At 36.9% G+C, this 72089-nt stretch overlaps 1 pseudogene; it reads left to right on the plus strand.

Moving 5' to 3' along the window:
- The first annotated feature begins 42132 nt into the window (after positions 1 to 42132).
- On the plus strand, positions 42133 to 44833 carry LOC101598713 (annotated as a pseudogene).
- Positions 44834 to 72089: the final 27256 nt, after the last annotated feature.

The following is a 72089-nucleotide window of genomic DNA, read 5'->3' on the forward strand; positions in this document are numbered from 1 at the left end:
GTTAAGCACTTGTCTGTGAAGCCTAAGGACCCTGGTTCGAGGCCCAATTCCCCAGGATCCACGCTAGCCAGATGTACAAAGGGGCGCACGCGTCTGGAGTTCATTTGCAGCAGCTGGAGGCCCTGGTGTGTCCATTCTTTCTCTCTCTATCTGCCTCTCTCTCTCTCTCTGTCACTCTCAAATAAATAGATTAAAATAAAGAAAAAAAGTCTCAAATCAACAAGTTATAAAGTTTAAAATTTGATTCACTGATGTTGTTTTGCTCATGGTGATAGCTATAAAAACTGCCTTCAAATGTTTAAGTTGGTCATACTTCTATATTAAAGTTTTAACTACAAAACTGAGTTTTAATACGACTAATATTTATTTATTAGTTACTGATTTTTCTTTTATAAAACTAGTTTTATAAACTCAGGTTTTATAAAAGATGTAATCTAACTTTGTTCATTGTAGCTTTGCTCATTGGGAGACAAGAAAGTCTCCACATATTCCGATAACTGTATTAACTCTGGGGTTTCTCATTTTTTGAGGAGCTCCATTCCAAATTCCTGGGCCAGAGGAGTTGGAATGATAAAATCTGCAAACAATGTAAGTTCAAACAATGTAATTTAAACATAAACTATCAGATATCTGGCCAAGCTTCATTATTAGTCATTGGTAACAAAATAAGATATAAGATAAAAATGAGACATGAGATTGGTGTATGTTTCTCAAGGTAACCCTAAACCAGGTGCATCAGATTGATTGTGATATATTTCTTTATCAGGATTAAGTTTGTGTCTAGTCCAGTTTAGACAAAAAGACTAAAGCCACTAAAATGTACATAGGTACATAGATATGTTTAAAGGTGATGCTAAGTTAGTAAAGACAGGCTTCTATTTTTGCAACTTTAACACCAGAAGCACATGTTTATATCTGCTACAACAGTAGCCAGAGGTTGTTAACTACAAAAAATTCCAAAATTCAACTCTGACTCTGAATTGCCTCACAGATTCAGCTAAAAGGTCAAAATGTAGATGGTTTAATGATTATTACAATAACTTCATTTCTGAAAGATTGCTTGATTTGAGTTTGTTGACTGAACAATCCAAAATTATATAATTACACTGATAAAAGCTTATTGTTTATGACAAAAGCCATTGTTATTTGTCTCATATTCAAGTTCAGATCCTCCAATATAGGAACAAAACTGATGGCCCTCACCAGGGCACTAAAAGTAATTGAAAGTCAGAATTATAGTTTGTCTGTACTTATGAATGTTAAATAATAAATGTTTTCTATCTTTCAGACATGGCTTACAATGTCATCATACAGCATAAGCTAAATGTTACAACAAAATGGTTGAACCTTTACCAGGCCCTTAGAGGGTACACCTGAGTCACAAGGCACTGGAGAGGGTACGATGAAGACTGACTTTAATCTTCTACAGCCTCTCTCTGTCTCTGTCTCTCTACCTCTTTTATATTAGTTATCTTTTTCTTCCTTCTCTTAGTTGGCACTGACCTGTAACTCCCAGTATCAGCAGGTGGCTATCGTCCACAGTGAGCTTTTGATCAGAGAAACCTACAAGGTTTCCTAAAAGAAAGACAGATTTCTGTCAGAGTACTTGATGACCCACCAAAGGTCCGTACTGCTGAACACACCTTATGCAGTTGACACGTAAAATGGAATGACATTGCTGGAAGCTGGAAGAGAGTCCGTCTTCAGACAGTCAGCACGTCTGGTGCCAGAGGGTGCTACATGGGTGACTGGGGGAAAATGACCAATATCTGTCCAAGCAACTCATGGTCTAACCTACTTAGCAGCAAATAACCTTTTGTGATACCCACACAAGTGCAATAGTGGCACACAGCCATGGTGGGGAACCAACTGCTCTTGATTTGGCTAACTGATCCCTTCAGTGGTATGGGACCCATAGCTGGAGCTGGAAAACAAGTCAGAACCATGTCCAAACATAAGCCCACTCTCCATTATCAAGCTACTACTAATTGTGGGCTACAAGGTGGCCTACACCTATTAAATTCTCTATAAAAAAGTAAGGGCTATCTCATATGTTGGGTGCAAACTTTATTCTCTGTTGGATAATCTGCTTCTCTTTTTCAGATAGATGTAGATCCTAAGGAGAGAGCCACCCCATCATACCTCAAAAGGGCCCTGGCTGAAACTAAGAAAAATTGGCGAAACAAGCAATGGTACTGTTTCCTTGGTGAACCTGGTACCAGCACAAGAGTGAAGGAGATTGACACAGAGGACAATCAACTCCTACCAAATCAGATATCCAGAGACACCAACACTTCCTCATTGAAGCAGACCGAAAATGAATCCAACATGGCTCAGGGAAATTTTGTGGAAGAGGGGGTGGAACGAATGTCAGAGCTACATGTTAGGTCATGATATACAGAGACATTTCCTCCTACCTATAAAAGAGAGCTCACTCCAAAATGCATGTCTCATATATCTCAACAAGGAGGGGCCAAGGAGAGTGGGGAGGACATGGGGGGGGTAACAATGGTGCCAATTTGACTGTATTCACTGAGTACAAGACTAATTAATAGTAATAAAAATATGAAAAAAAGTTTTTTAATACCATGTTTTAACTAGATCTGTTTGGATAAAGACAAAAGATATAAACATATTCTACATCCCCATTTTTCTCCTGGGTTCTTAACAACAAGGTATGATGGCAAGAATCAATGAGGACTTTGGGATTAAAAAGGACATATATATATATATATATATATATATATATATATATATATATATATGTGTGTGTGTGTGTGTGTGTGTGTGTGTGTGTGTGTGTGTGTGTGTGATTTATTTATTTATTTTTCTCCAGGCCTTCCAGGTCAAAAGGACTCAAGAGATGATGGGACCCTTCTTTCTCTAGAGGATCCCAAAACTCTTGGCAAGTTACCTATCTTCTTGATTAGAGAAGACATGGATACCCCCAAATTGGATTCCAATTAATATCTAGTCTATAGAAGAAGAGTCAACATAAAGGGAAAACCCTTAATGCTCCCAAGGGAAGGGAAACCACATGGTCAATATGACCCTCAATCATCCCAGTAGATAGTACAAAAGCTGAGTTAGCCATAGAGTTCTTCCCAGGGCCCTGAAAGCCTCCCCTAAAAAGCCACAGCTGATCTCCAAAATTACATTATAAAGTTAAACTTTGGCCACCTACTTGGTCTTAAACTTTCAATAGAAAAATATAGCCAAAAAGTAAGGTATACCATAAAAATTTTAATCATCACAGACAAGACTATAATGTTATTTATTTATTTATTTCCTACTTGGATGGAAGTCTACAACTGTAGATAGATGTGCCCACGGTGACAAGAACAGGTATAGACCATATCATTTGGTAAATTTCGTGATCTTTATGATGATCATGCCTCTCATTTCTGGTAATAATTCTGCTAATTTTGGGATTGTGTATTTAACTACAATCTTAACCTTGTATCCTCTCATCTATAGTTGGCCCACACTCACAGGGTTCAGTGATTATCCACCTCCATCTACCTAGGTCCTCTGGGACCACCCTCCAAGGCCTGAAATGCTAATAACAACCATTGGTTTGAGTGGAGGCTACATAAACCCTAACCCATCAAAACTTTAAGTTTTTCATGTTACCTTTCTAGACAACCCAAACATTACTTCAGACTCCTGGCCCCTGCTTAACCCAGCTACCCTTCTACCTCTACCTAAACAACTTACACACTCATGTTAGAGACTTAGGAAAATTTACTTAACACAACCCCCAAATTTCATTGTCTCCCCTCCCTAACCCTGTCCATACATGATATATAGCTCTTCTACCACCCTGCAGATGCTCATAATAAGAAGGCCTGCTATTGTTTCAGTTAATAGAGAGTGGTCTTTTACCGAAGGGAAGTACATCCCAAAAGGCTGAACTTGGTACAGTTCATTTACCTACATTAATAAAAATAAGTCTTGCCTAATCCATAACAGCCACAGGACTGGCTGCAGGAGGGCTGGGACACAGCCTAATCTTTTATCAACAGCTTTCCACAGAACTGAGTACAGCCATTAAGGATCTTCATCTACTACAGCAGAAGCTCATTTCATTAACATCAGTAGTCCTTCAGAAGACCTCGACCTCATCACAGATGAGAAGGGAGGATCCTGGCTCTCCCTAAATGAGAAATATTATTATTATACAAAGCTGCTGGGAAATGTATAGTTAGAGATCAAAAAACTCCAAACTCTGTCCAAAAGACTCTATCCTGATGCCCCACTGTCTTTGAAATTACCTTGGCTACTACCATTATTTGGACCATTAATGGGGATATATCTTTTATTATTGATAACCCCTGTCTATGGAAATGCATACAAACCAGGAACATAATATCACACATCATTCAACCAACTTTTATTAACCTATCCCTCTTCCACTCTATACCATTTTTTAGCCTCCTCAGATTTGACTCCCTGCCACCTTCTCAGAGGGGACTTGCCATCTGCCATCACCAGCATAGCCTGAAACATCTGAACACTCACAGCAGGAAGTAGTAATGAGAGACAACACTGGTCCTTTATTTTTAACAAAATGCTGGGATGTTAGGTAGGACAAGAGTCCCAGGACGGGGTCGTGATGAAGGAGTGGACAAACAGCAGCCTGACTGATGCAACTTTAGAGGTTTACATTGCCTAACCATTATGTCCCTGGCCTAAAAATGTTCTGGTCCCCAGTTTTCTTACCAGGCAACCTGGCTCCTCTTCTGATGGCAATGTATTCTGTGATTGATTACCCTCTCAGCTTTGTTCCTTCTCTTCCCTGAATTCCTCAGCCCTTTGTTCTCTGTGCTCAGTACCAAAAAGAAAAACTGTAAAAACCCAAAATACCTAGAATTATGCTGGCTATTCTTCTCTCCTCCCATGAGACAACCCAGCAGCTAGGGACTCAATAAATAGCTTTTTGTTTTCCCTACCTCAGAGTGGTTATGCATGATCTTTGGGTGTTCACTAATATTACAAGTTCTCAAGGACTATTTTTTTTTTTTAAATTAAGAACATACTTGTATGGATACAGTATGTGTTTGTACTAGCTTCTTTCTCCTCTCTGCCTTCATTCTGCATGGGGTCATCATCAGTGAGGTTGCTGGTATTTCCCATGAGGTTGTGCAATATGTACTGTGGGATCAGCAGTCAGTTATGTGGGGGAGGCACAGCCTCTGGGAATGTTATGCCAATCTGTGGCTCTTATAATCTTTCTACCCCCTCTTGTGCAAAATGCCCTGAGCCTTGATGGGTGTGTGGTAATTTGCATAAATACCCCTGATAGATTCAGGAGATTTTTAAATCTTCTTGGATTGCCAACCACCTTGCTGGAGGAGGTGTCACTTGGTGGATCTCAGGGCCCTTCCCTAAGGTGTGGTAGTGGATTTGAAATTCCAATCTGAAGATATGCAAAGTACCTGAGTTCTACCTGGAATTCCTAAATGTGCCTGTGTGTTGGATTTCTTTTTCTTTTCTTTTCTTTTTTTTTTTTTTTTGGCTTGGGGCTTCTCTTTCTTTCTTTAGTGCTTTATTACAAATTTTTGCCACTAGGAACTTCATTTGGATCTGTCAGCTTCAATAAATCCCTTTTTCCATAACTGTGCTTTGTTTGGAAGTTCATTTCAGTGACCTGGGAGGTTTCTCCTACAGAAATTGGTACCAGAATATGGGGTGAGGTGAATCTGACCCTGTTGATATTGGTATTTTGGAACTTTTGTTGTGGAGTAATGGGCATGAACTTGGTGTTTGCAACTGAAGATGCCTTCTGGAGTGGTAATCCGTGTATTATGGACTATTCTTGTGAGAGTTTGAAAATACAAATTGAAGAGAAAATTGAACTTGGAGGCTTGGCTTCTGAACTTTCTAAGGGGAAGGAAAAACAGCAGAAGACTTTGTTGGAACTTGGCTACTGGAGTAAAGTCTGCCTGTGTTCTGCTGCCCATGCCCAGAGAGTTTGATAAAGGTTAAATTTGTAATGGACTATTGTGCTTGGCTAAAGTTATAGTATGATTTAAAGTTGGAAAACTTCAAGTAAATTAAAATTACAGGCACTGAGACTGGTTTTAGGTTACTGAAGCTGCCTTTGTCAAACACATTAGCAATCTTAAGGATGATGGCCCACCTGCTTTACATTATAACAGTGGAGAGACTGCCTGAGGAAAGACAATGATAGAGATCCAAACTCTTGGAAAGGAGTTGACTGGAGAATGAACCAACTCTTCAGGTTATGGTTTATTTCATCCCTCCATTAAGAATATGGCTGCATTCTGTACACCTGGCATTCGTTTTGGAAACATGGAAAATGCATGGTCAGCAGTTCCAGGATTTGCTGCTGTGATGCAGCATGAGGCAGGGTATGATAAGCTTGATAGACTGGCAAAGCCACTGTAAGATGGACCTTGGTTTACATGGAGACCTGAAGATGTTTTGGATATACCAGGACCTCTTTTTTCATTCAATCAAATCGGTCAAGAATTTTTTTAAGCACTCTCCCCATACTCCTCTTGAGAGTTATACCTTTTCATTTACCTTCAATGACAAGGGTTTCTAAGGTAGAAGTTTATTTTGGGTTTCGTTTTGTATTTATTTCCCCCTGCACTTCACTTCCCCTTCCCCCAAACCCTTCCATACCTATTGTCTGGGCCTCAAGTTGCCATCTGGTATGTTAGCATCTCAAGCTGAATTAGGTTAGGAACTGTAGATGACTGAGAATATGTAGTGTTTGTCTTTTTTTTTTTTTTTTTTTTGATTGTGTGAGTTTGCTGAGTATAATCTGTTCTAAATTCATCCATTTTCCTAAGAATTTAATTGCATCCTTTTTTCTTACTGCTGAGTGGAATTACATTGCATGTATGTACCACAACTTCATTATCCATTTGCCTAATTATGGGTATCTGGGTTGATTCCAGTTCTTAGGTATTATGAATTGAGCATCTATAAACATGGTTGAGCAAATATCTCTGTGGTGATTCAAGGAGTATTTAGGGTAAATGCCAAGTAAGGGAATAACTGTGTCTATTGGTAGTTCTACATTCATCTTTTTCAGGAATCTCCCTACTGATTTCCATAGTGGTTATACAAGTTTGCATTGCCACTAACAGTGAATGAGGGTTCCTCTTTCCCTATATCCTCACCAACATTTATTGTCATTTGATTTCTTAAGATTGCTGCCCTTACTGGAGTAAGGCAGAATCTCACAGTTGCTTTAATCTGCATTTTCCTGATGGTAATGGATGTTGAACACTTACTTAAGTGTGTTTTAGCCATTTGTATTTCTTCTAAGAAATCACTATTCAGTTATTTTACCCATTTCTCCTGTATACTTATCATTTACATGTAGGAAGGCTACTAATGTTTGTGTGTTGATTTTGTATTCTGCCACTTTGCTGAAGGAATTAATTACATTTAGAAGTTTTAAGCTGGAGATTTTCTGATCACTTATATATAGCATCATGTCATCTACAAATACGGCTAAAATGACTTCTTTCTTTACAATTTATTTTCCTTTTATTTCTTTCTCCTGTCTTATTGGTTGGGCTATTACTTCTAGTAATATGCTGAAGAGCAGTGGTGAGAGTGGGTACCCCTGTACTGTTCCCACTTTCCATGGGAACTCCTTGAGTCTTTCCCCATTAGTATTATTTGGGCTTTATAAGTAACTTTTATTATATTGACATATAAACTTTCCATGACAATTCTCTCCAGCACTTTGATCATGAAGTGATGTTGTAAAGGCCTTCTCTGCATCAAATGAAATGATCATGCAGTTTTTCTGATTGTTTATTAATGTGGTATATTATGTTGACCTACTTCTGTATGTTGAATCATCCCTGCATCTCTGTAATAAAACCTACTTGGTCAAGGTGGATAATGTTTATTTTTTTTTAATGTTTTAATTAATTAATTAATTTTTTAAGAGCAACAGAGAGACAAAGAGGCAGGGAGAGAGAGAGAGAGAGGGAGAGGGAGAAGGATAGAATAGGCACACCAGGGCTTCCAGCCACCGCAAATGAACTCCAGATGCGTGAGCCCCCTTGTGCATCTGGCTTATGTGGGTCTTGGGGAATTGAGCCTTGAGCCAGGGTCCTTAGGCTTCACGAGCAAGCACTTAACTGCTAAGTCATCTCTCCAGCCCAGATAATGCTTTTTTTTTTTTTTGGTTTTTCGAGGTAGGGTCTTACTCTGGTCCAGGCTGACCTGGAATTAACTCTGTCATCTCAGGGTGGCCTTGAACTCATGGCAATCCTCCTACCTCTGCCTCCCGAGTGCTGGGATTAAAGGCGTGCGCCACCACGCCCGGCAACCAGATAATGCTTTTGATGTGTAATTATATTTGGTTTGTGAGGATTTTGTTCAGGATCTTTGCAATCTAAATTAATCAGGAATGTAGGCCTACAGTTTTTTTTTTTTTTTTCTTGATGTATCTCTGTCTGATTTTGGTATTAGGGTGATGCTAGCTTCATAAAAGGATTTGGGAAGGATTTCCTGTTCTCTGTTTATGTGAAACAGTTTGAGAAAAATTGGTTTCACTTCTACAATTAAGGTTTGATAGATTTCATTCAAGAAACCATTCAGTCCTAGACTTCGCTTTGGGGAAGTTTTTTTTTATTACTTTCTAAAAAAAATTATCTGCTCTGAGTTTTATTTTTGTAGAAGGTATGTTTCTAGGAAATAATCCTTTTCTTACAGATTGCCCAGTTTTATAGATTGAAGATTTTGGAAGTATGTCCTGATGCTTAGTCCAGCTTCATTGGTATTTGTTTTGATCTCTCCCTTTTAATTTCTGATTTTATTAGTATAAGACCTCTTTTTTCATTTAATCAAATTGGCCCAGAATTTATCAATTTATTTATTTTTTCAAAGAATTAGCTCTTTATTTGGATTTTTGAATTATGTTTTTGGTTTCTAATTTGCTAATTTCTGCTCTCATCCTGCTTTTTTCTTTTCATCTGGAGCTCTTAGGGTTGGATTCTTTTTGTTTTTCCAGTGCCTTCAGGTGGATGGTTAGGTTATTAATTTGGAACCTCTCCATCTTTATTATGAAGGCATTTAGTACTATAAAGTTTCCCCATAGGACCACCTTATTATGTCCCATAAGTTTTGGTAAGTTGTGTTTTCACTATCATTCAATTCTAGAAACTTTACAATTTTTGTTTTGATGTTTTCCACAAATAATTCATTGTTTAAGTATGTTGTTCAGCCTGCAGGAGCTCGTGGAATCCTTGATGCATCTCTTGTTTGCTAATTTATAGCTTTAAAGCATTTTGATCTAATATGATACAGGAATTTATGCCAATTTTCTTAAATTTATAGAGGCATGCATTATGGCCTAACATGTATCTGTTTTGGACAAGGTTCCATGGAGTGCTGAGAAGAATGTGCATTCTGTAGAATTGGGGTGGAAAGTTTGGTAAATGTCTGTTCAGGCTAGTTAATCTATGGTGTTGTTGAGCTTTTTTTTTATTTCCCTGTTGATTTTCTGTGTGAATGATCTGTCTATTGATGACAGTGGAGTATTGAAGTCCCCAACTATGACGGTGTTGGTGTTTATTTCTGTTTTATTGTCAAGTAGGTTTTGTTTTATAAAGTGTCTTCCACACGAGTTGAGTCATTCTGTTAGTGAGAGATTCTTAAGAGGTTTTTAAAAGCTCTATTTCATTTTTGTTTTCTGTTGTGTTTTTTGTGTCATGTCCATCTCTATTTTGTAGTACGATTTCAGTTCAAGTCCTGATTTTCTTGATGCTTCCTAGAATTAATTCTTAGATTTTATCATGTCCTTTTTAAGCTTAATCAGTTGTTTATTGAGACCCTCTATTTGATGACTCACCTTCAATTCATTTATGTCTCTCTTGTGGTTTCTCTGGTTTTCTTCAATTAAGTTAAGACTATTGACAAAACCTAAGTGCTCTAAGAGATGATTCTATTCAATTAAATTTATGCAATTGTTGGTTTTTGATCTTTTGCTTCTAGTTCAGCAATTCTCTTGATCAGAGTCACATAGTTCATTGTGTTTTCATTTTTGGATTCAGTTTCTGTTGCTTTCTCCATGATTTCATTGGAGGCTTCCATTATGGGGAGTAGACATCCCTGGTGTAAATCTGTCAGTTTTCTGACTTAAGATTTTATCATATATTTATTTTTCTTTGTTGTCTACCCATCTTGGAGTAAAACTCAACTTGATTGGAGTAGGAGGGTTTATAACTGCAGATTGCAGATTGCAGACATTGCAAGCACACCAAAGGTACCTGGATAACTGGGCAGTGGGGAATGGGGATTCAGGCTTACTCACTCCACTTGCACACATGCTTCATCACAGGGAACCATAGGCTGGGGAACCAGGACCTGGGAAGTTGTGGAGCCAGGAGCAAGAAGATAGTTCCCATAGTGGCCAGGGCAGGTGAATCAGGAAGCTGAGTCAAACGCCTGCTTATTCATCACAAATGCAAGAATCATGCCATGCCACACCATCAGCAGGGAATACCAGGACCATGGATCTGGGATCTGGGGAAGGAAGCAGGAGCTCTGACCTACTCACTCTGTGTGAGTACCATCTGGAGCTGGGGATCCAGGAGTTGCGCACTTTGGGGGAGTTCAACCAGGAAGGTAGAGTGCAAGGCCTGTGTCAGCAGCAAGTACACAAGGTCCAGGCTGCCCCATGCCAGGACCAGGGATCTAGGAGCCCTGGCCTATTCATGCTGCATGTGCACAATCTCGAACAGGGGATCCTGGAGTGGGTGCCCTAGGGGCCATTAAATTAGGAAAGCAGAGCAAGGGCCTTGCTTATGCAGCAAGCAGGCAGGGTCCAGGCAGCCAGAAGCAGGGGTACCAGGACCAGGGAACTGGAAGTTAGGGAGGAATCTTTGCACTCTGCATGCATCTATTTGTTTATTTTTAAGTAATAAGCTTGTACTTGCTTATCCATTTGCTCAAAAATAATATAAAATTGGGCTTCAGGGATGGCTTCATGGTTAAGACACTTGCCTGTGAAGTCTAATGGACCATGTGCAATTCTCCATATCCCATGTACATCCCATGTGCATCCCAAATGCACAAAGGTGAGGCAAGTGCAAGGTCACATATGTCCACTAGGTGGTGTAAACATCTGAAGTTCAATTGCAGTGTGAAAGGCTCTGGCATGCCAATTCTTTCTTTCTCTTTCTCTCTCTCATGTTCTCTGTTAAAAAAAACAAATCATGTATAATGCTAATTAGTAATATAATATTCGGAAGTGAAAAATAATAGCTCTATACTAGTCCTTTTTTTCTTCATCCACTGTCACCCTATTAATTTTATGTTTTGTATGTGTGTCTGCTTTTATATGTATGTATATTGTATGTGTGAGAGAGTTTTCAAATGTGTGTGAGTGTAGGCACACATGTGCCACAGCATGTGTGTGGAGGTCAGAGGAAAACTTTTAAGTATTGGCCTTCTCCTACTTCGAAACAGAGTCTCTCAGTTCCGTTTGCCAGTCTAGCTGCTTCACAAGCTCCTGGGGAATTCCTCTCTCTCCTTCCAATGTCACAGTAAGTGTGCTGGGATCACATATGTCTCCCACAGCTTCCAGTGTTTTTTTTTTTTTTTTTGTTGTTGTTAAAGAGAAAGAGAATTGGAGCACCAAGGCCTCAGCCACTGAAATTGAATTCCAGGTGCTTGTGCCACCCAGTGAGCATGAGCAATGTTGTGCTTATGTCACTTTCATGCATGTGCCTTATGTGGGATCAGGAGAAACATCAAATATGTGTCCTTGGGCTTCACGGGAAGCACCTTAACTACTAAGCCATCTCTCCAGCCTAGCTTCCAGTTTTTAAGTGGGCTTGGAGCATCCAAACTCAGGTACTCATGCTTGCACATCAAGCAATTTATCTGTGGAAAAATCTCCCCATCCCTCCTCGTCTTGTTGTTGTGTTGAAAGCCCATATGGATATGAATAGTAATTATCAAACTATGTAGGCTTTCATGTAATGTGTTGTTTGTCATTGTGGAAAGGGTTTGTGTATACATATGTGTATACACATATGTATGTATGTATATATATATATATGTATATATATATATATATATATATATATATATATATGGCATAGTATTTTATATAAGATGGGATGGAAAATAGACAGCTATTCCTTCTTTTCTTTCTAAGTTTTAAGAGGGATAACAAAGCACAATATTGAAAGAGAGAACTAACATGTTTAACACCTAGCTAATAATTATTGTTAGCTAAAGAAGATAGTACCTTTACTTTTTACAATATCATGCTGCACAATTTTTCTACTCTTAGAATTTGCTTCCTACAAACACTTGGGAATATTCCATTATCATGAACCAAAAAAGTCCAAGGATATTTCCAGCTGAGACATTTTGAGCAAATTGCATGTGAGGTTTGGTGTGCAGTACAAAAGTATTGAGAGCTTTTGTGGAGCTCTGAAGTTTTTAGTTCATTTGAAATGGCCCAAATCATGACAATCAACTGTGTGTGTGTGTGTGTGTGTGTGTGTGTGTGTGTGTGTGGTCATTGTGTTGGGTCTTATGTCCTCATATATGGCTATATAAAGAAAGTATTTTTTAAAATTTTCCTATACAGCAAGACAAAAATAAACTAAAATAAAGAATCAAATCTTTTTGATGAATGCTTTGAATCAAGAGCACAGTGTTCAGTCTGAAGTTCTTTACATTAAACTTGTAGAATATCTATTCATTTTCTTTTCGATAAAATACAATTCAATACAGTTTAAGTATAAGCATCATTTGTATTAGAAGTGGGGATACTGGGATTCTTATATAATTAATCATTTTCTCTCCCTCCTGCCTTCCTATCCTTCCTTTCTCCCTTTGTTTTTCTTTCTTTTGAGGTCTCTCTCTACATTTGGAGTATAAAATTTATAAAAGCCTATGCCAGAAGGTACAATGCAAGTCCCTTACTTGCTCCTGTGGTTATGACATGATTGGTATCTACATACAGGTGAGGAATTTGACAATCTCACTTCAGTCTGACTGTGAATGTAGTATCTTCTGAGTACAGCACAAACTTTGAGAGTTATCTGGTTGCTCTGATCCTAGAGCACCCTATTGCTCCTGCAGTGACACCAGGAGTCAGATTGCTCTAGTTCTGGGTACAATAACTCTAGTGCTTTATCAATTGTCAAGATGTGCTCTCTACAACTTAATACATCCCGACTATCACTGTATGAAGGAGTCTTTGCCTTAATCTCAGGAAATTTCCATCCTTGACACATTCTTTAAAAAAAATTGCAGGTACACATGCAGTAACAAAGAAAGATTAAGACAAAGCTTTTAATTTAGTTGTGAATTCAGTCAAGGTAGAAAAGTCAGAATGCTAGATTTGTTACTGTGGCAATTGGTGTTTTCTTATACTTGAGCCCTGTACCTTTCAAGACTAGCATGTATAAATAAGAAGAAATGGAAATTGGATTTGTGTCTTGACAATGGAACCTTACATACTTACAAAAAACTTTACTTAAAAGTGGGCAGGAATCTGTTCAATTGTTACAACTAGGCAAAAGTCTATTAGTTATATGTAGAAGACAGAGATAAGAACATCTGGGAAATGCTTAACTGGCACTTTTCCCCTCCTCATTTACGTCATATTTGTAGTTCTGATTTTCCTCTAAGGAACCATTTCAGAAAGCATATGAAAGAATATACCTGGGATTTCAAAATATGCTGAAAGAAATAGAGAGAGAAGTTATTTGAAAGTGAAGGAAAAAAATATTTGTCAGTTGTTCTTTCAAAAGTGATTACTCTCTTTAATTGATATTCTATAGATAGACCTGCTAAAATTTTTGGAAGGGATTTGCAATATCTGAACATTTGTTTTGGCAAAGTCATGGCATCTTCAGGACTTGAAATTTCTTTGTTAGTTCCACAGGACCAGACAGTTTTATGTGCAAAATGACTTTCTGGAGAAATAAGCATTTCATTAGGCAGCTGCCTGGAAACATTAAAAGATGTTAATTACTTGGCAGACAGAGGAGCAGGGACTACAGGGGATGCTCTTGGTACCCTAATTCCTGGAAAAACAGAAAGGAACACCAAGTGGAATCTAAGAAATACATATTCTGTTTATGATGCTACCTTCTTGTTTCTTTAAACAACCTTTATATTTTCTTAAAGCAAAATATCAGATGAAATTTAAGACAGAGTAGAAAAATTTAACTCCTCAAATTATGGAGAGTTTCACATGCGTAACTACACCTGCACCAGTATATGCCAATGTACTGGTAATTTGGTGGTGTACTGGATTCTCGTCTTATGAATCAGAGAATTGATATTCACAGACAAGAGAATTTATAAGTTTTGTTAGATTACAGATAGCAATTAAGAAGAGAAAGGAATACAGAGTTTATGTCTACAAGGCATTACCAAGGTTGTTAGAAATGGTGAAGACCAGAGCTTGAGAGAGGAGAGAAAACATAGAACACAGAGAATATAGAGAAGGTAGGAGAGGGTAAAGCCTACCTAGATACTCAAGTTGGGGTCATCTATAGTTTCTGAATGGGGACTGGGCTAACGAGCCCTGGTCCAAAGGTTGGGGGTAGAAGTAAACAAACACAATGACAGCTTTAGGTTTAATCTCTTCAGGAATCATTTTTTCTAATATTTTATTTCTATTTAATATTTTGTTTTGATTTATTTTATTTATTTATTTTATTTATTTGGGGGAAAGAGAGAAGAAGAGGCAGGGAGGGAAAGAGAGAGAGAGAGAGAGAGAGAGAGAGAGAGAGAGAGAGAGAATGGGTGCATAAATGAACTTCAGATGTGTGTGCCACCATGTGCATCTGGCTTACATGAGTCCTGGAGAATTGAACCTGGGTCCTTTGGCTTTGTAGGCAAGCACCTTAACTGCTAAGCCATCTCTCCAGCCCAAGAATCTTAATTCTAGGAAAAGGAAACTCCTGCCTAGGGAGGGACATAAGTTAAGTTTTTGGAAAACCAGATCTAGGAAAGAACTCAATGCTGCATGGGATAAGGGTATCCTTTGTTATTTTTTATACTTTATTTTTATTTATTTATTAGAAATAGAGAATGGACATGCTAGAACCTCTATCCACTGCAAACCAAGTCCACATGCATATGTCACTTTGTGCATCTAGCTGACATGGATTCTAGGGAGTAGAACCTGTGTCCTTTGGCATCACAAGCAAGCACCTGAGCTGCTAAACCATCTCCCCAGCCCAAGGACATGCTACTTTGACCTTTAGTGAAGTGGAGACTGCAAGGGCAGTCTCAAGGATAGTCTTTAACTTTTGGGGCCCAACATCCTAAACTGTTTAAAAAGACCAGATGTCACACCCCCAAAATGATTATTCTTAGAATTGAAATAATCTTCAAATATTATTCATCATAAACCATAACCCCAAAGTGAATACCAGTAACCCCACTGAGGACAGCCTACACTGGAATGGGGAGAGAGAGGAGGGGAATGGGACCAACAATGATTTGTCCATACAAGAAAGTTTCTAATTAATAAAAATTAAAATTACAAAAGGATAAATAACTTTTAAAATACCATGTTTTCTTTTGAAAACAGCAGTCAGTCATTGTGTATATATGTGTGTGTGTGAGTCTGGATATTCCTTTCCACGCTGTGGCTCTTATATTCTTTCTGCCCCCTCTTTTACAATGTTCCATGAGTCTTGGCAGGTATGTTACATGTCTCCTTTAGTGTTAAGTCCTCAGCAATTTCTGTATGTCTGCTTTGATACACTTTGAATGTCCTCCATGCCTAGCACCATCTCCTGGGAGCAAGTTGTCAGGATCCCCATAAAATCAACACCCATGCTTAACCACATTTAGGCATAATTATATATGTCAGGCACCATTCTAGTGCCTAACTACCTTAATCTTTTCAACAATATTGTTATGTGGGTTCTATAATTATAATCACCTTCACTTTATGAATAAGAAAATAGACACCAAATAAGTTACTGTACAGAGCATATAATCAGGAGATAATACAGAGTGATTTAAACCCAAATGGTCTGGACTGAGTGTATAAATTTTAAATACTCTATATAAGATCTCAACTGTGGTTTGCATTTGAATCACTCAAGCCTTGTTGAAATGCAGGATGTTACTTATCACCAACAATTTTGACCTGGTATGTTCAGGCTTCAACTAGAATGATATTAAACTCATACCAATAAGAGTATGTTTTAATGCTCCCTTGAGCATCTCTATTTCTCTTAACCCTGATGCTTAAAGCCTTTCTCTAAAATATATTTTAATGAATAGTAACTCTCACTTCAAGGAGCTCAGAGTACTTTTCTTTATCTTAACCCTTAGACTTAAAATCTATATTATAATTTCTTGAGGCTGTTAACATGGCTCAGTGGGTAACAGCTCTTGCTGCTTAAGCATGAAAGTTTGAGAGATCCTGAGACCACCCAAGTTTGATTTGCAATACTCACATAAAAAGCTGGGCATGGTCCTGCATATCTGTAACCCCAGTCCTGTGGGTTGAGGGAGAGACTCTGTCTCAAGGAAATACATGGATAATTGACAGAGCAAGGACACCTAATGTTCTCCTCCAGTATCTACATGTGGATGCACCAGGTGTACACCTTTGTACACATACTTGTATATGCCACATTCATATCAACCTACACCACACACAAACACACACATGTACACACAAACACACACACTCACACATTTATAACTATCTTTTAATAAATCAAACTTAGTTTCATACTGGCTCATCCTGAATTCTTTTCTGTGTCAAAGCTAAGAATCTGGTTTTATCTGAGTCAGACTGCTGGAAAAGATGTCAGGGAACTGTGCCTCCATCCCTAATGCCTCTGAGGGACAGGACATTTATCCAGTAAAAACCACTTGTTCAATGGACTTTAGAAATAGTTTATAAAACCTGCCTAAGTTGTAGATCAGATTGATAGTCTCTTTAACATTTGTCTATTCTACCTATAAGAAAGGTGTTTAATCTTCAATTTCTCTTTAGTGGTAGAGTTTTGAGCTTACTATATTGCTATGAAGGTGAAATAACTTTTTAAAAAATCTGTGATTGGCACTTACAAAATGTGAGCTTTGTCTTTTCTGTCACACTCCTGATTCATGCTACCCATGAACACTAGCCTTGCTATGTTAGAGGTCACAAAGTGACACTTCCAAGTTTGATTCTTTAGTATGCTGAGCTGCAGAAAGTCTCAGCCTCAAGGCCTTTCTGATCATCACTGTCTTCTATCTTCTTTTTCTCCTGCTGCACAGGTTGAACATTCTCTGAAATCCCCTTGTACATAAATAGATTTATCCAACCAGAAAGGAACAGAATGCCATCTATGTTCTCACTGGAATCTCATTGACCAAGGAAGGTTAAACTCAGATGACACAGGAAGAGACTGAAAGTCAAGCACCTTGAGATCCCAGAGGAAATTTGTCCCAGATTCACCTCCTGTGAATCATCATCTATTTCTTTAAGTTACTTAGTCCCTCCAATCTGTGAAGATGCACATAATCCTCAATCATCTGACTATACTTTGAATATCATATCTTGTCTGGTCCTTGATATGTATACACATAAGTGAACTTGTTTGCTTCTTACCCTGTTGTAGCAGACAGCTTCAGGTTCACTGAGATGAACTTTCAGACCAGACACAGTTATGGAGGACGAGATATTTATTGAAGCTTACAGATCCAGGGGAAGTTCCATAATTGCAGAAGAAGCTGGCCTGCCTTAACAGGTCCAAGCAGAGAGAGAGAAGTACAAGCTTAAAAGTCAAAAGCCACAGCACACTTCAGGAACTCCAGCTAGGTACACTTTGCATACTTTTAGATTGAAATCTGAAACCCACCACCACACCTTAAGATCACCCAGTGACATTGCCTCCAGCCAGGTAGCCAGCAGATACAAACTACAAACAACTGAATATATTGGGGGCCACCTATTCTATTCAAACCACCACATTCCACCCCTGACCCCCAATACATTTATAACCATTACACATTGTAAATTGTACTCAGTTCAATTTCAAAGGTGTCCACAGACTTGACCAATTTAAGATATTAAGGCCTATAAAATCAAACAAGTTTAACACTTCTAACATATACAGGCACAGAGTAAACATTTTCAACTGGTATAAGGCACAGCAAGGAGAGACTAAAACAATGCAAATTCAACCACCATCAAACAAACATCAAACTTCTGCATTTCAAGTTCAACATAACCAGAGACTGACAGTCTCCAGATTTTCCAATTCTGCCCCTCCAGCTGGGCAGAGTAGCAGGGGAACACTTCCATTCCAGGCCAACAGTGCACACCAGGGTAGCCCTTGCACAGTCCTGGTATATCCGAAACATCTTGAGGTCTTTATGCAAACCATAGTCCATCTTCCAAAGGCTCTTTCAGCCTATCAGGGCATCATGCCCTGCCTCATGCTGCATCTCAGCAGCAGCTACTGGAACCATGTGCAATTCATGATCACTACTCACATTTTCCAAAGGCTCTTTTAGCCTATCAGGGCGTCAGGTCCTACCTCATGCCACATCTCAGTGGCAGCTCCTGGAAGCATCTGCAATTAACGACTACTCCTCGCATTTTTCATTCTTTTAAAACCAATACCAGGTGTGTAGGACACAGCCAAATTCTTAATTCAGGGACAAAATAAATCATAACCTTGAAAATCAGGTTCCTTCTCCAGTCAACTCTTTCCAAAAGTGTTTGCACTTCTATGATACTCTTTCCTCAGGCATCCTTTCCATGATCCTTTAAGATTGCTAATGTGTTTGACAATAGCAGCCTTAGTAATCTAAAGCCAGTCTCTGTGCCCGTAAATTTAACTTGCTTAAAGTTTTCATCTTAAAATCTTAAGTCTCTGGGCTGGAGAGATGGCTTAGTGGTTAAGCGCTTGCCTGTGAAGCCTAAGGACCTCGGTTCGAGGCTCGGTTCCCCAGGTCCCACGTTAGCCAGATGCACAAGGGGGCGCATGCGTCTGGAGTTCGTTTGCAGAGGCTGAAAGCCCTGGTGCACCCATTCTCTCTCTCTCCCTTTATCTGTCTTTCTCTCTGTGTCTGTCACTCTCAAATAAATAAATAAAAAAATTAAAAAAAAAAATCTTAAGTCTCTCAGTCCAATATCTTTAGCAAAGCACATCAGTGCATTACAAATTTAACCTTGATCAAACCCTCTGGGCCTGGGAAGCAGGGAGTAGCCAGCCCTTATGCCAGTATCCTAGTTCCAACAAAGTCCTCTGTAGTCTTTCCTTTCCCTTAGAAAGCTCATAAGCCAAGCCTCAAAGTTTAATGCTGTCTACACTTAGCATTCTCAGACTCTCATCAGAATAGTCTATAAAACTTGGCTTACCACTCCAGAAGACATCTTCAGTTGCAAGCATCAAGTCCATGCCTATTCCTCCAAAACAAAGGTTCCAAAATCTCATCATCCACATGGTCAGGTTCATCTCACCCCACTCCTGGTACCAAGTTCTATAGCAGACAGCTTCAGGTTCACCGAGATGAACTTTCAGACCAGACACAGTTATGGAGGAAGGGATATTTATTGAAGCTTACAGATCCAGGGGAAGTTTCATAATGGCAGAAGAAGCTGGCCTGTCTTCACAGGTCCAAGCAGAGAGAGACAAGTGCAAGCCTAAAGGTCAAAAGCCACAGCACACTTCAGGAACTCCAGTTAGGCACACTTTGCATATCTTTAGATTGATCTGAAACCCATCACCACACCTTAAGATCACCCAGTGACATTGCCTCCAGCCAGGTAGCCAGCAGATGCAAACTACAAACAACTGAATATATTGGGGGCCACCCATTATATTCAAACCACCATACCTGTTAATTTGTCTAATGCCGGTTTATTTCAATGAAATTTATTATTCAACACTCTGAAGGGAGAACAAACATCCCTGCAGTGATAAATGGATCATAAAGAATGAATATGTGTATGTCTCACTGTATACACACACACACACACACACACACACACACACACACACACACACACACACATATATGATATTTGACTATTTTATAAGCTTGCAAACCTTATGTTGCATATATTTACTTAATTATTATACTTTTCATTGTTTTTTATTTTATTTTATTTTTTTCTACACCAGATGTCACAATCTTTTTTGGTCAAACATGCTAGGTTACCAAAGTCAATAGTACTTCATATATAAGAGCTGAAACTTTTTCTTTGCATATTCTCATATTACTCTAGTAAAAGTCATCATGTCTCTGCTTTTATAAGGAGTTGGTAAAGCATGAAAATGTGAGGTAGTCGGAAGGAAAAGCTATACGTTATTTGAGGAGGCTGTTCCAACGTCTACTTCAATGCTTTCTTCTTTTAGATGTTGTGGCTTCATTGAATCATGAATAATAGAACTGACATATTCCTGTTTGTTCAACACACTAAAAGTTTTGTTATTATCATACTACAGAGAAGTATGCTCACAATTCATAAATTATCTATTCATGGGGTATTTAAGACCATCTGATACCATCCCTAATATAAAATCATGTTCCTTTCTGTATTCATCATATCTCACATTTGGTTTTGGCAGGAGGGAAGTGAGAAAGAGATGAGGGAGGACTGCTATACACTCACACATTTCAGCCATCACACTGTCTACTCATGTCCCTTTGTGCTCTCATGTTTTTAAGAACAGTTCCCCCAAAACATTTTTAGGATTTATAGTTAGCTTTGAACAACAACATCTTTTGTTTTAATTCTCTAGTTCACATGTTTCTTTGTAGAAGAAAAGCTAAAAGAACAAAACTACCAATAACAATCAAAATAAACTAGATAAACATTTGCTGCATTCTCCTCCATTGTGCGGATAATAATCTTTATGTTGAATTTTCCTTGAAAACATCCCCTTCCCTCTGGCTGCTGTGGTCCCTGTTTTGTTGTTGTACACTGTGGACCTTTTCTGAGAATAAGGCTGGGAGGTGATCTCAGAATGCTGCAAAGCATTTCAATCATTGCAGTGACAGCTGAGGCTGGCACATCCTTGTAGTCATACATTCATTAGGAATTCGAATGTGCACCTTTCCCATTGTAAATGATTAAAATCCCTCCATGTGCCTTTATATTTTTAATGGTACTTGCTACAAAATCCTGCAGCTTTATGAAATGTCATTTATCATAAAATCTTCCCATCTTTTTTTGCTGTCAACACATAAAGATGTAAATATGCTTAGGAACTTAATAATAGGCAGTGAATATTTTCACCTTTAAGCCATTAATAAGTAGTACAAATTAAAAGCAACAGTTTACATATTGTATATCGAGATAGTTGAATTTCACCAAAGCAACAGAATTCCTTGTCTGCTAAGAAGAATCTCAATAGATATCATTTCTTTTAATAATGACAAACATGTAGCCCTTTTTCTGAATGTCCCTTAATCCCAATGGAACTGTGGCTTATGATAAGATCCTATAAGTAGCCTTATATAGTGAGTTGTACTTTATTAAGAAAACAAATAAAGCAGGGTAATATAAACATGGTGACAGAAATTGATTTGACATATGGTCATATTCAGATAGAAAAATGTATACCTACATTAGAATCTTAATATACAGTATTTGGAAGAATAGTAGATACAAAATATATTTATTGAATGAATGAGTGAAACTCTCCTATAACCTCCAAAAGTTAGTGTGTTGAAAATCTTGGTATTGGTCTTGATTAAGAGGCAAGAGTTTAATTTCAAAAGAAGAGAGTAGCCATGAGGAGGTGGCTATTCTATAAAGCAAACTGTTAGGCCCTCACAAGCACAGGGTGCCACTGACTGTCACACATGGGAATTAAGTTTCAATGCTCTTGGACAGTAAGTTGCAATCATTGTATTATAAGCCTTTATTTTCTTGTCATCTGAAACTTAGTGGTCCTAAGAGAAACAGAGGTATGGAACATTCTCCAAATATATGAATCATGGCATCTTCCATTTTTTTGGGCAGCAATAAATAAGGTTATGAATGAGTAGGCCTCGAACAGTTAGTCCTTTATTGCGGAACTCAATTTGACTCTCATTTATAAATTGCATTATATGTCAAGCCAGCCCAGTGACTACTGTAATTCCCCATCACATGTCCTGTAGCAAGCACAGTATGCTACTCAAGGGTATGAGATGGACTGAAAATCTGTATCTTCCAACTGTTATCCCATCATCATATGAAATGTTCTCAAATGTCTTGTATGGCATAAGTGCATCTGACAAGCCTTCACAGGTGAGATTTTTTTATATGAGATTAAAGAAAGAAGTAGGAAACACTTTAGTGGGCTATCAGGGCATCAGCATATAAGGAAGAGGTGCTTAATATTTTAGTAGCTAGTAATTTTATTTCAGAGTACTACCAAGTATTTTAATTTCAGGAATGGGCAGACACATTCATATTCTTGTTAACTTTATTTGAGGTCAAATTGTCTTTTCTTTTTGTTTTAGTGAGCGGTGGTGGGGGGGACCATAATCTCAGCCATTGCAGATGAACTCTAGACATGTGCGTCGCCTTGTGCTCATGCATCACTTGGTGAATCTGGCTTATTTGGTTTCTGGGAAGTTGAACCTGAGTCTTTAGGCTTCACAGGCAAGTGCTTTAACCACTAAGCAATCTCTCCAGCCCAAATTTTCTTTTGTAATTTACCTATATTCATCTGTTACAAACTCACTATTCACAGATAAAATATTTTCCCTCATTCATTGAATTAATCAAACATATAATATGCACGTGAACATATGCATGTGCATGTGCACACACACACACACAAAGTGAGAATAAGAAACAACACAAAAATATCAGAAACAAATCCCCCAATTCAAAATTCATTTATTCTCATACATGTAATATATATTAAATTTTCAGTGCTTCCCCAGTCTTTTATTTTTGGTAATATTCCTCTCTAGCAGTAACTGACAATGCTACAGGTTACTCAAGTACACAAACAAACAATTTTTTTCTATTGAATGAATCAGAAGATAAAACCAAGGTACCTTTTAAATATATCTTTATCATTTTCTCAGCTTGTTGCTGTAGACCTTGAGTTAAATCTAGTTCAGAATCAATCAACTGAACTCAGAAATAGAATGAAAGACTTTTCTGAAGAAGGTAAAATACAGAAAAATATATATTTTTAAATTACCTACTGTCCCTTGTATCTCAGACAGAATTTATCACTGTCACACATGGAATCAGGGCATGTAGCAAAGCACTTGAAAGGCAGATGCTTATATCAAACAGCCGTTGTTTTCACATAAATTGCAAGGTGGGATGAGAGTCATCAGAAGAGATAGTAAAACAAGAAGAAAAAAAATAAATGGATATTTTATAAAAATAAAATAACATCTAACTTCTATGCATTCTTATTCTGACTATAATGCATTCTTGTGCCAAAAAAGATTCTGAACTTCCTGAGCAAGGAAGTCAATTCATAATTTTACAACTCAGAGGAGCATGATAAGATAAGATTGAAAACTCCACTAGATAAATGACTTTTTTTGAACACCCAGGGAATTACATTCACAAAGTTGCATGGTGAATTCTTTAGAAATAAGTTATTTGATTAATTTTTGTAACATTCATTTTATCAAGGATGATAAGACTAGATTTTTATACCTGGTGTTTTGATGCAGCTCAGAAAATGATATCCCAAATTATAATGTGTTGATAACCTCTATACAGGGAGCAGAAAGACAGTGGACAGGCCTCCCCAGCCACCTCTCCTGATGTTATTTTCCCCAGGTCAATCATCAAAACCAGAATTCTTCCTTCCCCAGGTGCCTCATATAAATTGAATCCTATTCCCACAAACACAGCTATAAAACCTATAGGCATTATTCTTAACCTCCTCTTGACTTTCTGTATAAGAGTTGGCTATAAAGAAATTCCCTAACCTACCTTGACTGATAGTAGATCAGAAGACTCTCATCCCAGAAAGAATCCTGACCTATTCACATGAGGAAGGGATGCCTCCTACAGAGGTCACAAAGAATCCTAACAGACAGGCTTTGCTGGGCTTTCTCTTTATCCGTCATCATTACCAGAAGACCTTTCCCAGGCCCATTTTAACATGGCTGTCTCCTCTTCAGAGAATCTGGTCTTTTGAATCTTTCTTCCTAGGACTTCCATGCCATACAAACTCTGATCAAGTAAATTGGTTACTTTTTCTCCCTTATTAAACTGTCTTTGGCTGTAAAAAGTGTGGACTATGAAAGGTACCATGAGTTTTTCACTCATACAGTTCCTGAATTTTAGTATTATTTCTGATGGAGACTTAGTGTCAATCTAAAAACATACTGAGTGCTATCAACAGCAGTACCTACTTCCTCTAATAGGGAATGTAAATATGAAGATAGAAGGGATTTAGAACTTCCTCCAATGTGGAATATGAATAAGAAAATAGAAGAGATTTAGAACTTCACCCAATATGGAATATGTGAATATAACAAGAATTTAAAAAGTAATTCCAAATCTGTTTCTTCAGTGCACTTGTAAAGACTGTGGGTATAAAGGCCTGACAATGGTTTTGTGTGCATAGTGCCATGATGATCAGTTACTTAGAGACCATGTAGTAACTTCAGTGACATGTGAAAAGGGGATGGTTTAGAGAAAAAGGAGGTCAATAAAAATGTAAGTTACCATTCACTCAAGTGGAACACCACACATTTTCTTCCAGTTTCTCTTTTCTGACTGGCCATCCTTAATCTTTTTCTTTTGTTAATCTGTTTTATGTAGGCTTTCTGACAATATTGATTATTGATTTTAATGTTGTCATAATATTGATAAATGTTTATAGTTTCAGCCCCAAGACAACCTTTTAAAAATAAAATTACAGAGAGATGAAAAGGTGTTAAGAAGAAAGTAGAAATGCCCTTGAGTGTTTATTTCTGTTGTATATATATTTATAACATATGGGCATGTCTTACTTGCCACAGAGGCACCTTATCCATTAATTTTTCTGTGTCCATTGTGTACTAGGCATTATAGCTTCAGGCTGGAGATCTATGCATCTCATTCTATTCTCAAGCATTTTTATTTTCCAGGAAACCTAGTAAAGACACAGATTTGCTAAAGTGTTCATAATTGTATATATAGGCTTACATGAAATATTATATGGAACTAAGGAAAGTTGAGGTATTTCAAGGAAAAGGCAGAAGAAGGTATTTGAGGTCCATTAAACTGCACATCCAAAGCATGGGCCAAGTGAGTCACTATCTTCAAATCCACCTGAATGATTTATATTGACCTTCCATAGGTCATCTGCTAAATAGACCTCCAGTAAGTCATAGTTGAAGGAAAACCAAATATCTATGTGTACAGAATGGAACAGTTACGAAGATTTTTAGCAGTATCTGCATCCACAGGATTCTTTTCATAAAGCTAAATTAGTAGGATCTCAAGGGATATCATATTTTCATCATTGTTAGAGATTTTTCCTTTTAAAATCTCTTCAGTGGGAGAACTCTGTGGTTCTCTTGCATAAAGAAATGAGAACACTATGAGCTAAATAATAGCAGGGCATTCAACAGAAGGCAATGTAACATCCTTAGTACTTTAAAAGTTACTAATAATATTTTAGAATTTGAGTAGAGTAGAAACTCTTCTATAATTAATTTTTGAAAACTCAATGGAACACCATATAAGCAATGTTTATTATGTGATACTAAAGGAATATATGAAATGATATGAATTGAAATTAAATTGTTTTGACACAGAAGTATATTACCACAACACAAGGAATGCCAGCATTGAGTTCTTTGTCTATGGGAATAGTTTAGACTTCTGTTGGGGTATATGAGTGAATAAGTACTCATCCAGAAGTCGTGCTATCTGGTAAACTTTACAAAGCATAGGCAACTATCAAGTGAGCATTGCAAATAAAATTACTTAAAGGAAAAGCAAGCATCAGTATGAATATGGGAAATACTTCAGAGGATTTGCAAAAAATATGTTCCTTGTTTTAGAAAGAAGTAAAATGCATTCTCTTTACTTTTACTCAGAATTTTGCAGGTATTTTTTCTGAATTAAACAGACATTTTCATCATCGTGTTATTTAATGATTACTCTCATCTAATTGGCTCTTTGATAATAAATAATATGCTAATCAGATAGGAGAAATAATTTAGCTTCATAGGGATGTTAGTGGTTTGCTCTCTCCTAAATGGATAGTCATTTTTTCTCTCTTTATGTAACATATAAATTGGTGGTGTGCTTTACATGTAAAATATCCCTCATAGGCACATGTGTTTGAACTTTTGGTTCACAGTTTATGGTGGTGTTTGAGAACATTGTAAAACTTTTAGGAGTTTTAGAATGTAAAATGGTGGAGGAAGTAGGTCACTGGGGATGTGCCTTAAAGTTTTATAGCAAGGTCCCTTTTCCTTTTCATATTTTGCTTCCTGACTTTGGCTGTGTATGTGACAAGCAGGCCTCCTGCTCCTGCTGCCAAGCCTTCCCCATAACAATGGAACATATCCCCTTGAAACAGTAAGCCAGAATAGATGCTTTCTTTCCTTTAGATGCTTTTGAGCAGGTGTTTTGTCCCAGCAATAAATGAAGTGGCTGATATAGTTGATGTTGGGGGATCAGTTTAGTTGGGTTACTAGTGGTCTGGGGATAATCTTTCATATACTCATTTTTTCCTGCACTAGTTAGAGACTTTCAGAAATCAGTGCATAAGCCTCTGACTAGAACTTTATTAAGATTTCTCCCTAATCCCTACACTGATTCTCTGAAGTAGGTATATTTAGTACTTCCTGCTGATAAATGTGGAAATTACAATTGGGTATCTTAGTAAAAGCATAAAGTTAACACATGTTGGAAAGTGATTTAGATTCAGTGATTTTTAATCCTAAATAAAATGTTCTTAATTATTGAGTTATACTAAAGTATATATATTTTGACATCATTGTAATATTATTTTCATTCTGGGGAAAACATGGTTCCAAGTAGGTCCTAGTAGATGGATATACATTTATTCACTCATGTAACTAGGTAGGTAGAAATTGCAATTATTTTCAAAGATGATGGACTCAATGTTGGAATTCTCTCTCTCTTGTGGTTTTATCTTATATATCTCACATTCTCAAGTGGGTTTCAGCAAAAACTGTAATCAGTTGGGCATGAAAGAAATCTAATACTTTGTGATGTTAAGGAAAGGATGAATGCACAAAGTATCAAAACCTCCTATATTAAATTTGCAAGATAAGCTAATCATTTCTAGTTGTCTGTGTTGTGCATAAAGTGCACAGCATGCTTATGCTATTGCTCTTGGAAGGCTTTTTATATAGTTTGACAGGTTGAAGACTCTCAGTAGGAAATCCTAGAGCAGCAGAGACTGGTTGTAGAGGTACCACTTGTCTCACCTGGTTAATATCAGCAGAGTCTAAGAAGGTTTGACACCTCTATGTGATTCGGGAAATTAGAATCAAAGAGATTCTTCCATGATCTGACTTTGGTCTGCACTCCCATATGTACCTTGCTCTTTAAGTTCTATTTTTTATTTTCACCATCTGATTTAAAAAAAGCTTCATGCTTTAACTAGAGGCAAGAAAACATGGAAGAAGAATCAATAGGTCATAAATTAGCAATTTAAAGATTTGTTAAGTATAAGCTAGATGGGATACTTACTTAGGGCATGACATTACTGGAAGCAGTTGGTGGCTGTGTTCATAGATTTAGTTGTCACCTTGGTTCATGCTATGAAAAATAAACATATCCATTAAGAGTTACTCTGGTAAACCTGGCAAATCTATCTCATCTAGCAGAGATGGCAATTCTGTCTTTGAAATATGTAACTTAAGTGGGACTTTTATTCTTTGTTGCAGGTGATATATGGCTGCCTGCCAAATGGTTCTAACTTGCTGAATGACATCTAAGAGACAAGGTAGAGCTAAAATGCATGGGTGACAGATACATGAATGAAATCAAATGACTAAGTCAGACATTAGAAGAGGTGAGCCATTAGCAGAAATGTTAGGCGACATCTTGATAGCATTTTGCTCATAAAATGCTTTACAATCATTTTTTATTTCATTTTTACAGGCTCTCACTAGCAATGTCAATTCTGTGATATTGTTCCCTATGACATTTAGGCTGAATTTTTTGTTCAAATATATTAGAATATCTTGCAGACATCAAAATATCTTTAAGAAAGGTGCATCAAGGCTTGTAGAGGTCATACTAAGGGATGGGATACCTTCCAGTAAGTTGTTTGCCAGGGAGGTCCCTGATGCCCCAAAACATTATGGGCTATTGCCAAAGCCCTTGGCTTCCCACCAGGTATAGATGGTAAGACCCTATTGCTGAAGACTCAACATACACGGGCTGCAAGGCTACTGAGAAATCCTGCTGACACTGAGCTGGTAACCTCCTCCATGTAGATCAGCTAACAGAAAGCTGGAAGAAGACATTCTTCATGCAGTTCAATGGGAGAAAGAAATCACCAGTGAAGATACTCAGCAGTGGATACTGCAAGCCTTATATTTGACCAGCCAGACCAAATGAACCAACGGGTACAATAGTGGCACATCTATCATGGTGGAAACCAACTACTCTGTAATTGGACTGGAGGCTCACTCTATGGGAGGGAATACATCCCTGATACTGAAAACTTAAAACAGGGGTAGTTATGAGTCCTAGGGGTGTAACGTCTGTTGCTGTCTGGCTAAATGTATATACTATACTTATCAAACTCCCCAATAAGCACTTCTCTTAATGTTCATACCCTTATATTAATGCTACTCTCACTTTTGGTAGTGAATCTTCTTTTTTTCTGATGGCAGTGACCTTAGGATGATGCAGAAGGTATCATGGAAAGAAGTGACCGCAGTGCTCAGTACTGCAATATCTCTATCACACCTCCCAAGGCTCAGGGTCTAATGCAGAAGAGGTGGCAGGGAGAATGTAAGAACCAAAGGAAGGGTAGAAATCCTTACAATGTGCTCCCTCCAGACACAAAATGGCCTGGATATCCATGACCTCATAGTGCCTGATGCTACCTATACAAGACCATCATGAGAGGAGGAAAAGATCATGACATCAAAATAAAAGAGAGACTGACTGATTGAAAAGGGGAGGGAGAATGGAGTTTCAAAGGGGAAAGTTGGGGGATGGAGGGTATTACTATGGAATATTTTTTATTATCATGGAAGTTGTTAATAAAAAATTGAAAAAAAATTAGACATGACTTCTCAGCTTAGTAAACCTAAACTAATGTTAAAAATTTCCCTTCCTTTATTGGAGGCTTTTATGCTAGTAGTCATTGTGATTTAGAAGTTAATGAAATTAATCTCATATCTTTCCCATTAGATAGATTAATAACATTTAATAACTTAATGAAAATGAATGTCACTCACAGTTTCAGATAGACCTTGGTTTTAAACTACATTTGTGAGTTTATTTGTGATTGTTTAGTAGCAAATTTCCATGCCTACTTGTCTTCAAGTGCTTGGATCAAATGAGCAACTGAAGCAAGATTTCTATGTTTTAAATACTATTTTGTTTAGCTGTCATAGAATTTTGAAATATTTCTTTATATGAGTCCGAAATACCTTATAATCCTTATCAATTTTATAGTCATATCTTTTCTTTTTGTTTGTTTGTTTTGAGGTAGGGTTTTGCTTTAGCTCAGGCTGGTCTGGAGTTAACTATGTAGTCTCATGCTGGCCTCGATCTCACACTAGTGATACTCCTATTTCAGCCTCCTGAGTGCTGTGATTAAACATGTGAGCCATATCTGGCAGAGAGAGAATGGGCAGACCACACCTCTAGCCACTGCAAATGAACTCCAGAATCAAGTGATTCTTTGTACAACTGGCTTTATGTGGGTACTGGGTCATATCATTTTAGGCTTTATGTGCAAGTGCCTTACCTGCTGAGCCATCTCTCCACTCCCTTCAGTTGTACATTTTAGATGAAATATACAACAAAATTCCTTTGGGTTGACTCCACATTTTATGAGCTATTCCATGGTTGATCTTGCATGTTCAATTTGCAATGTCTATTTCAGGAGTCATGTAGCTCACGAATAAATGTTACCTCCCACAAATTGATGTAGACACAAACTAAGCAGGACAGAGCTGCCCCTATTCATCTGTGTACTGAATGGGTTTATCTATTGCTTTTGAGTTATCATATTAGAGATGAATTTTTTGTGTGACACACATTGTTGTGATCTACAAGGCAAAAATAAAACAAAACAAAGAAAAGCAATAACATATGATGTTCCCCCTTTTTATGATATATTTATGGAACTGAGTCTTCATTTACAGCAAGACATACAGAAAACCATACTAACCACATTTATTAGACTTATAATAGATGTCAGGGTGTATGGCTAATGCCTCCCCATATAAAGATTAAAATCCAAGATTAGGAAATTCTCTATCAAAAAGTTCTCATATCTAAACTTTTTATTAGTATGTTTCTCAGCAACCCAAAAGTTGCCAACAAGCCAGCATAGAAAGCAGAGAAGTATTAACTCAGTGGAGATGAATTCAATTCCATCTCATTCCTTTTCAATTACACATGGGAAGCTGGCCTTTGCATTTGCACATAAGCCTACCTAAGGTATTTAAAGTGAGACATATGTATTACGCTTCTCTGAATTCATTTATCAACCAAGTTATAGCAATCAAAGAGGATTAAGGAAGGAAATTTCTTTTCCTATATGCAATGTTATGCAATGTACCAAGTAAAGGGAAAGGATAGCAATATTGTAATTCCATGCTTCTAAAATTATGTAGATCCCAAATAGTTTTTTTAATGCCTCTAGGATAAGTTATATATTTCTAGAATAGCATATTCACAGTTCCTCTAAATAATTAAAGTAAATATAGGGGCTTTTGATTTCAAACCAAGCAAAACAAAGCAAAGCAAAAACCTGGATTAACTGTTCTAGCCAGAAGAGAATGATCTTTCCTGGTTAATTAGTTTGTCCTGGTTTGGTAGAAAATAAGATTAAGCATTTTAGTGTTGCTAATTTTTATAAAAGTAATCTTTGTTTTACTTAAAATATGGGCGATGAATCAGTTATTTTAAAACACACACTTAGGCTAGATAGATGGCTCAGCATTTAAAAGGGCTTACTTGCAAAACCTGATGGCCCAGGTCCAATGTGCACATAAAGCCAGATGCATAAAGTGGCACATGTGTCTGGAGTTCATTTGCAGTGGCACACCCATTCTCTCTCTCTCTGCCTCTTTCTCTTTGTCTCAAACAAACAAATATATAAAAATATTTTAAAAGTAAAATAAAACATACACTTACAATGAAGGTACTAAGACTGCAATTTAATTGGTACTGTAAGAAACATGTACATTTCACAACTTGAGTATTCAGCCATTTTGAATGTCCTGCAGATCATTTCATAGCTAAGCAAAGATTTTTAGACTTTAAAACTATTTATTAAGCACTATGGAAGATATGAAATATTATAAATAAATTTAAGTGTAACTCAATAGGCACAGCGAACTAAATTTCAAAGCCAACAAAAATGTTACTTGAACCATGTGCTATGGAATAGATTATATTATATATACACTTACTTTTAGTAATCTCTTATAAAATTTTGCTAAACTTTCACTTACTTTGGTCATGCCTTATCTTGTAGAGAAATGAACAAATCAGAATTTGGATTTACTTATACTTGATCACATTTTTATTTAGATTCAATGTCCTTTAGGGTTAGTCTCAGAACTAGTAAGGAGATCCATATACAATCAATTAGAAATGAGATAGGAAAACATCTGGAATGTTTCTCTTCTCTCTAAAACATGTCCTCCTTGGATATTCAGTGGGGAAAGTAGCTCAAACCAGTATGATAACAACAGGTAATTTGGTATAAAAAAAACAAGAGTTAACATTCTTGAATAATAATCTTGATTTCTTTTTCTTTTCTTTCAAATTTCCATTAGTTTGCAGATTTTTCCCCTTCATCAATATGGTTTACTAGTTTGCTCATTGTCTCTCTTGTCGGAGTAAAAACCCTCTGAGGACAAGGATAGTGTTTGTTTTGCTCCCACTGTAACCTGTGTGCCTGGAACATGCTGGACATACAGTATAAATTCAGTGTTTAAAAGAAGTAAGTGTGGAGAAAATAATTATTAAATGAATTAATATCAATTAAAGGCCAACTATACAAAAGACATATAAAAACAAATAATAAATTAATAAAAACTCCAAAATAACACTTGGATCTCTTTTCTTCCATCAAGAGTTATATTTTCCCTAAGAAATAAGCTTTGGCTGAGAACAAGTAGGAGCTAAATCTGGTTTACACTGCTCTTGCCAAATACTGACCCCTGAGATGGCCTGTTCTTCCTGAGGGAAAGCTTTCAGCCAATTAGCTCAGAGAACCAATGAGGGCCAAATATATTCTACACATCTTCATACACCTTGCTATAATTTTGATTCTGGGCTTATTCTCTATCAACTTATTATTTTGGTCTTTAAGAGAGACATTCCAGGGCTGGGGAGATGGTCAGTGATTAAAGGCACTGGTGGCAAAGCTTGTCAGTGGTGGTTTGAGTCTTCAATATCCACTGTCCAAAGTCAGATGCACAAAGTGGCACATAGAGGATGAAGTTTGTTTATAGTGTCAGGAGACCCGGTGTGTCCATGCACACTCTCTGTCTGCTTCTGTGTCTCTGGCTCTGTCTCAAATTAAAAAGAAAAATAAATAACACAATAGAATCATTCCATTATATTACCTCTCTGAATATGTTTGCCATGTGAACTAATTCAGAGAATGAAGGCCCGCTCCTCTTTAGTACTGGACACAGAACTTTATTTTTCTGAGATTAAAAACCAAATTTGTTCAGATTGCTTGGAATGTTTGATTCAGATGCTTCACCCTTCCCCACAACCACGTTTTCACAACAGCTTCATCATAGGCAGAAGCGCTTCCCTGTTATTCGACTTGAAGCTCACCATATGACTTCTTGCTATACCCACTGGCACAGTGTTGCATGTGATACTGTGCTTTAAAATGACAAAACCAAAGATCAAAGTCATATTCTTTCCTCAATATATGTATAAAAGTCATTTGACAACATTTATCAGGATAGAAAATTTAGTCAAATTAGACATACAAATATTACATCAACATAAGAAAAACTTTATTAACAAAGAACATAGCTAACATTATGCTCAATTTGAAAAACTTATTTTTTCTATAAGATTGAAAATAAGGTACTGTTGCACCAGGTTTGCATTGCTTCCATAAAACACCTGACCAAGAACATCTTTAAGGAAAAAAGGTTTCTTTTGGCTTACAAACTTAAGGGGAAGTTCTATGATTGCAGGGGAAAACAATGGCATGAACAGAGGGTGGACATCACCTCCTGGCCAACATCAGGTAGACAGCAGCAACAGGAAAGTGTGCCAAACACTGAGAAGGGGAAATTGGCTATAATGCCCAAAGCCTGCTCCCAACAATGCACTGCATCCAGGAGGCGTAATTCCCAAATCTCCATCAGCTGGGAACAGAGCATTCAGAACACCTAAGTTTATAGGGGACACCTGAATCAAACCACCACAGGTACTAAATCTGTTTGTGTTACTGTAACTACATATCAGAGACAAGGGACTTTATAAGGGGGAAAGAGGTTAATTTAGTTTGCAATTCTGAGGGAATGTAGCATTTAACAAGCATCAGCTTCTGGCAAGAGCCTCGTAACTTATAAGATCTTGTAGGGGAATGTGTAAGAGAAGATGAAAGAAAAAAATGACTTGAGGAAGCCAAACATTATAAAATTTTTCTCTTATATAAATTCATTTTCTTATCCAATACCTAACTCACTCTATAAGTCTAGTATCCCTTCATGAGACCCACAATTCCCCCCAGAAACCACATTTTAAATAACCAATCATCTTTCAATAACTTTACCTTGTAGGTTAAGCTTACATCACATAAAACTGATAGACAAATTATATACAAATTATGTTTGCTAATTCCACTTAATGGTGTACTGAAAATAGCAGACAAATCAATGAGTCAAGAAAAGAAACAAAAACATAAAATTGGAAAGGAAGATGGAAAATCTCAATTAACAGATGAGAAACCATTGTGTAGAAAACAACCCAAAGTTATTTGAACTGATGAATAGATTTCATAAGGTTGCAAAACACAAAATAAACTAACAAGACTCAGTGGTGTTTTTAATACATTCACTATGAATATGAGAAAGAACACAAGGAGACAAGCTTTATTTTGAATGTTATAAAATAATTAGAAATAAATTTTACCAAGATGATAAAATTATGTATAATAAAAAGCATAAACTATTGATGAAATACAATGAAGATACAAATAAATGGGAAGAATCCTGCGTTCATATATTAGAATTAATTTGTTTAAGTACTTGCCCTGTTCAAGATGATCCACAATTTTAATGCAATCCAATTCCAATGGGATTTCCTTTTAAAGAAAGAAAAAAAAAAATAGTACTTAAACAGAAGCAGCAAAAAAGACCCAAAATAGTGCGATCACTTTAAACAAGAAGGACAAAAGTAAGGACACTGACATCACCTGGCATCAATGTATAAAGTAGTCATCAATGTATAAAGTAGTATATAGTATGTCACTATCATCACAGATATTCAGACCCAAAGAACACAGAGACAAGTAAGTCCAGGCATAATGGTCAACTGGTTTCCAACAAGGAATCTAAGAAAATACCATGGGGGATACAGGAGACTTCCCAAATGACATTGGGAAAACTATATATCCATGTGCAAAATGATCTTAGATCCTCTCTCAAAGAATAAAATCAATTTTCATTTGATTGAAAAATTTGACATGAGTTAAATGTAAACTACTAGGATAAAACTTAATATTGATTTTAGACAGTTATGTTTTGAATAAAATCCAAACAACAGGTAACATCGCATACAAAAATAAACTCTAGGATTGCATTAAACTAAAACTCTACTAAGCAAAGGTGACCACCATGAGACTAATGAGGTAGGAAATATTATGCTTGTGAACCCATCCAACAAAATGCCAATATGGAAAATGTAAAAGGCAGTCAGCAACTCAAAAGCAGAACATACTAACTAACTCAACTGCAAAAAGTATTGGAAGCACAGAAATGTAATTTCTCCATAGAAAACATTCGAATAGACCACAGGCACATTAAATGGTATTGAATATCACTGATCATCAGGAAAATGCAAACCAAAACTACAATGAAGTATCACCTCATACTGGTTGGAGTTAGGAGTTTAATTACAGAAACAGAAAAAAAATATATATATGCTTACACCATACACACACACACATACACACACACACACACACACATTATATATATATATATATATATATATATATATATATATATATATATATATATATGGAACATTTGAGCCAATTATTGTAGCCATTATGTAAATTGCTGTGATGTTTTATTAAAAAATAACAATAAAACTATCATATAATCCAACAATCCAATAGAGATGTGTATATGTATTACGTATGGGAATTAAATTGAAAGGATATTAAATTATATTTCAAATAAATATTTGTTTTCCCAGTATCATTATAGCACTATTAACAATTGCTAAAACATGAAATTAGAGCAAGTATTGATGAGATAAACAGAGGAAGATATTTTGCACTCAGATATACACACTAACAGGAATATTAACTGTCATTGCTTTACAGCGTGCATGAAGCTGGAGGATTTTATGGCAACTGAGATGGACCAGAAGAGGCCAATAATACATAACCTCACCTACATATGGAATATAAAAAAGCCAAGTACATTAAAACAGATAGCTGAATGGTGGTTAATCTGGGATGTAGGAGAAATGAAGAGAAGTTGGACAAAACATATAAGTTTCAGATAAACAAGGTGAATACATTCTGGAGATGGTGACTTCAGCTAATATTGTATGGTGTATATGACAGTTTTAAAAACTATAGTGCTTTAAAGTTCTTACCACAGCCAAACCAAAGGAATCATGTGCAGTAGTACACATATTAATTAACTTGATAGTTTCAATCATTTCACAATCTATAGATATCTCAAAACATCTACTACTACTAGCTATTTTATAGCTATCTAAAGTTGTATATGGTTTTCTGGTCCTCCTGTCCATACCATTTTGTGTTTTCTCCCTGGGACCTATTTAAAGTCTCTGCAACTTCACACGCAAAAAATTAAAACAAAACAAAACAAGAAAAAGTAGTCTTTAGCATTAAGGTCAGAGGTTTGTCCGGCTTTTTGCTTATATAAAGTTAAAAATAAATGCCTTAACCACCAACCCATCTCTTCAGCCCTGATGAACATCTCTCTATACATAGATTCCACATTCTTTCATCAGTAGTCTCTACCATTCTACTTTATATTTTTATGAGCTCGGTTTTTAAGAGTTCACACATAGTGAGATGGAGCTTTCTTTGTCTTTCTTTCTACACTTGCATCTCCTTTAGCACAGTGTTGTTAAGGTTCACCCGTTTCCTTCTTTGCACCATTGACCTTTAGACAATGGTATCTATGAGATGCATTTACCCATGACTGGTAATGCTGGTCTATATTATAGTGCTATTTCTAAGTTTTTGAGAAGTTTTTTTTACAAAGGATGGAGTGATTGGCATTCATTGTGTTGGTAATTATTAAGTATTGTAATTCTGTAATATTGGAAGGCTCATCCAACTACCTTTCCCAATTGTAGTCATTTTCTTATGAGTTCTGTTGAACCCTAATGTAGACCACCAGAGGAGGGCCCAAGGTAGTTGGGGAGAGAAGGCATTTTCTTCTTTCAGATGCTTGCTGTGTCTACCAGCTTAGTGTCAACCATAGCTCTTGATCTCTGAAACAGAGGATCACTCTAATTTCTTGTTTTCGTCCCCATTTGTGGCATAAACGTGGAGAAATTAGTAAAAAAAAAAATCTGGTGGCATTCTTTCCTTCATTCAGTGTAATAAGGTACTTCCTATAAGCTCTTGGGGCAGTGATAGCAGCCAGGGGCTCTTGCTAAGATCTCTGAACCACAGCCTCTCCTCCGGCGTTCTCACAGTTTTCAGCCACTTCCTTGACTCCTCACTTTCTAAGGTGACAATCTCTGAGGTACTTTACTGTTCTGATTATTTCATCTTATAAGTCTTGCAACTCTTATAAGAGTTGCTACATTAGATATTCTCTTGTTGGACTAGCTAGTTTGGGTTCACTAGAAGGTTATACCCTGATAATTCAATGCTCAGTGTAGGTGTGAGCTGCCCTATAGAGAAATTTTAGTTTGCTTTTCCCTTTCTGCCTTCCGCTCATTGCTTGCATAGAAATGCTCACCTTAAGTATGATCATTGGAGATGTGCCGAGTCCCAGACTCTGAATACCCAGCATCTATTTTCCCTCGTGTGTTCCTCGTCAGTGTTGGCTGTCTATTGACTTAACCTCGCCAAGTGTTTCGTTGGTCCTCTTCCCCTCATCAGACACCGAAATCTAATTGTCACGCTTTCTGAATCCTTTAAATTGTCTCCCTCCCACATGTTGTCATTATTTGGCTCATTTCTGTCCTCCGGGAACAGTGTAACATCCTCATCCTCATCAGCCACTTGATGAGACTGAACAGTGTCAATGTCCGCCTGACACTCACTTGAGTTTTCATTATCTGCCTATGACTTGGCAAAGCTCCCTCCCACTAGGGCTTGGTGTGAGGCTTCTGCATTAGGCCTATTAGTTTTAAGTAAGGGATTGCCTCAGCCAGTTCCGGTCTAGTTCCCTGGTGCCTCCTTTCCTCACAGCATCCCGCCAGTCATTATTAACGTACGACACAATACTGTGTAATAGAGTCTGCAATTAGTGCTGAGAAAATGGCTCAGAAGCAGGTTCTGAGCCTGGATTTTTCATTCTCTGGGCTGCTTCACAAAACCCCGTTCCTTTCCCAGGGTCGGCCAGGCCCTGGGCTAATTGGCTGAGTGTTCCACCCTCACTTTACACTTGTGTCGTTAGCGCTGTCTGCAGACTTGTCACCAAGCAGCATTCCCTGCACCAAACTGGAGTCTGATGCCGGCCACAACCGTTGAAGATGAGCAGACTTTACTAACTCCCAGTCCCCACCCCCACTAAACTTGTGAGATGAATGATGAGGTTATGTGTATCTCAAGGAATTCTCTCATGTAATCCTCATCTCTGTAGTACGATGTATGTAAAATGTCTATGTACTCTTGCCAGTTACTTTCCTTGTGTATAAAACAAATTGAAGCAACCTCAGAAGAGAAATATTTGTTGTGCGCTATTTTTAATACTCATTCCTCATTTCTTTGGATGATCTATGAAAGCAAATAACTCAAAATGAATTGCCATTAAATAGACTTAAATATTCAGGAACAGCAAAAGCAAATATGAAATGCGGGTGCTTCCTTTCACAAATTTATTCTTATCTCTGTCTTCCATCAGCCACACTTAAGACTAACTTTTACACATGCATTCATGTATGACTGAATGTTAATGAAAGGTGAAGCAGTATTAAAAAGGAACAGGGCTGGAGAAAAGCCTACTAGTATTAAACAGAAAATGTTAATTTATAATTCTGAACAATTTGTCATTTCATCAAGAAGATATATTTTCTTTACTCTTTCTTCAAATTTGATTGTTGGTCATCAGATATAAAGTCATAAGAATATTGATATTACTTTAGTAAATGTCTAAAAGCAAAGTGAATAATAAAATAAAGGTAGAGACTGAAATTACAAAGGCTAGAAGTTTTTTTTGTTTGTTTGTTTGTTTATTTTTTTTTTTGTTTGATTTTTTTTTGAGACTAGGTCTCACTCTAGTCCAGGCTGACCTGGAATTCACTATGTAGTCTCAGGGTGGCCTTGAACTCATGACAATCCTCCTACCTCTGCCTCACGAGTGCTGGGATTAAAGGTGTGCACCACCACACCCAGCAAGACCATAAATTTTATCCCAGGTATAGTTGAAATAGACTGATTTACCTTTGTGTGGCACTGATATTATTATTTGATTACCCACAGCTACCAGTAGCACCATCATCCATCTGTGTAGGGTATCTTTGTTCAATCTATTATTATTTTTAATGCTTTAAAATTAAGTTTACTAAATAGTAGGTTTCTTGTGTCTTTCTTGTATATCCTAAATTTTGGCTAACTCTCTTCCAATTTTATCCCACCCATCCCTGCTTAACCCTTTGCAACCCTAATATTCCCTTCCCACTATTTTCAAATAACATGTGTTTTACTATATCCTGCCCTTAAGGCCTCTCCTTCCCTTTAGTCCTTTTACAACTTCCTGGTCTCAACAAACACTCAAGTGAACTGACAGATCTGGAAATTTGAAGTTAGCATCTACATATGGAGCAGACATGTAACAATTGTATTTTTGAGCCCGAGTTACCTCAATCAGTATATTTTCCAGTTCTACACATTTTCCTCCAATTTTCATTTTTCTATAGAGCTGCACAAAATTCTATTGCAAATATGTACCCCAATTTCATTATCCATATTAGCTGATGGATGTGTAGGCTGTCTGCATTTCCTAGCTATTGTGAAGAGATGACTAGAGCAGTAATTATAAGCAGAGATCTCTATGGTAGGATCTAGAGGCCATAGCTCTTAGTGCAAAAGACACCACACCTCTTGGTTGAAAGTCAGAGAGAGATAAAGTTTGAACTAAGGCGAAACTTCCTTCTTGCTGGCTAGTTTTCATAGTGCTGGAATTTGTTTGTAGGCTGCTGTCAGAGAAAAGTCACCAATGACTACACTATCTGGAAAGTCCTGCATTCTACAATATTGACTCACCAGGCAAGAGGTGCCCTCTGGTGCAATTGTAGTATGACTGTTATGGGATTGTCACTTACTGTCTGATTGGATTTGAAGTCTGCTCCACAAGAGAGAAATCATGCCTGGTACTGAAAATCAGGTCAAACGTCCATGGCTGAGCAGACCATAGGCACAGGGGAGAAACTACTTTTTTTTTTTTGACTAAACACATGTACTTTAAAACTGACTACTAAGCATTGATCTTTATACTGAAAGATTCATTCTGCTCTCAGTCCTGACCACCACCCATCCCCCAGGAGAAGGAGGCAATTAATGCAGAGACTCAACTGGTCACAGTGCTGAAAGTAAGTGATTGATGAGTGCTTGGCCCTGCCTGGGAGTTATACATCATTCTCTTCAGGGCTCAGGAAACATTATGGAAGAGGAGGTGAAAAGAATGTAAGAACTGGAGAATGGGGAGGAGGAACACTGTAGAACTCTGTTGCCTAGACATAGTTAGGCAATTGTATTCATGAACTGACAGCATATAACTTGCACAGGATGAGGCAAGTCAACAATTTCTTTTGGATGGGGGAAAAGCTTTTGAGGCCACTTCCTTCTCCGAGGTTGCTAATTATAGGTAATGGTTGCTGGGGAAAGGAGTGTCATTCTCTTCCATGGCATAGCTCCTGGTAAGTGGTGGTAACAAAGGAAGTACAGTAGGACTTGGGGGTGTAAGGATGTAAGGTAATTTAAGGTGCATGTGATAAAAATGAAATATATATAATAAATAAAATAACAAATAAAAATTAAAACTTAGAAAAGACTGGCTTTAAAAATATAAAAAAGTGACTACTTGATAAATCTTTGGGAAAAAACTGTTCTGCTGTCTTTTTCCTCTGCATTATCTTTTTTTTTGTTTCACTCAGAAGAAGGAACATAAATAATACATATAGAGTCAATATAATTATGATATCTAATGTATATAGCATCCAAACCATGACTTCAAGATAACCCATTGGCAGAGCTGCACCTTTCCATAACTGGAGAGTTTACTGGGTCAGGAGAATTTACTTGCTTTTGCCTCACATAACATGAGCCTGCTGGATGATATCCAAGGAGCTCGTGCTGACAAGTTTGGGGCAGCCAGTGAGGTCTCTCACTGTGTGCCATGTGACATCATACCGTTTCTTCTAAACATCTCTTTGTCCCTTTGACATGTAATAATAAAGAAATAATGTTTCTTCATTTGGTAGAGGCCACATAGCAGCCGTGAGTCAGGAATTTCTGCACCAACTGCTAGCAGAGCAGATTCCACAAGTAACTCCAGCCATGAAGGATTAGTCATCTCTGACTTCTTAATGGAGAGTGACTGAGAGATTTGAAAACCTGTGAACCAGTTCTTGTGCTACATACTTCCACACATTCTCCCTTAGTCACTCTTCTTAGTAGTGCTCCCTTCCTCTCTAAGGGTCAAGAAAGAGCACATTTAGGATCCTTTCAGAGTAACCCTGGGAGACGTTCTCTTGGAAAGTCTGCAGATCCTCTTGCGGAGTGTGTTCTGTGCTTGTGTCTTTATTGGCATAAAAATCATTGTGCATAGTTATGGGTTTCAAAAGATATTTCCATTCAAGCATATCATGCACTCTGACCATATCCAGCCCACATGCCCTTCCTGTTCACCCACAATTCCCTTTCCTTCCCTCAAACAATCATACTTCTACTTTCATGTTGTTACCTATAAAACAACTTTCAGGTTTTTGTAAAATCTATTATCTTTATATAAGAGAAAACATGATATTTTCTTTCTGATTCTAAAATATTGTATTTATTTTTCTACAAACAGTATGATTCATTCATCTTTATAGATGAATGAAGTTCCACTCTGTCTGTATACCACATCTTTGTCCATTCATCTGTTGATGGTCACCTAGACTAATGTTATAATTTGATTATAGTTGCTACTACCCTTTCTTTCTCCTCAACTCCTAAATCTATATTTGAACCTCTTTTGGATAAACTCCAACTTTGCTTCATAATAAAAGAGCCCTTTAGGCGGGAGAAGTTGGAGCCACTGTCGCCGGCTCTCCTGCGCTCCCCAGGAAGGAGAGCCACCGCCTCTTCTCTTGCGCTCCACATTTGCCCGGCCACAGTCTCAGGACCACGGCGGTCGTCTCATCTGGCAGTCGCTCTGTGGGTCCTTCCCACAGCCGGGCAGCTGAGGGTGGTCCCCTGTCCCTAACCGACTCCTCACTTCGGGACGTCTGTTCCTTCCTCAGCCTTGCTTGGGACCCACAACTCCACAGTCTTGCCAGCGAGGAGGAGGATGACGAGGAGGAGCCGAAAGACTCACCCTTCCTCCAGGAGCTGTGGGCCCCTCACTTACAGGTGTGTCCTATAAATGGCCTTGGAAAGCGACACCAAGGAGTTCTATGCTTCCCCTGAAGATGTACACCCAGGGTGCGGCTACCCCGTGGGGAAACGGAGAACACAACGTGTGAAGTTGGAAATGAGTCCCCTGTACAAAAACTGAAACAAGATATGCCTAAAAAGATAATCAAAAGTATTATCGAGGAAAGTCAGAAAGTGCGGCAGCTTGAAGATGATTCTTTGGATTCCAAGGGAAAAGGACTCTGATCAGGCTACTGCCAATCCTTCTGTGGCTGAGATGGAACTAAGGACCATACCTGTACTACTAGCCATACACCCTGAAATACAGGAAAATTCCACAAAGTCAGACAGTCAGAGTATATCTGAAAAACAAAACTGAATTTGAATTAAAAAAAAAAAAAAGGTTTGCCTTCTGATGACACTTGTGAGAAGTCAGTAGATGAGACCACAGAGATGATTGAAGCAAGTTCAACTAAGCAGTTTAGTGTTCCTGAAATGGAAACTGAAGTGTTGAACAAGGAGGAGGAAGTCAAACAAGGTGATGTTCTAGATCCTGCATCCTCCAATTTTTCAGCTACTAAAGATTTTGCTGCTGTAGAAGAAGGGGCTCCAGACACACCCCCTAGGCACCTTACTCCAGAACCTGACATAGTAACTAGTACAAAGAAGACTGTTCCTGCACGCCCACCCCCACTGACTAATTTTCCACCTCCTATAACCCCACTTCCTTCTCCACCTGCTCCAGTACCAAGGAAAAAGAAAAGTGAACTGGAGTTTGAGGCTCTTAAAACACCTGATCTAGATATAGCCAAAGAGAATATTTCATCTGATTGTCTCCTAACAACAAGTATGGCTTCAGAGAGTGTAATTAGAGACTCCCAGCCTTCTTTTGATTTGGCAAGTACAACCAGTGGAGATAAAATAGTTACTGCCCAGAAAAATGGAAAAGCACCTGATGGGCAGACCATAGCAGGTGATGTGATGGGCCCTCAGAGACCTAGATCCAACTCTGGGAGAGAGCTTACTGATGAGGAAATTTTAGCCAGTGTAATGATTAAGAACCTGGGTACTGGAGAAGAAATACCTTTAAGTCTTGCTGAAGAGAAGCTATGAACAGGTATTAATCCTCTTACTCTACACATCATGAGAAGGACAAAGGAATATGTAAGTAATGATGCAGCACAGTCTGATGATGAAGAGAAGTTACAGTCACACCCAACAGATACTGATGGTGGAAGGTTGAAACAGAAAATGACTCAACTAAAGAAGTTCCTTGGAAAATCAGTAAAGAGAGCAAAGCAACTCGCTGAAGAATATGGTGAATGTGCTATAAATAAGGTTAAAAGTGTAAGAGGTGAAGTGTTTCATATGGATCAAGATGGTCCTTCATCAAATGATGATGAAAGAATGCTATATACAAGACCAGAGAAATTCAAAGCAGCTCATGGTTTCAAGGGACCTTATGATTTTGATCAGATCAAAGTAGTACAAGATCTTAGTGGTGAGCATATGGGAGCTGTTTGGACCATGAAATTTTCACACTGTGGCAGATTACTGGCCTCAGCTGGACAAGATAATGTAGTGAGAATATGGGCTTTGAAAAATGCTTTTGACTATTTCAATAATATGCGAATGAAATACAACACTGAAGGACGTGTATCACCATCACCATCTCAGAAAAGTCTAAGTTCATCAAAATCTGACACAGACAGGGTTATGTAGTGCAACTGAGGAAGATCCTGATGACAAAAATGCACCATTTCAGCAATGGCCATTTTGCAAATATAAAGGTCATACTGCTGATCTCCTTGATCTTTCATGGTTTAAAAACTACTTTCTGCTTTCTTCTATGGATAAAACTGTCAGGTTATGGCATATTTCTAGAAGAGAATGCCTTTGCTGTTTTCAACATATAGATTTTGTCACTGCCATCACTTTCCATCTACGAGATGACAGGTATTTTCTGAGGGGGTCATTAGATTGAAAGCTCCGCCTTTGGAACATACCTGACAAAAAAGTGGCTTTATGTAATGAAGTAGATGGTCAGACAAAATTGATCACAGGTGCAAATTTTGTCAGAATGGCAAATATGTTGTAATTGGGACATATGATGGTAGATGTATTTTCTGTGATACAGAGCATCTAAAATACCATAGACAAATACATATTTGATCTACCAGAGTGCAACAACGTTGGAAGAAAAATTACTGGCGTTGAACCTTTACCTAAAGAAAATAAGATACTGGTAACCTCAAATGACTCCAGAATCAGACTGTATGCTCTGAGAGACTTATCACTGTCCATGAAGTATAAGGATTATGTCAATAGCAGCAGCCAGATCAATGCAAGTTTCAGCCATGACTTTACTTACCTCGTTAGTGGTTCAGAAGATAAATATGTGTACATATGGAGTACTTACCATGACCTAAGCAAGTTTACTTCAGTCAGGAGAGATCGTAATGACTTCTGGGAAAGAATTAAAGCTCATAATGCAGTTGTTACATCAGCCATATTTGCTCCAAACCCAAGTTTGATGTTATCTTGGGATGTGCAATCTGAAAAACCTGAAGGGAGTGATAAAACTGAAGATTCTGAAGTCTTAGATACCACAAGAACTGGTACTGTGAAGACAGAAACCACAGAAGTTCTTCTCTCTGCTGACTTCAGTGGAGCAATCAGTGTTTATTAATAAAAGAAAAATTGTATCGTAATTTGAAATAGCATTTAAAGTAAACATATCAGTAAGTTTCTATATATATATCAGAACTGAAAAAAGTATTATAATGTTTCAGACTAACATCATTTTTTAACTTTGATTGAAATTGTTCAAATATAACATATTTTTGAGAGGTAGTGTTAGTGATCTAGGAATCCCTAGACTGCTAGACTAGAAAAGAATGTGGCTAGATTAACATTGTCAAGCATTAGGCTTTATGCTTTGTTATGTTTGTGATTTTTTATATAAATATGAACATGTATAGGTTTCTGCATGTAAGATATTAATATATTAATCACATGTGCATGCCTTTTGATTACATGTACTAAGTCTAACAAAGTTAAATTATTTCAGTGGCTCTTTTAGCCTCCTACTGTGGGTAGTCATATTTCTAGCTCTAAAATTTCTTTTGCACATTTCATTTTTAAGAAATCTGTTATCTTTTGACCGAATTATTGTTTTGAAAATGTTATACAGGTTTTCAATAGGTTAATTACCATGTATAATTCTTTTTTATAAATGTCTCAATTTGGGGACAAGGTTTTTTTGTGGACTAAATTTTGGACTTATTCTTTCCTTTGTATGTGTGTATATATAATTTATTTTTCTTTATCACGTTGGAACACAATATTTCTATGTAAAGAATTATTTTCATTCTTTATCCATGAGCACCAGGCTTTGCTCACTTAAAAAAATAAGCCACATTAAGGAGTGAGTCTTATTTTTTACAATAATGTAAAAACAAACTGTTTACATTTTTTTAAAACATTGTAGTTTTTAAAACTAAGCTATTTTGTTTTGTGTTGTTGAATTTCAAAGCCTTTGTAAATATCAATATAATGAGCCAAATGAAATAACATCAGGGTCAGTGGAACCCTGGTCATGTTGTTGATGGTTAGCATATGTTTCTGAAAATTAAATATATTAAAGTTGGTCACTGACACTTGTTAAAAAAAAAGAGCCCTTTAATGTAGCACTTGCTATTCTGATCTAGAGAAGTAGAAAGTGGATTCAACTGATATATAAGATGCTACAAACATGCACACAGGTAATAAGGAGAAAGATACTGGAACATACTCAAATGTGAGGATAGGTAAAAATATGTGGTACATATGTAGGTAGGGAAATGTTATAAGGTATCATCATAAATAAAATATAGCTACATAGGACTGGAGAGATGGCCCATTGTTTAAGACACTTGCTCCCAAAGCCTTCTGGTCTGGGTTGAATTTGTCAATGCCCATGTAAAGTCAGAAGTACAAAGTGATTCATACACATGGACTCTGTTTGCAATAGAAGGAGGCCCTTGCCCATCCATCCATACAGACACTTATAAGTAAATAAATATAATTAAAAATATAGCTATATAGCTGGCAGTGGTGACACATGCCTTTAATCCTAGCAAGAAGAAGGCAGAGGTAGGAAGATCACTGTGAGCTTGAGGTCAGCCTGAGCCTCCATAGTGAATACCAGGCCATGCTGGGCTGGAGCGAGACCCTACCTTGAAAGACATTTTATATAAATGTGTGTGTGTGTTTATGACATAGATGTTATAGATATAGATGTAGCTATGTATAGCAATATAGATGAGATTCCAAAACACGATACTAATTAGAAAGTCTGACAGCCGAAGTATATGATTTATTAATTTGAGGTTCAAAATATTCAAAATGAAACAATTTGTAATACTAGGCGTACAAAGTAATTTGGTAATACTATAAAGAAAACCAAATAGAAGATAGTCCAAAACAATTCCAGTGGAGTTGGTAGAGAGACTTTGAAAGGGACATAAAGAGGATTCTGTACAATTCTATGTTTTAAGTTGTGCATAGGATACACACAGGTATTACATTAAGCACTAAACAAATAATTTTATATTCTCTGCTATATGCAAGATGACAAGAGACAAGAAAATAGGTTTAAAACACAGAGAATTTAATTTATAATACTCTAAATTTAGCACCCTGATCACAGTGCTGTATTACCCATAATGCCAAAAATTATGTCAATTTCCACAAATAAGCAGAAAATTTTGTTAGGATATTGAAAAAGAGATACAGAGGACAGAATGCTTATAAGAAACTTTAATTTTATTTTTAACTATGGTCCTGGAGAGTCCCTTGAGATGACTTCTAATTTGACTTCTTTATTTTCCTGTGGATGCAGTGCATTAAACAGTGCCCTTCAAACACTTGCAATCAAATGAGAAATTAAATGATTTTCCAATATATATTGAATAACCCTCCACCAAGCCCTCTTGGCTTAGCTAAGTAAAATGTTATAGTATAGATAAAATTCTGGAAAAGAAAGGACGATGAAATTTCTAAATCATATTGTATTATCATAACCACAATTATAGTCTTTTAGTTTAAAAAATAAACAAATGCTAAGAATAAGGGATATGTAATTCTTTAAATTGTGCCTGGGACAGAGTTCTAAAATAAGTATTCTTGCATATTAAAAATGAGAAACTGTTTTTATAGCAACATCTATTTTTCTAAGTTTATTTAAAAACACTCACGATATTATTGAAGGAATGGAAATTAAAGATTATTTTATTAGCTTTCGAACACCTAAGCTTTGAATATTGCTGCTGAGCAAAGCAATGGTGAGAAATAATTTGCCTGGAACCAGTTGCTGTGGAAGAGCTTTGGACAAGGATTCATTGGACCTACATTAGTCTGCACTATGATATAAACACACTGTATGGCCCTGCGCTTTGTGTGTGTGCACGTGTGCACACACGTGCATGTGTGCTCCCACTTGCTCTTGACTTGTATGGATGTATTTACTAGTGAAAATTTGGGTGATAGCTTACTTCGGAATTCCCATTCAATCTCACACTTGGGTGTTTCTCCAACTATGCTACACTTAAGGTGTGACACACCCTTAACTCTTAATTCAGGAGATTTACTGACACCCTGGATTATGGTCTGTTCTTCTTGGTGCCTTTTATTGTAGGCTAGTTCCATACTTTCCATTACAGGCATGGGCAGGTGTCCTCAGGCTTCTCCTATTGGGATTGGCTGGCAGCCTGGAACCAGAAACTAGCCAATACCTCTGTTTCCACAAAGCTGCTGGGCTGTTTCCGCCTTGCAGCTGCCTGACTTGAATGCCAAATTCTACTATCGAGTGCTGACTGACCACCTGGCCAGGGCTATGAAGCCAGCTGCCACTTACAGCCTGATGCTACAATATAAGCATTCTGATACCTAACCTCAGCCCCAACTGAGCTCACTTCTCTCAGTTCCTTGTTTTTTCCTGTGACAGTTTAGGGGGTTTGCTTCTGTCTTTTTCCTCTTCCCCTTAATTCTTAATTCCTACTTATTCCCTTCTACATAAATTAAATATTCATAAATTATCCATTATGTGGTGTGCTATGTGCTACTAATAAACACACACACACACATGAAATTTTGCATTCAGGAAGACAGGAAAGAGAAAGAATAAGAATGAATTTTATTCTTTCCATATTTCCACTGCTAACAGAATTTCATTTCCCCATCCTCATAGAGTCACCTGCTCCCAAGCACTACTGGGTGGATTTAAATGCTATTCAAAAATCCCAGCTGACAATTGTTGGCTGACTGTCTCTGACATAGCCCATCTCTCTCTGGATGCTTTTGTTTTGGTATATACTGAGTGCTATGTATCCAACAGTTAACCTAATATGTTTATAGAATTCTCTTGGGTGCCTTTTTGCAGCAAAGGCTATTCCATGTTGTTTCTTAATGAGAATTTTGGTCAAACACCAAGTGGCAGTTGCAGGTCAAACCTGAGGTTTAACCCCCCCAGCATTTTCTTTTTGCTTTTTAAAAGCTCACTGGGCTAAAGCCAAGGAAGCAGTTAGAATCCAGAGGAACCCAGGGGGAGAGATTTATGAATGCATGGTGAGCTCATATTATCAGTTCCTATTTTGGTGTTTCAAAATCTCCCCTGGTGCTTGAGAGCATCTTGATAATTAAAAGAAAATATTGCCTCCTAAAAACCAAATCCTCACTTCAAAGTAAAAATTAAAAATGCTGTATGGATCTTAGATGAACTGTTTTCTCCCTCCCTGTCTCCTTTCTGTCCTTTTTCTTTGTTTGAGAGATTTGTTATTCTGTATATAATAAAGATGATTGCTAGAAATATAAATGTTTTGATAGGAAAGTTTTAAGATATTAATTGTTACATTTGTTTTATATTTTACAATTATTAGGCAAAATTGCTTTCATACTGGCATCAAATATTCTGCCCTGGGCTGATCTTAGTTTGATACCACGGGTCAGACTCATCTAAGCCACCAAAGTTTCCTTTGGGTGCAGGGACAAGGGTTTTATAAAAAGTGAAATAAATATGATATTATAATTCATAAAGGTATAATATCCAATATATATTGCTATGGATCTTTGATAAGAGGAGACAAATTTAAAAATCTGCATGGGGATTGTAGGAACCATATTTTTGTACTTGAATGGATAATATATTAATATGATATATTTTTCATACTTTAGATCCTCACAGTGACATTGATTTGGAATGAATGAACTCTGTAGAGAAATGGGGTTTATCCAATTATTTCTTTCTGATCATTAAAAAGATGTAAACTACACACACACACACACACACACATACACACACACACACACACACATTATATAGGTTATATGTCTCCTTTTTCTTTTGATGAGAGCATTACCATCATGAAACATATTGCTTTGTGACATAAAGGTAAGGGTCTGATGCCCACACAAACAGTGCATTGAGGGGTCAGTTGCAGATTTTTGATTTCTTGCCAAATAGTGAATAATCTTATAATCAAATGTGCAGCAATATCAGGCCCAGCTGGGAGGATTAAGGAATAAGTATCTATTGGGCTGCCTGATCTCTTTGTTCTTTATGTTTAGAGCAGGATAAATGAAAAGAGGAAGGCCAAGAGGGAGTGGTTTAATATAGAATAAATTGTCTGAAAGGGATCAGTGAAAGCAGGATTATCGATGAGTTGGAGAGTGAGGTAGCTGACTTTTTATTTTAAAACTAAGACAGGATAGAAGTAGGGGATAAAGTAGGAAATCAGATAAGCAAAACAAAGGATGCAGGCATATTGGCCTGAAGTAGTCTTTTTCTGTTTCTGAGATTTCTTATGTTCTTGTGCTCTGAGCCAAGATCAATTGAGATTAATCAGTTGTATAGAAAGCATTGTGATCACATTGCAGGCTTTTAAAGTTTAAATTTGTTTATTGAGCACAATTTGGTTAGCATCAGGTGCTGAAGTTATAGACACCAACACTAGCATAGAAATTACTTTATTTAGCTCCCAGTTGTAAGTTTCTATAGCAACTGAGTCCTACACCAGAAAGCTGAGATTCTCAAGCTCAAATTATTTAGTCATAGATGGCAATGTCATATTTGGGGGAGCACTTGCTTCCTTTTTCCATTTTCCCTTTCTGTCTTGTAAGAGTTCTCTTCTATGTGACTATCTACTTAGTCATGCTTTTAATTACACCTTTTGCTTCGAACTTTCTCCTCTTGGCAGCACTATAAAGTATCTATTTCTGTTGCATTTCGATTTCCATTGACTAGTTAGAGTGTTCATATAGAGGAGGTAAAAGTCACTTGTTTTAAATACAGTTAAAAATTCAGAATTGTGAGCAGTGTCCATAGTGCCAAATTTAGTTTTCCATTCTCAACAGAAACTATAGTGACAATTCAAAAGGGAAACCTAGTTTAATTTCTATATTATGTTTTCATTTCATTCAGTTCAGAAATGCAAGGTCATGATCCTTTTATAGATATGGGATGTCCCTTATGAAATTTTCTTCTTAAATTTTTCAGTAAACATACACTTAGAAAAAAATTGATTTTATTTTGTGTTTTATAAAGTGGATATTTTTATTGTAACAAATAAGAATTTTCTAAAGAGACTCATTATAGTTGAAGTAATATTTTATGATGGTAGTTTAGTCAATACTGCAGAAAGGCTTAGGGAAAAATAATTACATCTGAGTTCCCATTGAGAGAATAATCATTACAGTTAAACTATAAATAAACAGTGGTTTGTTGCTGCTATGGCTTTTGAATGGTTGTGAGTCAAATATGTATACTATAGATACATATATAGACATATTTCCATATAGAAAAATGATAAAATAGATTTGTACAGGAAATACGTGGTTTAAATAATGTCATTCTGTCCATGAAACCTAATGTTATAGGCAATGGCTTTTCATGTTTGCCATAATCACTAATGGACTGTTTCTGAGAGTGGTCAGCAGAATGCTTACAGCTTCTTCGTGTATAGCCCAGCTTATTACTTAGGAGAATGACAAGAATGAACCGTAAAGAAAGGATTCTATGCCCTGATGAAACAAACAAAAGAAAAGATTTCCATTTAATGTTCACATTTATTGTTAACTTGGGGTCTATTAACATTTGCAAAACACAAATTGTCAGAGGCAGCTGCTAGAGATTGGCCAATTATAATTTCACAATTCAAAGGGAAAATCGTATTTGACTCTAAAATTCTATCCTTGTTTTCTCCTTTCATGAATTATCACCCAGCCAAAGCAGAGCATGTGTGAGAGGAAGGATCAAACAGACTCGCTTCCTGGCTGTCTGCAGAGATGTATCACCTCAGACGACCTTGACTCTCTTTGTATTCAATAAATCATTTTATTTTTCTATATGTACAGCAGATTTAATTATAATGGAATTAATTCTAATTGTGACTATCTATCTCTATCTGTCCTGATTTCATATGCAGGATCTTTACATATCTTCTATCCTGTAGTTCCTCCCTGGGCACCATCATTCCAATCTATTTATTAGCTCATGATTTTCCCAAAGTCATAGGAAAACAATTTTTGTACACCCTAATAAGTAGCTTTCAGAGTTCTGCTAAAGTTCTGAATAGATAATTGTCCCCTTGACCAACAATATATAGATATAGGGCTGGAGAGGTGGCTCAGCTGTTAAGGTGCTTGCCTGCAAAATCTGATGACCAAGATTTATTCCCCAGTACCCACATATAACCAGATGCACAAGTGGTGCATGCATCCAAAGTACATTTGCTACAGCTGAGGCCCTGTAGCACCCATATTCTATTTTCCTGTCTCCCTCTCTCTCTTCCCACTCTCCTTGAATATAAGCAAATAAAATATATATGGCTGGTGTTGTGGACCATGTCTTTAATCCCAGCACTCAGGAGGCTGAGGTAGGAGGATTGCTGTGAGTTTGAGACCACCCTGAGACTACATAGTGAATGCTAGGTCAGCCTGGGCGAGAGTGGTACCCTACCTCAAAAAAACAAACAAACAAAAACAAATGGCAGCAGCAAAATATATATAGATAACACATCTAATGGATAAAGAGTTGTTATTAAGCCCAACTTAAGTTTGAATATCAGGGCTTAAAACTATTGCAAATAGGATTTTACCATGGATCTTAGATTTATGTTTTTCTTTCTAAATCTCTCCATGGTACATTTTCTTCAATATATATATATGTATTGTTTATATATGTTTATATATATATGGTGTTTATACATGGTTATATATATACACATACATATATATATATGTATATATATATATATATATACACACACACACACACACACACACACACACACACACACATATATATTTTTTTCTTTTGTTTTTATGAGGTAGTGTTTCACTGTAGCCTAGGTTGACCTGGAATTCACTATGTAGTCTCAGTCTTGTCTTGAACTCACTGTGATCCTACTACCTCTGACTTGCAAGTGCTGGGATTAAAGGTATGTGTCACCATGCCCAGGAAACTTACATTACTTAAAGTTTATTGGGCTATTTTAAACAGTAACTTAATTAAAGAGAGTGAAATATTTATTAAAATTTATAGTCATATTGACTATAGAACTTGAAAACTACAAGCTTAATTTCTTGGTATTGCATTGCAGACCCGAACATAGTGATTATTGGACTATATAAGTAATGCTTATGTCTGTTAGTAAGGCAAAACAAACTGATTAATAATGTATATTATCATTAAGTCAACATACCAGATCTGAGGCTCCTCTCTGGTTTTCAAGGTTGATCATTGGCTGGTGACTGGGAATGGGGCTTCTGAAACATTGCTTAATTGGTAAGGTAATTTTCATGAATTTAGAATGATTAAAGAAAAAATAATATAAGTTTTACTAAGATGTTTCCCTTTAGTGAGCCTGAAATTCTGGTAGCTGTTGGCCAAAACTGCCATGTGCTCAGACCCTAATAAAATTGCTAATGTCATACTTGTTAATGGGCTTTTCAAGACAGAAACTTCATACCTATTTTCACACTTTCTTTTTCTAGAGGAAGAGGGCTCTTTGTGTGTCCTTTAAGTGAGGGAGGGCCGGCAAAGGCCTTATGTATTTCTTCTGTTTTTACCTGCTATTATTTTTGTCTTTCTGATCCAAGTATGTATCCAAATCTAATATGTCTTGACTTGAAGTGAGTAAAACTGTCTTCCTCAGCCTCATGAGTTCTGGTGTGTCACCAATTGTGTAGGTAGTTTTGGGGGATCCTGAGATACACTTTCTATTCTGCTCCACTCCTCACTGTGGGAGATTAACCAGAAAGAAACAATTAAGATGTGTTTGGAACATAGGAGAATAAATACCTGCTGAGTAGATGAGACCAGCATGTCAGCAATGGTGGCATGATGAATATGCTACCTACCAATTCTCAATTAGTACCTATAAGGACCTGTAGTAATACGAAAGCCAGTGTTTGCAGTGAAAGTCAGTGAGAAAGAAGATGGTATGGAAATGTCTGACATAATTCTCATGTGCTACCCAATTGCTACATTTGCTACAAATCCTAGTGGAAAATGGGATTCTCTTTTGATAGCTTATTTCCAGTGTAGGAAGTCATATAGGAGACACTAATAGTATAACAGACAATCCAGGTTGATGCTACATTAAGGTAAAGCTAATATTGCCTGTGAAAATCTATAAACATAACCCTATCTTCATGCTAGGATTAGGAAGTAATTCACATGATTGGTTCATATGAAATGCTTAAGGAAAAACTCGATTTAAAATTATTTTGGCATGTAGCACTCATCTTGATTGGAAGAAGAAAACAAACTCTTTTTGCCATATTGTATTTGCTAATTAAGCTTCTGAAAAAATTATTGCTTGAGTCCCAAAGAACAGGAAATTATCAAGATGAATTTGTTCATCTCTATAATCCTAGCACTTAGGAAGCAGATACAGGAGGATTTCAGAGTTTGAGATCAGCCTGGAATCCACAGGGAGACCTTGTTTCAAAAAAAAAAAAAAAAAAAAAAAAAAACAAAACAAAACCCTCCAAAGAACATGACGTCAAAATCAGAGTTACAAAACCCATGAAAAGCAAAGGGCCATGAGGACAAGCTAGCAGAGGAAGTAAGCATATCACAAAATGTATGACAACCAGGTAGAAGAACAAAACAAAAAAGTGTAACTTCATAGGAAAACTCTTTCATATGGTTAAAGAAACAAATAATTCTTGTACTATACAATCTGATTTTGAGCAGAGCATTCCAGTTCATTTTCTGTAGCTAGTTTAATCCTCCAAAAAACTTTCATAAAATACAGAAATAGAAATTGTAGACCAATCCAACTTTAAATTGTAGATATAAAAGTCTTCAAATATCAAGGAAGTGAATTAAAAGTTAGATTTGAAAATCATATGGTATAATAAGGATTATCCAATGTTAAAGGCTTAAACTAGGAAATCTATTAATATAAGCCCTTATTATACATGAATAAACCCACATGCCATCTAGTGTGCCTTGTAAATGCACTTGGTAAGTCTAACTACAAGTCAGCCATTGTCTTTTACTAAGGAGATCAGCACATTTCTCTGACATTCTACTGAATGGTATTTCTCCTGAATCAACAAACAAAATCAAAACTCTGATAGGTCATGGTATTTGGCAGCTGTGAAGTGGGTAGTTGTGTCATCCCTACTCTGGTAAGATAGAAACTAAGGCACATGATATTCGAATATAAAACGGCTATGAAAAGTAGATTCAGCATTTGAAGATAGCAAAAGGTTCCAAATGTTTGTTTTGAAAATACTATGCTACATTTTTCCCTGTCGAAATGTCCAACTTGCTGACCAGACACAGACGTATAGCTATACTATTTCATATAGGAATATTGAGTTCAGAGAAAACATTTTTAGAGATAAAATTTGGGCATTATGTTTAAAGCCATAAACCACAAAGAGGCAACAAAAAAAGTTAAGCGAATTTATTGCTAAGTGATTAAGGACATGAGACACAGCAAATATATGAGAATGAGAAGAAAGAAGCTATAAGATAGAGGGAGGAAGTCATAGAAACCAAGTGAATAATATATTTGAAAAGAAAAAGAAAGCATTCACTGTGTCCATCTTCTGTACTGCTAATAACAGGTCAAGTAAATTTTGCCTGGGAATTTAGGCATGGATTTAGCAACTTGAAATTCATTTGTGTCTTGACAAGAACTGATACTGTGCAGTGAAGGAACAGAATCTGTAATGTAATGGATTTAAGAGAATTTGATAGTGGAAGAGTTAGAGATAAAAGTTCATATTGTGATGTTTTGCTGTAAAGAAGCAGTGACAAGAGGAGAAATGGGGAGGAAAATAATCTGAAGCAGTGTTCTTCCATAGAAAAGAGGATTTGGTTTTGTGTTTTTGTTAAGGGTAAAATCTTAAATAGCATCATTTAATCATGATCACATGAGGGAAAGCCAAGATTATGAGAGGATGAAGAGATTGGCAGCTCTGTTGAAAAGAGATTAGGTCATGAGAGGCACTAACCTCATCAACTGAGTAATCAATAGCTGGATGGGCTATTAGGAGGTAGGGCCAAGTTGGAGAAAGTAGGATATAGTTGATTTTTTGAATTTTCTTCTCTCTTTCTTGCATTCTTTGCTTCCTGGATGCCATGATTTGAGAAGCTTTTCTCTATTACACTTTCTGAGCTGTTCTTGATACCGGCTTAAAAGTCATGTAATGACCTGATAATGTGCTGAAGTCCTTGATACCATGAGCCAAAACTTATCTTTCCTCCTTTAGGTTGGGCAGTGGTTTTCTTACATAGACAAAAATCTGATTAAAATACTTACATTTTAATGGGAACAAAGAAAGTATGGGGAAAGAAGATGGGGAAGGAGATCATTGTGGTTTGATTGATTTAGGTGTCCATCATAAACTCGTGCTCTAAATGCTTTTTGAAGGCAATTTGGGAATTGAAGCCTTGCTGAGGGAGGTGTGTTCTTGGGGGTGGGCTTATGAGTGACATAACCAGTGTCCCCTTCCCAGCATTCAGGATAGATTTCTGCTGCAGTTATCTACCTGATGTTGGCCAGGAGGTGATGTCCATGTTTTCTTTGCTAACATGGAGTTTCCCCCAAAGACTGTAAGCCAAAATAAACAACTTTTCTCCCATCAGCTGCTTTTGGTTGGATGTTCTGTACCAATAATGAGAAGGTAACTATAACAGAGATGTTTAGAAATATCAAGAGTGTCTAGCTTCAGAGATGGCTCAGTGGGTAAGGTGCTTGTCTACAATGCCTAATGTCCCAGGTTTAATTACCCAGTTCCCAGGTAAAAGCCCAGAGGCACAAAGTGGTTCATGCATTTTTAGTTTGTTTGCGGTGGCTAAAAGTCTTGGTGCATTCATTCTCTCTTTCTCTCCTCACAAATAAATAAAATAAAAAATAAAAAAATAGCATTTAAAGTATCTAACAGAAAAAACAATTGAATGGTCTTATGACTGCCAAGAAACCATAAGAAAGTATGTCTTCATCAATTTAGGATTATATCGACTGGTATGGTTATACACTATTCTTAAACAATAATGAGTTACACAATGGTGGTAAAGTGACGTTTCGATGAATAAATGTCATACATTGAGAAAGAGCAAAGAAATCTGAAAATGTAGGCAGAAAATTGTCTATAATCACCATTTTTTACAATCCTTGTCAATGGCAATGTTTGGTCAAATTTGGACAAATGGGATTAAACCAAGTGAAAGAGATTGAAAATAATGTGAGGTTAATATATTCTATTTCCTGGTGGAATAATTATACTTTAACTCCCAGAATGATGCTGTTGAAAATCAGATGTAGATTTTTGGAAGTAATGTTCAAAGAAAAGAGAGTCTGTGGGCACTGGAGAACTGATTTAGCAGTTAAGGCACTTGCTTACAAAGCAAAAGGACTCAAGTTCAATTCCACAGGACCCTCAAAAACCAGATGTACAACATGGTGCATGAGTCTGGGGTTCATTTGCAGTGCCTAGAGGCCCTGACATGCCCATTTTCTCTCTTTTTCTCTTTCTCTCTCAAATAAATAAAAAGTTAAAAAAGAGTTCTTGAATCTGAGAAGACTTACAGTGAACACCAGTGACAAAGGCAACTAGGTTACAATGGTAATGGATAATAGAATTCAAGAGTATTATTGGTATCACTTATAGGAATTTAGAAATTTCCAAAATTTAACATGTAAAGAATATTATGCCGGGAGTGGTGGCACACACTTTTAATCCCAGCACTCGGGAGGCAGAGGTAGGAGGAGCGCTGTGAGTTCGAGGCCACCCTGAGACTCCATAGTGAATTCCAGGTCAGCCTGGACTAGAGTGAAACCCTAACTCCACCCCCCCCCAAAAAAGAATATTATCATTTCACATGTATGGGAGTCAGTAGACAATTTCACTAGGAAGCAAAGGCTAATACACAGCTTAATGATAAGACATTCATAGATGGACATTTTGAGGGCAAAAATTTGAAAAGGGCAGTGCAGTGTGACAATAAAATGTGCTAAAACTTAACGTCCAGTCACATAAAGGTGATGGCAGGGTGCGTGGCAGCACAGCTATTGCCAAGGAGGACTGAAGAGAATGCCATATGCTTGTTGGAGTTCCTTGTTAGAGGAAGAAAGGATAAAAAATATTCAGAGACCCTCTTCAGATCATAGCAGATTTTGCTACAGATAGACTTTCTAGGAGTTACAGTGAGAGGTTCTGGAGATAGTGGACTTGTGAGAGTTGGGCAGAAAAGACAAGATGTATACAGTCACATAGAAAATGGGTCTTGGGGGCTGGAGAGATGGCTTAGTGGTTCAGCGCTTGCCTGTGAAGCCTAAGGACCCCGGTTTGAGGCTCGGTTCCCCAGGTCCCACGTTAGCCAGATGCACAAGGGGGCGCACGCGTCTGGAGTTCGTTTGCAGAGGCTGGAGGCCCTGGTGCGCCCATTCTCTCTCTCTCTCTCTATCTGTCCTTCTCTCTGTGTCTGTCGCTCTCAAATAAATAAATTTTAAAAAAAGAAAAAAAAAAGAAAAAAGAAAAAAAGAAAATGGGTCTTGGAGTTTGGGTGTGATGTGGATTTGTTAGGTAATTTTCAATCCTGGTGACAAATACCTAGGATAAACAGCTTAAAATGTTATTTTGGCTCCCAGACCTGGAGGTTTCAGTCCACAGTTGGTCCATTGTTTTGGGGCCTGTGTTAGGGAAGGTTGCAGAGAGTATATGGTGGAGCCAAGCAAAGAAAGTGACATGGATTGGAGAGAGAGCTTAGCGGTGAAGGCATCTGCCTACAAAGCCTAACTACTTTAATTCTTCAGTAGTTCCCATGTAAAGACAGATGCCCAAGGTGTCACATGTGTCTGGAATTTGTTTTCAGTGGCTGGAGGCCTTGGTGTACCCATTCTCTCTGTCTGTCTCTCTACCTCCCTCTACTTGCAAATAATTAAAAGTACTTTAAAGAATAAGAAGGAGGGGGAGGAGGAAGAGGAGGAGGGGGGAGGAGGAGGAGGAGGAGGAGGTGGAGGAGGTGGAGGAGGAGGAGGAGGAGGAGGAGGTGGAGGAGGAGGTGGAGGAGGAGGTGGAGGAGGAGGTGGAGGAGGAGGTGGAAGAGGTGGAGGAGGTGGTGGAGGAGGAGGTGGAGGAGGAGGTGGAGGAGGAGGTGGAGGAGGAGGTGGAGGAGGAGGTGGAGGAGGTGGAGGAGGTGGTGGAGGTGGTGGAGGAGGAGGAGGTGGAGGAGGAGGAGGTGGAGGAGGAGGAGGTGGAGGAGGAGGAGGAGGTGGAGGAGGTGGAGGAGGTGGAGGAGGAGGAGGTGGAGGAGGAGGTGGAGGAGGTGGAGGAGGTGGAGGAGGTGGTGGAGGTGGTGGAGGAGGAGGAGGTGGAGGAGGAGGAGGTGGAGGAGGAGGAGGTGGAGGAGGAGGAGGTGGAGGAGGTGGAGGAGGAGGTGGAGGAGGAGGTGGAGGAGGAGGTGGAGGTGGAGGTGGAGGTGGAGGTAACATGATGGCAGCCAGGGAGTAAAGAAGTGAAAGAGAAAGGACCTGGGATCTAAATATCCACTTCCCTGATTTAACTTCCTTCTTTCACCTAAAGGTTCCATCACCTTGCAATAGTGGCACAGATGGCACAAGTCTTTATCTCACAAACATATGGTGGTTGATTCAGGTCCGTGCTATACTTTTGTTGCTATCAAACATAGACAGGCAAAAAAGGAAAAATAAGATAAGGGCTTGTGGTCTTAAGGCAAATGTTGATGGTAAAGGCCATGATGGAGGAAGGAGAGGAAGATGGTTGAGAAATCTGTTTGACTTTTGCAAAGTTAGCAAAGAAGCTAGCCTGGAAGTGCTCTTATTTTGATTTCTCTGTTTACCTGACAGATGGTGTTTACTAAGGCTGAGGAGCATGGTGCATATTTCAATATTTCTCATACTACTTGGGGCTTGGTTGTCATCTTACTCTAAATGTGAATAGCTTGGTCTTGACTCAGTCTTAGGGTATATTAATTAACAATAAAATCAGAGGATATAGGTGCCTTATAACCTGATCCAATTTATTTTGCAAGACTGAACATGTATGTGTAAAAATATAGTTGCATAGAGAAAATAGTGTGAAAATGTAGATATCAAGCTCATAAAATGATGTCACTGGCTTGATCTTTCAGGTTATTCATCTACAATTGACTTTCATATTTTCTAAAGTAAGCACTAGTAAGTATAGAGAAATCTTTGATATCATAAAGATCTTACTTATGGATGAACACGTTATTGTTCGTAGGGTTCTACAGTTAATAAGTGCTTGCTGAGCTGATAATGACTTTTGAATATTTGTGGTGGATGTTGCTTAGTTTTGTGACACCAGTTTCTTTATATATCCCACCACTAACAATAATATATAAATATTTTTGAACATTAAGGAGTTAATATTTTGTTTTTAAGGGATACAAAATATGGTTACAGTTTTCACAGCTTGTATTTCAGTTAAAATTTTAGAATGTGTAATTTAACTAAAAGTGAGTAATTTTAAATTTACTTGAGTGGTTTAAATAATTACATGGTGACAAAGCAGTTATTCCTGTTAGATAAGCACATGGAATGAGAAAACAGTGAGGATGATTTAAAGAAAATACAAAAGTCTGCATTAGAGAATTTGAATCAGCATTTCAATAATTGAGGAGGATTTGATGTAAAACAGTAGGCCTTTCTGAAATAAGCAATCAAAAAAATCCATCAAAGCTGTAATCATGAATAAGCTTGGTGTTGATCTCCTTGGTATGCAAACAAAACTGGTAAATATTGCTGAAATAAAACCTTAGGTACTTCAACCTTCTTTATTACTGAGGGAATAAAAAGCAGTTCATTACCAATCTGAAGTTTTATTTTTCTACATTGGGATGAAAACGTGAGCAGGAATATTAAAGTATGTAAATTGTTGTTAAGATGGTAAGTATAGACAAGAGAATCTTCAACAGTTGTTACACACAGGACAGTGTAAACTTATTAGGACCAACTTTTCATAGAATCAAAGATTATTTACATGAAACTCATAATTTTTATAGGTGTAAACATGATTCATCAGAACTTTTAAAATACAATTTTTATGGAGTACAAAGGAAAAATAAAATGCAAGTGCAATCTCTACTGTTTCATATCTACTTTTTCCTCTGTTCCTCCAGTTACTGTGTTTGCAATCACCATATTTCTTGCAAAAGTAAAATTTATATTTTAGGAAGGAAAGCATGTATCAGTATATGTGCTATTGTCTATGTCCCCACATTCTCATAGGAAAACCTTGCATTCTCTTGACCTACATTGTTTTCAAGATTCACTTCCTTCCTCTGTGAGATTTCTTATTTAAGGTGGCAATTACCCTAGGCTTGTTATGTATGAAGTTTATATATTTACAATGTACGTGTAAAATTACATATTTACTCCTTCAAATCTAATAATTTGTTTTCTATTTTTATGGAAATCAGAAACCAAAATAACACTTTGAAAACTGAAAAAAATAACTGACATGTTTTGTTTAGAGATAGTTGGAAACTCAAAGAAGATGTGGAAAAGTCAGGGGCCTATGAAAAACATCACTTTGATAATCCACTGCTACAAACTAATAATTTTTGGAGATATGGCAATTCAGATGTCTTTGAGTCTAAGCAAGACCTTTCCTAAACAACTACCAACCACTGAAATGTTTTAAATGTGTGACTTATCACAGGTTACCATTTTCTTTCATTTATTATTGCCCAACAGTTGGCAGTCTGATGGAATTGCAGCTTGGAGAGTCTCATATCAATCCCCTAGATATTTATTATCGTTCACCATGTTTGAAGGATTAGGTACCATTTGTCTAGAGTTTAGATATGATGCAAGTAGCATATCTCCTTGAGAAGTGAACTCTCTGTCCCCAAACTGCCAAGTAAAATGCATAAGTGGTTTTATGTCACACTTTGTAAATCATATCAAATTTACCAAATGGGAGTATAGGTTGCACTGAACACTGCTTTTATTTAGGATTCAAAAGAAACATGGTGATGTAAGTTCCTTCTGATGCTGGGAATTTCTAGTCTGAAAATGAAAAGACAAGGATAAGTCATGTTGTTTTTGGGTCAGACACAGAGAAATAGATTTTAGTGGGAAGGGAAGATAGCATGAAGTAAGAACTCAGAGTATAACATTCAAATTCATTTAAACCAAGAATTTGGTTAAGATTTGAGAAAAAAGAAGTGAGGATGGGCATATGAACTCAAAGATCTAAAGAACCTTGGGATATATATTAGGTTCACAATGGTAGGAACACCCCTACTAATAAATGAATAAAAAAAAAAAAGAAGTTTAAACTCAGCTTGACACTTGACTGTGGAGATGAGTGGACCTAAAGGTCTTGAGTGAGTAGGGCACATAGAAAAGACCAAGCAAGGCTTGAATATGCATTTCTAAATGAGTGATACCAACTGTTTTACTCTAATAGAAATAAATAGCCAAATGTTGAATAAAAATGTAAATCAACATATGAATCACACCATGACAATTTATCCTCATTTCCACATTTCTGGACAAATGATTGCTTTATCTATGATTTCCATAGATTTATCAGTAATCACCACTTTCCTTTCAATAACCTGAGTAGATTATTGAAAGATTAGGCAGATACCTTCAGTTACATGGACTGTAACTACAAGATCTTTCTTTCTCTCTAAAAAGCTGAGCAAATGGAAAATAAATTCGTAAGCAACCCTGTGTTAATTTCATTTAAGCCTGTCCTTCTTGGGCTTGTAGGACAATAGGAATAATAGCAACAGCGACACTATACCTCATCTAAGAACTATACACTCTGAGATAAGGAATTCCATTGTCTCATTGATGGTTTGATAATTCCTTTTACTACCAGAAAGGAATGATATGCACTTTATTTGCATCAATGATGTCAGTATGTATTCATTTGCTAAATAATTGCTGAGTTGCCTACTTTTATAGCTGGGTACTGAGGATAAAAACATTAATAAGGCATGTTCATCTTCTAAATTTTCTCACAGATAGTGAGAAAACCATATATTAAAATAATCCATGGGTCTAAATAGAGACAATGTTCTATTGGAGCCAAAATAAAGGGTACACATTAATCCTGAGTGGAATTGGATGAGTGAGGATGGGATGGGATTTTGAGACAAATCTTTAGTAATAATGAAGTCCTCACAATTAAAGTAACTCAGAAAATGATAGCAGCACAAGCAATCACAGGGAGGTAAGTGAGGCTGGTGAAGAGAGACAATTGTTGGTAGTTTGATGGTTCTGGAGCATCAAATTTAAGACATGATAAACCAGGCTGCGATAACCAGCAGCACCAAGGTAAAATAAGCACCACTGCTCAGATATTCAGGCGCAGAGTGAATTTTCGGCTTCATTTTGCTACTCAGTACCTTACCAATTAGCTGTTGCCTCTTCACATTGAGGAGACCTGTTTTCTCAGTCCACTAATGCAATTATTATTATCTTCTAGAAACACCATTGTAGACACATTCAGATTTAATTTTTAAATAGTTAAATAGTTAGCTTGATACCCCTTAGCCCAGCCACACTGACACATAAGGTGTCATACATTTAAGTTCACTCAGGGTCTTTTCCTGGAATGACAGTGCATTTCTTTTTAGTGTTGAATAATATTCCATTGTCTTGATAGATCATTTCTATTTAGCCATTTGCCTAGTGATGGACATTTCATTTGTTTCCAACTGCAATTAAGAAGAAAGCTGTTACAAACATCCACATACAAGGTTTGTATAGATACAAGTTTCCAATTTATTTGGGCAAATACCAAAGAGTGCAATTAAAAGGAGCAAAGAGTATATTTAGTTTTGTAAGAAGCAGCCAAATTATCTTTCAAAGTAATTTACTATTTTGTATTCCTACTCCTAATGAAGCAGTCTCTAATGATCCACATTGCCACCAGTGTTTCATATTGTCAGGCTTCTCAATTTCAGCTGTTCTATCAGGTGCTTTCTTATTGTTTGAAATAGCAATAATCATGTAATGTTGAACATCTTTTCATATGCTTAGTAGCCACTTATATATCTTCTTTAGTAAGAGATGTCTGCTTAGATCTTTGCTCCACTTTAAATTGGGTTGTTCATTTTCTTACTGCTGACTTTTAAGAGTTCTTTATATATTGAGATAGCAGCCATTTATCAATTGAGCCTTTTGTAAATACTTTCCAAATCTATGGCTGGCTGAGCTTCTCATTCTATAATAATAAATTTTTTATAAAAGGAATGTTAAACTGTGTACAGAGCTCCCCTATTTAGTGTAGTGCTCTCTCTCTCTCTCTCTTTCTCTCTTTGAGGTAGGGTCTCAGTCTAGTCCAGGCTGACTTGGGACTCACTCTAGTTCCAGGCTGGCTTCGAACTCACTTCAGTCTTCCTACACCTGCCTCTTGAATGCTGGGATTAAAGGCAAGTGACATTATACTTGGCTTTCCCTACTTTTTCACCACCTGTCCTTTCATCTTTCATTCTTCCTTTTAGTCTTTTACTTTTAAAGTATATGCTTTTATGTCCACAGTTTTTGCATAGTAGCTTAATCCCATACATGGTTTATTTTCAATAGTCATAACAGTCAAAGTATTGTGGGAATACTTATGTATATTGTAAGAATTTAAGTAAGTAGGTGACTACAATAAAATATAGTAACTCTATCTTGTTTATAAACATCATCAGTGAAAGTACAAGACAGCACAACAAAGACATAGTACTAAGGAGAATGTCATAATCTTGGAGTCTCAACATTTGTATTATTAGGATATAATAACCTTTTGTGTGGATATATTATATTTTGCATACTTGTTCACTACTGAAAGATATCATGTTAGTTTCTAAAAGTTGTGGAGTAGATATAAATTTTAAAGTCATTGAAAACAAAAGAGGATGCATTCAGGAAAAAAAAACCTGATAAGTCACCATTTTCTTCCTCAACTGAGCAAATGAACTATAAAAACAAAAAATGTAAATGAACTATGAGAATGAAATATGGGAAATGACTGAGGGAATATTTATTAAAGACTTTACAATTAAATTTTCTGAGATTTTCTGCTATGAGATGCTAAATTCCTTATTTGCAGCTGACTCCCAAATTAATCTTATAACTAGTTAATCTACTCACTTAAAGCAATGTGACTAGGTTTCCTCCGCCTTGGTTGTACCTTTGGCCTGAACAGCACAGATGACCAATATTGACAAGCAATGTTTAGAGATGTTGGTGATCTTAAACTACGTACACTCTCTGCACATTTTCCACAGTGGATTTGACTCTTGACTCAGAGAAAACACACACACATAAATGCTGACTGTGGCACTGAAGACAACCATAAATCTGCCGAACACAACCAGTGGGCTTAATGTGATTGCATTTGTGATCAGTGTTTCTATGTTCTGGATCAGTAGAGTCTAGCAGGTCATACGCCAGAATCCCTTCCTTTAATAAATATTCAAGAATTATGCAAAGTCAAAAGTTCTGCTGCTAGTACATTGTACTACTTGTTCACATATTCCTGGCATTTGCCTGTTCAATAAAAATACCAAAGAGTACCTGTATGCAGAAGAAGTCACAGCCACAGTATCATCGGAACACAGAGGCAGCAGATGTGGCAGGTTTACTAATGCCTTAAAGTAAACTGCTCTTCATTTTTTCCAGCTGCTAGAGGCAGCTGCCCACCTCCTGGGCAGGGTATACTAGGAGTTAGCATTCCCACTTCCCAGGCTTGTTCCTTGGAGCAGTTTGTCCACACCTGGCTAAAAAAGTTCCAGAGGTTAGTCTTCTATATTGAGCAATGTGAACCCTACATGAAAATAGGACATTCAACCTATTTACAAGGTAGGGGATGTTTGTAAACCATCCACTGATAGAAACTAAATTGTGAAACAAAGACAAGTTTAGAAACAGACTACTGCAGAAGGAAGAGTACAGCTGCTGCAAATATGCAGACCATATTGGTATTCACTGTGTCTGTGAACATAGTTAAAAATCATAGGAATAAATGCCTATTTTAACAGCTGTTTGTAAATTGTATCAACAAAAGTGCTTGATAGGAATAGAAGACTTAGATAACATTATATATTTTTAAGTTTGTAAACAATGGGAACACAATTTATTCATGCAGCTTTAATTATTTTCTAAAGTATGTGTGGTACACATACTTGCTTGTAGGCGCACACTTGGGCAGGAATGCATGTTTGTGTATGTGGATGGGTTTGGAGACAAGAGATTGATGTTGGGTGTCTTCCTGCATCATTTTCCACTTTATTTATTGAAACAGGGTCTTTTAGTGTAAACCACAGGTGGCAAACTCAGCTATTCAAGCTGCCAAGCTTACCCTAGGAGATCATGTGTCTTCTTTCCCACTGCTGGCATTGCAGGTGGGCTGCCACAGTGCCCCACATTCATGTGGTTGCAAGGTATCTGAAATCCAGTCCTCATATTGTTGGCAAGCCCCTTACCATTGAGCCATCTCCTTTTCCAATCATAACTCGTTTTAATACTACATTTGGTACATAGCTTTTCTCTTTCCTTTATTTAAAAATATTTTTCAACTAAGTGTCAATTAGAAACTAAAGCTTTTAGAATTTGAAGTTAACAAATTGGACTTTTGCACCTGATGACTTTTTAGAATCCTTTGCCTAACGTTAACATTCATTATCCTAAAATCAAATTTAGACATTACTAAAGAGCATAAATTGGGATTACCACTTCAATCACAACTTGCTTTTCTCATTTTCAGCTGTGCAGAACCATTCCATACAATGCACATTCACTCACATAGTTGGAAAGTAATTATTTTTTTTCTAAAGCAATTTATTAACATTTCACGCAGGTGTGGTGCAATTTAGATTTAGTCATTTTTAATACCATTGAGCTTTCTTTATAACACATACTTGGTGCTTTATTTGTATGTGTTTCCTTGTTATAAGAATTTTCCACATAGATAATCAATAAATAGGAAACTCAGCTACATGTTGAAATGTTATATCTTAAATAAATCAGCTATTAAATAATTTTCAAAAGTTTTTCATTGTAACAGAGTAATTTTTCCAACTGTGGTAAATGCTAAGTCATTGTGGCCTGTCTCTATTAGTCAATTAAGAGGATCTTTCTTTCTTTCTTTTATCTTGAGACTATGTTTCCTTCTTTGAGTGATTGCACATATACTTGTACATGAAAACATCACTGTTTGGGGAACTGGTTCACTTCAAAGCAATCAGGTTTAAAGTCCTGACTCATAACAACTGAATCATAGATTACTAATTGTTAAGTTAGATGGAAATTTGTTTAGAGAGGGACTCTCTTCTATGAGTAGTAAGAGATCTTGTCTAGCTCCCACCCAGTTCATTATGTTCCTCACCAAGAGAATTAGCCACATTATGCCATGATACTGTACAGCATACCTATTTAATTACTTAAAATTCTGCAACACCTATTATCAGTAGAGCTATTTAGCATCAATTTTTATTTATTTATTTATTTGGTTTTTCAAGGTAGGGTCTCACTCTATCTCAGGCTGACCTGGAATTCACTATGGAGTCTCAGGGTGGCCTTGAACTCCCAACAATCCTCCAACCTCTGCCTCCCAAGTGCTGGGATTAAAGGCATATGCCACCATGCCAGGCTAATTTTTAAAATATATTAGTAATTGCTGTATTCTGAAGGCTCCAAGTAAAGCACCAATTTTTCTGATTATAAATATTAATTTTACATCAGGTATAGTATAATAAAATCTCAATGGTTTATAGCTTTCCAGAAAGTGTAAGTCTGTTTGATTTTGATTGAACTGAGTAGAATGACTTTATTACTTGGATAGATTATTACTGAAGATGCCCTCATGTCTTAATATAAATTGAGTTAACTTTCCAACATATTATCACTGCCTCTATTTACCATATAATACTACATAATGTTGCCTCTTATTCATTGAATATTATGTTGGACTGGGCATGTGGGATAATAAACACCAATTGAGTTCTTCTCTTTTGAGATGCTGGCATTTGTAGTGACCTAGCCATCAACTTGTTGGTAGACAGCATTTAACATATAACAGCAGGAGCTATGACTCAGCCACAATGTCCATATGGAAAGAAAGTATATTGAACAATAATGCAGCTATGCAAAGAGAAGCAGCATTAATGGAAAGAAATTCCTGAGAACTACATTTCTCTCTTTTAAATAATTTCTTGAAGTCCACATATAACACTATTTAACATCCATAAGACATCTCCTTCTCTTTGTCTTTGTTTCTCCTGAAATATTTGTGTGTGTGGGGGGGCAGAGGACAGCCTTGGATGTCATTTCTCAGGTATGCCACCCACCGTCTTTGAGACATTGTCATTGGCCTGGAGCTCCCCAGTTAGGCTAAACTGGTTGCTCAGTGAGTTGGAGGCATCTTCCTGTTTTTGCCTCCTTTTATCAAGCATGTTTGAGTTGTTTCTGTTAACTTGTATATACTTGCATATTACATATCTCATCAAGTGATAGTATAATCTATTAAAAAGTGAATCCACAAAGGGACACATGCATATTATAAAGTATTGTCACAGGGATGTTTATGTAGAGTCACTTCACCTCTCTCGTCCTGTAATTTATGTTGAGAAAATTTTTACAAGACACACAGAATCAGTGTAAAAATGCAGACATAGTTTATTTTAGAGCAAAGTAGAGTATACTCATGCAGCCAGAATAAACACTGGCCAAAGGGACCATTGCACTGATTTACACTGGAGGCAAGCTTTAGACTATTTCTGAAATCTCCAGAACAAACATTTTTCCTGTCCAGGTAAGTGACAAACCTTTCTGATTTTTGCATGAAAGCATGCACATGTGTGTATGTGTGTGGTATATGTACATGTGGGTTCAGATAGTGTGACCTGTGTGTGCACATGTGGAGGACAAAGAAGAACATTGTGTGTCTTCCTCTGTCACTCATCTGCCATCACCTGTTTCCTTGAAATGGAGTCTCTCAATTCTGAATTGAATGTTTTCTGTCAGATAAGTTCCAGTGATTATCTTGTTTAGGTTTCTTATATGATTAGGACTACAGGTGTGCCTGTGGGTATGAGTGCATGCATGTATGCCTGTGTGTGTGTGTGTGTGTGTGTGTGTGTGTGTGTGCTGTCTACACTCAGGTATGTGGTTGGATGTGGAGAATAAAACTCAGGTCATCTAAGGCCCTCTTAGGCCTCATTCTTGCCTAGCAAAATCTATTATACACTGAGCCATTTCCTCAGTCTTGACAGGCATGTTTGACTGACTTTCCAAGCGATTGTTCAGTGATGCATATTACACAATGGAATGCCTATTTTTCTCAGAAAACCCCCTGCTATCCAATAATCTTCTGAGGCTTAGAGCTGCTGGAGCCGGATTTAGACAGCTGTTAATGGCCTTGTAGGCAGCTCAGGATGTCATGGCTCTTTCCAGAGCCATAAGTATGACTCAGGTTCCATTCTTCTGACTAGTAATTAAAGTCCTTTATTTTACAAGCTGTGGCTCATGAAGGAAAGGTCCAGCCCCAATGTCATTTAAGCTTCCTAATACCTAGCAACCTAGGTATTAATATGCTTAATTCAATCCAATATCTAACCATTATTATATTTCAGTTCTAAATGGTAACCTTTATGTGACTTTGTCCTTAAACTCTAGAATCCTGTAGGCACTTTCTATGATAATATGTAGGATGGGCTTCAAATCTAAGATTACATGAAATCGTTAATTTATTTCACAAGGCAAAATATTGAGAAATTATTGTCTAAGAAACAAAGTAATAAGTCATAGTTACAAGTAATGAGTTGTTATTGAATTTGTACAGGCAAATCAAAGATGTCTTATATAGCTAGAAATGCTGATCTTAAAAGCTATGATAGCTTCCTATTGATATCTTACTCTTATTGACAAAAATATAAAAGTTCAAAGCATCATATTAGTTCTGCGATAAATCTACTTAATGTATAAAATCTGACAGAAATAGACATTACTGGAAGTAATTCTTTCTTGCACTGGTAAATTGCTACTTAGACTTTTTTTTTTAATTTGTGTAAAACCTGGTTTATATTTGAGTATTTTAATGCCTATCTTTTTCAGAAAGAGTTTTTCTTTTGTTCCTTGAATGTATTTACTCATTTTATTGCTTTGATTTATAGTAAATGGAAAAAAATAGGTCTGAACATGTCTGATCAATTAATATAGGTATAATGCCCTTTAGTTACAGCAGGTATTATAGACACGAGACTTTATGCAACATAGAATGTCACCCTTGAGAGGAACCAAATGTTTTTAAAGCAAGCTTTTCAGGTTACTATTTATCTTATGACCCTCTGAAAGTCGACATGTGTCATGCAGAGTGACATACTAAAGATCCAAATTTCTTTGGTATAGTTTCTCAAAGTTAAGATGATTCTCTGAATCTTTAATCTTGAAACATCTCCCAATTCTTTTCCCCTGAAAACGTTAGTATTTCATGAGTTCAGCAAGGTCAGATATAAACAATGCTTTTTGTATTCACCAGTTCCTGGTTGTTCATTTTGTTTCAAATGACAGTACATGGAAAAGGAATTGGTGATCCAGAATCTCATAATTCAGAGAGGGCATGGGGGATGGATCCATGAATATACATAATGGAAGGCCTAAAGGGTCTGTGGAGACATATCTGAGGCCAAGGCAACAGGAAAGAATAATTTTAGAAAGTGAATATGTGAGGATGGTGAATATGATTCAGGAAATGCTTAGTTACTCCCTTGATGTTTACCATGCTTAATAAATATGATCTATATAATGCGCAAAGCCTTCATCTGAAAAATGAGGATAAGAATAGTGTTTATTTCATTAAATTTTTAGGAGGAAGTGAGACAAAGTCTGTCTCCAGGAAATTATAAGCACTCAGAAAATGTAAATGAAACATACTGCCTGCTATAAAGGAAGCAGAAATTACTTTTGCCCAATATAATAGGTGAAAATAACACAAAAGAAAGAAATTGTCTAAAGGATGAATAGACTTTCAAAGAGCAAGATGGTGGGAAGCAATTCTTAAATGGTGTATGGCAGAGGTGTCGCACAGAGTATAAACCACAGGAGAATGGGTAAAAGTATTTTGAGAGATGCCTAAGAATATGTACCAGTGCGTCTTAAAATTTGTATCCAGTGATGCTTAACAAAACAGGAAATTGGACTATAGGGAAGGGAACGTCATTCTAATCACTTATACTATTGCCACAATAAAAAATTAACATTTATCAAGTGCTTAGAATTGAACAGGCTATATCATACACTCATGGTCTCATGTGAGTATCGATATAAGTTGTGGAGACTTTTCACTGTATGAGACGTGACTCACAATTGAGTTAGTTCACAATGGATCTGAGCCTTGGGATTATTCACAGCCTTCTCTAATTTACTCTAATTTACTGTCCTGTGCATCAAATGCTTGGAAGATCTTTTGTTATCATTATTTTTAATCATGAAAATGTTGAGTGTAACTTCCTCATATATATCCTTCCTTTTGCCCTAACATATTTAGACTTTTTTCTGAGTATTTCCATTTATCTGTGTGATAGGTTAGTAGTATCCACAGGATGCCATTTTCATAAAATCTAAGATTTTTCAAGTGCTTCATTTCATGAATAGTAATATGAATCCTTGTAAGAACTTCATGCAATTTTATATGCTTTTCTGAAGACAATGTTCATTTTATAATTCCTAGTCAGAACTGTACTTCTTTGTTTCCAAAAATTAAAACATTGATGGTCTTCCTTCAACGTTTGTATGCATTTTAAAATTTTTATATAACGATAGCTATCTGTAGATACCAGTAAGGATTTTATAATTGAATATGCTTTCTTTAGGCATTACAGTATTCCAATTTATGATTTATAGTTCAATACTTGTTACCATAAAATATAGATCTCCTTTAAAGAAAACTTATAAGTAGGTCTCTAAACTTCAATTTTACAAGGAGTTAATATGTGTTCAAGGGCATCAACAAAGGGTGGATTTCAAAGTTGTTGTAAATATATTTATTATTTCTTAATGTCATTCCAAATAAAATTGTTATTGATAACATTTGACATATTTGAAAAGAGTACTGTGTATTATCTGTTAACAACTATAGTAATTGTTTAATATATAGGCCCTATTTATAAATCGTCTCTTCACTTTAACGTGAAGGTCCAAATATAAGTTAGAATCAGTTATGTTTAGCATGTTGATTTACAGTATTTCTTTGGGAAAAAATTTAAAATCCCTGTAAGATTCATGGTATTCTGGCATGCTTTAAAATTATAGGTTTTCCTTTATCAACTGCCAATAAATCATGGAAATCAGATATAACCTAACATCAAACAAAACTAAAATATCTACCCCAACCAGGTATGTAAATATTACTAAGTCTTAGTTTTAGAATTAAAAACTTGAACAGACAGAACTTTAATTCTTATTTTTTATAGAATAG

The sequence above is a fragment of the Jaculus jaculus genome, chromosome 4 (genome assembly GCF_020740685.1).
Source record: "Jaculus jaculus isolate mJacJac1 chromosome 4, mJacJac1.mat.Y.cur, whole genome shotgun sequence".
NCBI classification, from domain to species: Eukaryota; Metazoa; Chordata; class Mammalia; order Rodentia; family Dipodidae; genus Jaculus; species Jaculus jaculus.